At 42.3% G+C, this 71208-nt stretch overlaps 4 protein-coding genes and 3 non-coding genes across 7 annotated transcripts; 4 read left to right on the top strand and 3 right to left on the bottom strand.

Moving 5' to 3' along the window:
- The first annotated feature begins 11667 nt into the window (after nucleotides 1-11667).
- Nucleotides 11668-12528, top strand: LOC115824046 (gastrula zinc finger protein XlCGF7.1-like). Its single transcript, XM_030788124.1, has one exon. It carries the CDS (start codon nucleotides 11789-11791, stop codon nucleotides 12431-12433), a length of 645 nt encoding a protein of 214 aa, XP_030643984.1. The 5' UTR covers nucleotides 11668-11788; the 3' UTR covers nucleotides 12434-12528.
- Nucleotides 12529-14963: 2435 nt separating this feature from the next.
- On the top strand, nucleotides 14964-41093 carry LOC115823789 (uncharacterized). The gene is made up of 17 exons (XM_030787815.1): nucleotides 14964-15163; nucleotides 15308-15417; nucleotides 16651-16759; nucleotides 17403-17503; nucleotides 17653-17746; nucleotides 18005-18748; nucleotides 21315-21658; nucleotides 22692-22788; nucleotides 22949-23114; nucleotides 26927-27032; nucleotides 28292-28409; nucleotides 28683-29010; nucleotides 30186-30469; nucleotides 31079-31266; nucleotides 33994-34111; nucleotides 34381-35383; nucleotides 40869-41093. The coding sequence occupies exons 1-17, from the start codon at nucleotides 15076-15078 to the stop codon at nucleotides 41074-41076; spliced, it is 4206 nt and encodes a 1401-aa protein (XP_030643675.1). The 5' UTR covers nucleotides 14964-15075; the 3' UTR covers nucleotides 41077-41093.
- Nucleotides 41094-42631: 1538 nt separating this feature from the next.
- Nucleotides 42632-50458, top strand: LOC115824036 (zinc finger protein 13-like). The gene is made up of 5 exons (XM_030788113.1): nucleotides 42632-43084; nucleotides 43238-43350; nucleotides 43664-43775; nucleotides 45080-45958; nucleotides 50240-50458. Exons 1-5 carry the CDS (start codon nucleotides 42793-42795, stop codon nucleotides 50449-50451), a joined length of 1608 nt encoding a protein of 535 aa, XP_030643973.1. The 5' UTR covers nucleotides 42632-42792; the 3' UTR covers nucleotides 50452-50458.
- Nucleotides 50459-51579: 1121 nt separating this feature from the next.
- On the top strand, nucleotides 51580-51652 carry trnak-cuu (transfer RNA lysine (anticodon CUU)). Its single transcript has one exon. It is a non-coding gene; the product is annotated as a tRNA-Lys (tRNA).
- Nucleotides 51653-52313: 661 nt separating this feature from the next.
- On the bottom strand, nucleotides 52314-52385 carry trnam-cau (transfer RNA methionine (anticodon CAU)). The gene has a single exon. It is a non-coding gene; the product is annotated as a tRNA-Met (tRNA).
- Nucleotides 52386-52893: 508 nt separating this feature from the next.
- Nucleotides 52894-60212, bottom strand: tmem132a (transmembrane protein 132A). Its single transcript, XM_030787814.1, has 12 exons — nucleotides 60131-60212; nucleotides 59737-59951; nucleotides 59060-59269; nucleotides 57251-57759; nucleotides 56799-56948; nucleotides 56458-56653; nucleotides 56155-56298; nucleotides 55840-56042; nucleotides 55325-55550; nucleotides 55007-55198; nucleotides 54165-54897; nucleotides 52894-52970 (listed from the first exon to the last, which is right to left on the bottom strand). The coding sequence occupies exons 1-12, from the start codon at nucleotides 60210-60212 to the stop codon at nucleotides 52894-52896; spliced, it is 2937 nt and encodes a 978-aa protein (XP_030643674.1).
- trnae-cuc (transfer RNA glutamic acid (anticodon CUC)) lies at nucleotides 52921-52992 on the bottom strand. The gene has a single exon. It is a non-coding gene; the product is annotated as a tRNA-Glu (tRNA).
- Nucleotides 60213-71208: the final 10996 nt, after the last annotated feature.

Raw genomic sequence — 71208 nt, 5'->3', positions numbered from 1 at the left:
CTTTTGCAGGAGTGCTGCAGCCCAGATTGAGGGGAGCATGGAGTATGTTTTCCAAGAGCAGGATGCCAAACAACCCGTCAGCTTCTTGAATGAACTTAGGAGAATCAGTAAGTTGCTCTTGACATTGGCCCATCATGTTGGCGTGCTGCTTATTCCTCGCTCAGCCCCTCAAAGCGTTTGCTGGGCCTTGAACGCTCAGGTCACAAGGGATACCTTCTCTTGGGCTGCTAGGACACTTCATCCCAGTCACCAAGCTGTAATTTTTTGTGCTTGCAGGTCAGACGGCAACCACCTTTGCTCCCGTCACCACCACCTCAGGTCCCGCAGTCATGTACGTGTGTAAAGAGCTTCATTCATTGGCCTGTTTTTGAAAAGAGGAAGAAAAATAAAGAAGGAGAGAAATTGCTCTGCCTTGCAATGCAACTGAAAAATGGCTCTGCTTACAGATCGACGTCTGCGGTGGTCACCAGCCGGCTGCTTTTCAACGCCTCCTCACCTGTGCCAAGCGAGAGCGTGGTGCTCCAGGCTACCTCAACTCTGCTGGACTCTCGACTCTCCAGCCTCAATGGGACCGTGAGAGTGCTGAATGTCACCTACCTGAGTAAGTCTTGCTCTCCCATTCCACGCACCTCATTGGCCCGCTCACGCCATGTGGTCCCTGGGAGAATTGTCTCTTGTTGAGCCAACCATTTAAAGACAACATTCCTTTGCTCCACAGAACTGTCAGACACCTCCTACGCCGTCACCTTCACATTCGCCATCAGCAACCTGAGCGTGCCCGCCAGCCCCGATCTGAGGAACGACACCTACCCCCAAATACAAAGCTCCATCAACAACGCGGTGAGTCCACTCTGCCACCTCTTATGAGGCAGCCCAGAGTCAAGTCTGTTTCTGCCAGCCCCAGTTTGACTAAGCTCTTCCCTTTTCCCATGCAGCTCAACCTTCTGCTGAACGAGCCCGACCAGCCAGCGTTTGCGCCGCAGAGCTCTAACTTCACGTAAGTGCATGGAGAGCGCCGTATTTGTAGTGAGATGCAGTGTTGCCACTGCCATTTTTACATGCTTGTCCTCAGCTTCTTCATCTGAAGAAGTGCTTCTTGGATGGACCTGGGTTGGTATCTTAAAGGATGGCTTCTTTTGCAGGAGTGCTGCAGCCCAGATTGAGGGGAGCATGGAGTATGTTTTCCAAGAGCAGGATGCCAAACAACCCATCAGCTTCTTGAATGAACTTAGGAGAATCAGTAAGTTGCTCTTGACATTGGCCCATCATGTTGGCGTGCTGCTTATTCCTCGCTCAGCCCCTCAAAGCGTTTGCTGGGCCTTGAACGCTCAGGTCACAAGGGATACCTTCTCTTGGGCTGCTAGGACACTTCATCCCAGTCACCAAGCTGTAATTTTTTGTGCTTGCAGGTCAGACGGCAACCACCTTTGCTCCCGTCACCACCACCTCAGGTCCCGCAGTCATGTACGTGTGTAAAGAGCTTCATTCATTGGCCTGTTTTTGAAAAGAGGAAGAAAAATAAAGAAGGAGAGAAATTGCTCTGCCTTGCAATGCAACTGAAAAATGGCTCTGTTTACAGATCTACGTCTGCCGTGGTGACCAGCAGGCTGCTTTTCAACGCCTCCTCACCTGTGCCAAGTGAGAGCGTGGTGCTCCAGGCTACCTCAACTCTGCTGGACTCTCGACTCTCCAGCCTCAATGGGACCGTGAGAGTGCTGAATGTCACCTACCTGAGTAAGTCTTGCTCTCCCATTCCACGCACCTCATTGGCCCGCTCACGCCATGTGGTCCCTGGGAGAATTGACTCTCGTTCACCCAACCATTTAAAGACAACATTCCTTTGCTCCACAGAACTGTCAGACACCTCCTACGCCGTCACCTTCACATTCGCCGTCAGCAACCTGAGCGTGCCCGCCAGCCCCGATCTGAGGAACGACACCTACCCCCAAATACAAAGCTCCATCAACAGCGCGGTGAGTGCACTTTGCCACCTCTTATGAGGCAGCCCAGAGTCAAGTCTGTTTCTGCCAGCCCCAGTTTGACTAAGCTCTTCCCTTTTCCCATGCAGCTCAACCTTCTGCTGAACGAGCCCGACCAGCCAGCGTTTGCGCCGCAGAGCTCTAACTTCACGTAAGTGCATGGAGAGCGCCGTATTTGTAGTGAGATGCAGTGTTGCCACTGCCATTTTTACATGCTTGTCCTCAGCTTCTTCATCTGAAGAAGTGCTTCTTGGATGGACCTGGGTTGGTATCTTAAAGGATGGCTTCTTTTGCAGGAGTGCTGCAGCCCAGATTGAGGGGAGCATGGAGTATGTTTTCCAAGAGCAGGATGCCAAACAACCCGTCAGCTTCTTGAATGAAATTAGGAGAATCAGTAAGTTGCTCTTGACATTGGCCCATCATGTTGGCGTGCTGCTTATTCCTCGCTCAGCCCCTCAACGCGTTTGCTGGGCCTTGAACGCTCAGGTCACAAGGGATACCTTCTCTTGGGCTGCTAGGACACTTCATCCCAGTCACCAAGCTGTAATTTCTTGTGCTTGCAGGTCAGACCACAACCACCTTTGCTCCCGTCACCACCACCACAGGCCCTGCAGTCATGTACGTGTGTAAAGAGCTTCATTCATTGGCCTGTTTTTCAAATGAGGAAGAAAAGTAAAGAAGGAAAGAAATTGCTCTGCCTTGCAATGCAACTGAAAAATGGCTCTGTTTACAGATCGACGTCTGCGGTGGTCACCAGCCGGCTGCTTTTCAACGCCTCCTCACCTGTGCCAAGCGAGAGCGTGGTGCTCCAGGCTACCTCAACTCTGCTGGACTCTCGACTCTCCAGCCTCAATGGGACCGTGAGAGTGCTGAATGTCACCTACCTGAGTAAGTCTTGCTCTCCCATTCCACGCACCTCATTGGCCCGCTCACGCCATGTGGTCCCTGGGAGAATTGTCTCTTGTTGAGCCAACCATTTAAAGACAACATTCCTTTGCTCCACAGAACTGTCAGACACCTCCTACGCCGTCACCTTCACATTCGCCATCAGCAACCTGAGCGTGCCTGCCAGCCCCGATCTGAGGAACGACACCTACCCCCAAATACAAAGCTCCATCAACAACGCGGTGAGTCCACTCTGCCACCTCTTATGAGGCAGCCCAGAGTCAAGTCTGTTTCTGCCAGCCCCAGTTTGACTAAGCTCTTCCCTTTTCCCATGCAGCTCAACCTTCTGCTGAACGAGCCCGACCAGCCAGCGTTTGAGCCGCAGAGCTCTAACTTCACGTAAGTGCATGGAGAGCGCCGTATTTGTAGTGAGATGCAGTGTTGCCACTGCCATTTTTACATGCTTGTCCTCAGCTTCTTCATCTGAAGAAGTGCTTCTTGGATGGACCTGGGTTGGTATCTTAAAGGATGGCTTCTTTTGCAGGAGTGCTGCAGCCCAGATTGAGGGGAGCATGGAGTATGTTTTCCAAGAGCAGGATGCCAAACAACCCGTCAGCTTCTTGAATGAAATTAGGAGAATCAGTAAGTTGCTCTTAATTGAATGATAGGATGGATTTATCATGCAAGTATTATAATCATTTTGGAATATTAGAATCATACTCTTTTTTGCATACTCTAATCCTGTACTCTTCATCTCATAATAATTTTAATCTTTTTCAGTTGTAGTAACTACTCAGTCACCAACAACAGCAAGCCCTATTCCCCAGAGCACCACTGAAGTGCCAACTGTGTATGTACTTAAATTTTGTTGGATTTCTTTACTTTACACACTATACTTTCAATCATTGTTTCATCTTGACATAACAATTATCTCATATGCTCTTTTGCAGTCTTGGGACTGTTTTAATCTATATTCGACTGGTGTTCAACACCCTGAGGCCAGTTCCCACTGAGTCTGAGGTTCTCAATGCAGCCAGTGCACTCCTTGATGCACGTCTCAGGACAATAGGAGCAGTTAGAGCACAGTCCCTCAACAATCCTGTTAGAATAGAGAACATCACCTATATCAGTATGTCATCCCATTTCCTCCCTTTGTCTAATGTACTTTTGATTTTAAGATAGACAAGGTACAAATATTCTAACATTTTCTTCGCCTCAAACTGATATGTTTTGACCATGTCCAACCATTCCCCAAATAATAAGGTTCAAACTCAAGACAGGTTGCTTATATTGATTACAAAATATGAAAACAGGTATTAATAATAAATTCTGACATTTAAATTCTGTGATTAAAATTAGTAAGGATTTGTTTGCTTCTGCTTTGTAATATTTGTGTTTGTTTGCTTTTCAGAATTAAACAACACTTCCTATGCCCTTACCTTTGCATTTGGTATCAGCAATGTGAGCATGTCAGAGAAATTTGAGCTCAGAGAGAGCACATACAATTCAATCCAGGACTCAATCAATAATCTGGTGAGTATTTGTCAGAGTTTTAATACTGGATGAACTCACAAACAAGGCTAAGGGTAGTTTCATTTTTAAATTACCTTTACTCTTTCAAGGTTATGTTTAAAAAGCAAGCCATTTTAAACAACAAGATATCAAAGTTGTTGTCTTTTCAGTATTTCTCAAATATCTTTTTTCTTACGTTTCATTTTTTCTTCAAATTGTATTGCAGCTGAACGTAATATTGAATGAACAAGGGGCACAGCCATTTGTCTTCCAGAGGGCTAACTTCACGTAAGTAACTTCCTTTACATTTTCAGCTGGACACCCTAAAGCTAAATTTCAAAGTTTGCATTTGATTGTTGAATAAAAACCACATAGTGAACCAGAACTGGTTATTAACTGACTTGCACAAGCAGCACAATACAGTTTGTGTTTTAATATGAAAACTTTTGACAGTTTATTGATTGTGCATTTATCTGATGCATTTTCAGGAGCAATGGCACAGTTATCCTGGCTAATGTTGTGTATGTCTACCGGGAGGGAGACATTAACACACCCAGTGGCTTCCTGGCTGAGATACTCAAAGTTAGCGGTATGTTTCACTCATGGATAAAACTGGATCACTGTCTTCACATACAGAGTGAATTTCTGGTAATAATTTTGTAAAAGTTTATGTATTTGCTTTATGGAATTCCATATTGTCCTCCAGGTCTCTTAAATACCACCACAACTACCACTGCAAATCCCACCACTACGAAGCCCACCACTACAAAGCCTGCCACTACAGAGCCGATCACTGTCATGCCCACTGTCCTAAATACTACGGTGTTTGGAAACAGCACTGACTCTGGAGGTTTCCCTGGTTGGGCCTTAGCCATCATCATCCCCTGTGGTATTGCCATCATCCTCGTTCCTCTGTGGATCCTCCTTTGTGTAAGTAGTCTTTAAATGTGTTTGTATTGAGAATATGGGCATCATCACTTGCATTACAGATTTTAGCAAGCAGTGCATCTGTCATATCCACATGGTTACGTACATTTATTGATCAGGTGATAGACAATGTTCCTGACCTATCCTTTACTTAATATAATATTTCCCCTTTTCTCTCTCTCTAGTGCTTACTTTGCGGCTGTTGTGGTGCAATCAGGAGGCGATGGAGACGAAGGCGATCCTATAACGTCCAGTACACCACTCGGAACGGCCTGTTCTAAACTGGAATGCATTTTAACAAACACAGAAGGGCTTTTCTCCTTGCAAACTGACACTGTAATCATAATTCACACTTTTCATACCTGCACTGTCTGCTGATTCTAACTTGCAACTGTACTGTGTAGCTAGCCCATGTTTCACTTTAGTCACTTTTCAATATGTACCTGAACCCTTGGATGTCTGCGTGATTTATGTGACAATATTTACCAATTTTAGTATCATGAGGGCATTTATTTAATTTATTGAAGCATTGTTATGAGAAGTTCTTTTAACATAGTTACTTTTAACATGTACTTATTTCTTAGTTCTTATTTATTTTGCTTCTTAATTTATTTAATCATATTTACAAGTGCTTTAAAATAAAATGTCTTATTTAATATTTTATTTGATCTTATAAGGAATGCCACAGTTAATGATTTTTTTTTTCACACATGCGCTTTATCAAAAGAAAAAAAGAAACAGTTCATACATATGTACTAATCACCGTGAAAAATCACTTATGAAATCCAACAGTTTTTTTGTAAATGTTCCTCTGTCATTTAAATGTATTTATACAGAAATCAACTGATATTTATACTGTTACTCTTATGCTCTGCATATTCCTAATTATGTTTAAGTCTGTTGCACCCTCTATATTCTAAAGATTTCCAAGCAGTGCATATGTAAAATCTTTAAGGGTTAGTAATTAATATAACATAATTAATATCTTAAAAATTAATTAACACAATTAACATAATTAATAAATACTCAATGAAAACCAATTATTTCTGCCACATACATTGTGTACATGCTTGTGCCAGTATGTCAGCAATGTTCATATGCTACATTGTTTACTTTAAACATAAAATAATGATGATTGGTCAAATTAGCCTGATTTTGAAAATGTCCCTCGGTAATGTGTCAGTTGTGATGATGAATTATGATTCGTTTAACGTGGTTCTATGTAAGGGAAATCTGGGGTCTCCTTATGTAGAGCTGCTAAGTCTCAGAGACAACAAACTTCAGACGTGATCGATCATTTACCTTTATTCCAACAGCATGATCATGGGAGCGTGCCCTCTCGTCAAATGTGAGCACAGTCTCTCCGAACAGAGAGAGTGACAGAGTATCTGTACAGTGACGCAAACAACTTTAGAGGTGGTGTGATGGGGGAGCAGGACCAGTCTGTCCAGTCCCCGAACTTCAACACAACATGTTCCCAAAGGAGAACTGCTGAGTTAGCCTGAAACGCTCCCTCACAACTTCCCTTTGTCTGGCATATGATTTTATCTGTGATACAGACACAATTTTAGACCATGACAAATGGTTACGAACTGACATCCCTTTAACAGTTTCACTTGTCTAATCTAAAATATTTTCACCCAAGGTTACAGACACTTCACTGACCGATACTCTTGGTTATATAGAGGTTACAACAGATCAATAATACTTCTTCGTTTGGGCTTTCAGGCACATCCCTGCACACACTCAACTATCACATTCTCGCATAACTTCCTCTTTGTTATTTTTCACTGTTCAACCTAAAATGACACTTAGTATTGCAGGTTAAGACTTGATTAGGCAGAGTATACGTTAAGGCAGTGTTAATGCTTAAATATTTTCCACATCTACTTAGCTATTCAAGTTCCCAGAAAGACATTTCTTATTAACTGAATCTCACATCTCCAATATTTACATCTTCATTTATATCTCCAAGTATAGTTCCATATTTCCATGACTGATTATATGGATATCCACTCCATTGCTGAGCTTAGCGAGTATAAACTCTCACAGAGAAATGGTATTTGAAGAAGAACATATTTTGACGCAGCATTTCTTTATGTCTTTTTCTAAGGTGTGTTTTTGAGTGAGCCAATGAGTTGTGGGCTCTGACCCATTTCTCTACACACCGCCATTGTGCTATACCCCTAATTAGGTTGTTTGTGGCCCTTTTTTAGCTCACACGGTTCTCGCCATTCACCTATGACCTCTCTCTTATCCTCCTGCTTTATATAACAAGCTATGTGGCTCTCTGTGTACTGGGCTTTAAGATAACTCATTTCTTTGTGTTTTCATTCTTTGATCTATGATTTTGGCAAAGAGGGTGCGGTTTGTGTCACTGAGTGACAGGTACCGTTCAGCTGTCATCTGTCAAGGGAGCTTGCACGTGTCATTGTAAAACAGGAATGTAAAATGAGTTTGTGAGAGCTTAACAGGAACCATAACAAGAAGAGGAATAACTGACGGTTTAGGATTTGTATAGGTTGTGCTGTATTAACTGATTGGACTGGCTAGCCATTCTAAGCTGGAGTGTACTGCACAAATGCGCATCTGTGAAAGGTCTCATATTAAAATTCACATACTTTTAAGACCACTTGATTACAACTTTGAATTATCCATCCACCAATCACTTTCTCCAAATTCCATTACAAATGGCAAATAGTAAAACTGTTAACCGGCTCCTGCTACTCTTTCATCAACAGCAGCCTTTTCTGAGTACGGGGAACTAAAATGGATTCATACAGTTCCATTCGGTACCATGGCCAGGTTAGAAATTTTTAGAAGGCATATTCTGCTAATAAGTGTGTTTATGATTAGGTGAATCTGTAATATTATACTTTTACTGGTCATTCATATGGACTGAGGTGTGCCACACGACACGATCTCGGAGGTGATTTCATTTATGTCATAGCGCACTGTGGTTAAGCAGTTGCATTGAACTCAAGTCAAAAAAACAAAAACAGAATAATGCACGCACTCTCTTTGACATTACTGAATTGCGTAACAATCGGGTGCCTCGCAATGGAACCTTGCCAAATAAAACCGTCAAGCATTCTATTCTATTCTATTCTTGGCTGCTCTTTTCTGCCCCTGAGTCAGAGTGCCCCCACCCCACCCCACCCCACCCCCAGGTCTGTCAGTTTCTGTGATCAAGAGAAAGCAGAGTGAACAGAGTGCTACTAAACAACACAAGAAAGCTGGAAAAAAAGTGGGTATTGACAGTTCAGTTGTGCTGAAACGTGTGATTATATTACGTTGAATACGTATTTATAGGTTGATCGTGTATACTGTGATTCTCTGGAGCTGGATTTTTTTTTCAGTTGCTGTAATGTTGCAATAAATAAGGAGAAAATAACACGCTTGTGACATTTACTCCACCCTTGCCGCTCAGTCAACTTTAAACGTACAATAAGTCTTCTCTCGATGTAAACAATGAGATCTTCATTTTGTCGCGTCTCGTACGCAATTCACCTGTTGAACAAAGGGCGTCTAAAGTAAACATGGCGTACAGCACTCTCTCTATAAAGGTATTTCAAAGAGAAAAGACTCGGGTGGGGTGTTCCTTTTATTTTAGCCCTTTATTTGCATCATGCAGTGTCTACGTATCGGTACCGGTATTTTCAGTTGTCAGTATACATCATGTACCAAAACGTATCAAGTATCACCTGTGTTTCAAAATAAGTCAAACTGCTTTTGTTTAGGAGGGTCGAACTGTCGAGTGCATGCTTCATTAACTAAACGGCAATTGTCTGTTCTCACTATAATAGAGAGGTGACCGAGTTACTCTCCAACGCTCTGTTTGAAGCTGTAGCTATCCACACACTGCACGCCATATTCATCCCTAATACTCGAATTGAGAAACACACAGATTTCCCGGGGATGTTCCAGGGTTCACTTATTGCAGTGAAGTCTAGATCAGTTCAATCTGTACGAGGTAGCAACCAGGTCCTTGTCCCTTCACATGTGTGTTGGAGTAATTTACAATAAAACTCCAATAATATTGAATACTGGAGAGTTTATATACTGACCTTGGTATGCTTCGTCTTTTCACCGCTAGTTGCTGCACAATAGCTAAAGATTTATCATCGTAAGAGCATGAATACTTTGGCAGCTGTGACATGCGGCTCTGGTGGGTACGATAAAGTGAGGTTTAAGGAGTACGCACGTGATTAGGCCTGTAGCGCAGTGCCACAAATTATGAAAAATATAAATTTAATCTAATTTAATAAGGTACCGCAGGTCAGACAACAATTTATGTTTTAAAGTAACTAAAATTTGTAGAGAAACAACGTCAAAAGGTAATGGGATTGCCGCTGTGCCATGATCAGGTAGTGTGATATATTGCCCTTTGTCAATTTTTCCCCATGTTTCCAAGAGCCTCATTTGAAATCAGGAGGAAGAAACTGTTCTGAAAAGACCAAGAAGACATTTATTCTAATTACTCATAATTTATTACATTGTGGCGCCGGTTGCTACACCCGACTCAGCATGAGACAGTGACCAATATGGAACTTGCATCAGTAATCAGCTGTTTATTTGAGTGACAGGATGTTTTTTACTGGTAAAGAGCCATACATACATGCATACATAAACGCACACACACACACACACACACACACACACACACATATATATATATATGTGTGTATTGCCAATAACACAATTTAGTGCATATTTAGCATTCCCAATTGGGAGTACGGTACTATTACTACTACTACTAGTAATAGTAGTAGTATTAATAGTGATAATAATAATAATAACAATAACAATAATAATGATAATAATAATAATAAATCGTATAAAAGCATGCAAGCCATGCTGTTATGCTGATCAGGCTTGTGTGTATGTGCTGTTGAAGATTTGAGCCACAGTGGCAATCAAAACAATGAACTTTATCTATCCTTTTTGTTTTACAGTTGCACTTTATGGTTTTGTCTGCTCAAATTTGATTTTAATGATTACACTGTTAAAAGGTTGTCGAGGGAAATGAGCGGATATAGCATCTTTCAAAGCTATCCCATTATGTGAGTGATAAAACTACTTTATAACCTCAAAGTCTACTGATTTCGAAAATAGTGACGCTACTTCTTCGTCACCGCGAAATGCAGGTAAACTAAGCTAAATAGCGTAATAGCGTAAATACTCCCTATGCAACATAGAATGCAGGGTGGCTTCGCCTTAGAAACGAAAGAGAACTTTATACTCTTGGATCTTTTTCAATATGGTGACGGTTACAACTCTAGTTACTGTACCTTGTTCTATACTAGGCATGCGTTTATAGAATTTATTCTAATTTCCTAAAGGTTTCCTTTCGCCTTTACGTGGGAGCGAGCTGTTCCACTTTTACTTTGAAATGTATCCCAGTGTAGAAGGTCATCCGGAAATGTGTCCGTCGACAGACGACAGGGTTTAATAGCTTCTGCACATAGCCTGTGTTTTTAAAGACAGAATAAAGAAATGTCTTCTTACAAAACTTTTGAATCTGAGCTAGTATCCATATTTGAAGGACTGGCAAATGCAGCTGTTGCACAAATAATTAAATTAGTCAACAGTAGCGCTCTTGCCTTACGGAAAGAAAATGATGCCCTCAGGAGATCTTTAGTACTGATGGAGCGCGAGCTTGAGGCTGCACGAGGTGAAAGGTTGAATGAGAAAGCTCTAAACATTTCTGTTGAACTTCAGGTTCACGACCGAGCGAAAGTGGACGAGCCAGGTGAGTGTATTTCATAAAAAGCAGCAAACTGACCTCCTAACTGATCCATTATATGCATTGCGGGTGCACATACTGTTAAATGTAGTTATTTCATTGTTCAAAAAGATGTGGCAAATGCTTTTGGATTTGCATTTCAATACTAGTGTGACAAAAGAAATCTTTGTCTGAAATGGTCATAATTACAGAATGTACTAATCTTATCTTATCTTAGCGCATGAGGATAGCTGCGAATTGGATCAAACATCTGATTTAAAACATCGGAGCATTTACTGGGCACCTGTGGATAGTGACAGTGAATCATCAAAGACTGTGACTGTGAAAAATGAGGTCTGTTGATATTTTTTCCCCCTGTTCTTTGGCAATAAGTTGTAAACCATTTCAGGGAGCATAGTGCATATCCTGAGCTGTATTATGGTTTGCTTGCATTGTTATGAAGTGTGTTACTCATCATGCTAGTTTCACAAGAATCTGTGCCTTTGTTTGTTGTATTTTAATGTAAATTCCCTATTACCTAATTTTGTTGCAGTGCTCAGAAACTATTGAGCAAAGTCCTAATTCACCTCCTCATAAAAACGAAAGCCTAGTGAACGATCCCGAAGACCTTTTCGATGACTCCGAAACTGGACAACCAGCAAACGCAATACCAGGACAGGACCATAGCACTGCATCGAGTTTGCAGGCCGACTGGGTAGCTCTTCGACCTCGAAGGGGACGTCCAAGGAAGGACCAGAATATGATAGACATCCTGGCGGCAAAGCATAAAACTATGTTCTGTAGAGGAAGAAGAGGAAAAGTAGACACATCTGAATTGGTCCCTGAGCTCCGTCCTCTAAAACCCGTCAGTTATAGCATGGACTTCCCCGAGTCCCCTTGCTGCTCCTTTGAGGAAAGTCAGGAATGGGCCTCAGATGATCGAGGCTCCTCGTCGTCCAATGTGAACGACGCTTCACAGAACTATCAGGAGGTCTTGCACAGATGCCCATGGTGCCTGGCGCTCTTCAATGACGCCGACAAGCTTAAGGAGCACGAGCTGTGTCACGGGCCATTCATCTGCACGGTGTGTGGGGAGAGTTTCCCCACTTCTGGGGCCTACCAGAGTCACGTGAAGACTCACGTCCAGAGCAAACCTCGAGTTAGGCCTTTCAGGTGCGAGCAGTGCGGAAAGACATTCACAGCCAAGAGCAGTCTGAAGACACATCAGGTTACACACACCGGAGAGCAGCCTTTCGGCTGCACAGTCTGTGGGAAGAGATTCAGTCTCCTTTGTAACCTCAAGACCCATGAAAGAATACATAGGGGAGAGAGACCTTTCAAGTGCATGGAATGTGGGAGGAGTTTTACTCAGAAGCATGTCCTCAAGAGACATGTATGCGTATGATGATTTTTGGAGCTTGTACATTATTTCCCACTGTTTAATACAGCTCTTCCAGAACTACTGCTTTTAGTTTGCTCTGCAGTTGTCAAGAATTGATATTCTTTGCCTTTCTCTAAGGGAAGACTGAGTTTAGTGACAGTGTCATCTTATATGTACTATTGGCGCAGCCCTTAACCAGTATTTTATGAAATTAATCACTTTTCGATTTAAGGAGTGTATTGCATTTTAACCTGGGATGTGTGAAAGAAATCCATGTCAATTCATTTGTTGTTGTTTGTGATGATCATGTCTATACTGTAGCAGTCCCCTACAGGAAGAGAATGTCATTAAAAATGTGTTTTCCGGTTAGTTCAGAAATTACGTCAAAGTGTGACTTCATTTAGTGTTTTAAACCTTTGTGTCACACTTAGATGCAGAAGTTAGATTCATTTGTGTAATCGAGGGGTGTGCGATATTGACAAAAAACGATATCTCGATATTTTATTGGATTTTGTCAATAACGATATGTAGATGATATTTGTATCCTTCAAAAATGTGTTTGTAAAAGTCTTCTATTGTCCTAGCTCACCCTTGTTAATAGGATATTAATTGTTGCTTACTAGTGATATTAATGGAAAAAACATATTTAAGGAGAACAGGTCTTATTTATTTACTTAAAACTGAAGCTATCAAGTAAAAACAATACAAAAACATTGAAATCACCAGTGCAAGTATTATTGAGATCTAACAGTTTGCGGATCGGGAAACAAGTTACTTTTAATGGGAACTGATGACCGACATAGTTTGCACAGTGCCGTCTTTTGAGTCAAAAGATGGCAGTCTGCAAACTATGTGGTTTCAAAGTTTTTAGCAACATCCGTCTTTTCAAAGCAAAACCACCTCCATGCGAGTGAAGATGATCCACGTGTAGCAATTAAATCTAATGACGTAGATTGCGAGGCTGGTGGTGTCTGTATTTTGTCTCCTGACACTGTTTATTCACTCATTTTTAACTTCAGTCATGCATTTCCAGGCAGCCACGCAAGCTTAACTTATGGTGCAGAGACCATGTACGCCTATACCAGCACACTGCATGCACTTTCAATGTGCACGCACAATAGTCTATCCTACTAGGCTACATCAGTGTTTCTCAATCCTGCTCTTTTTCCATCTTTCCCTGCTCAGCCTTTCTGGCTGAACTCATCAGTGGCACTTTTGATTGGCTAAGCACACCTGATTTAATCAAGAGCATGTTAATCACACTAATCAGGTATGTTTGGAGTAAGGATAGACAGAGGATATGCAGAGCAGGGGTCCCCCAGGAGCAGGATTGAAAAACACTGGGCTACATGACACAGTGAATGCGTGGACTCTCAAGGGGTGTTTTTGATTCGTTTTTGCAAAGTGAGTGACGTATTCAATGTCAGCTTCCACATCATTAAAACAACAATTACGGTATTATCATAGATGATACATATCATACACCCCCAGTATAATCTGAAATTTGTCTAATATGTATTCATGCTGGATCTTAGTAAAGACTATTAAGTTCAAATTTAGAGTGCTTCTGAACTTGAACACTGCATGAATTTAAACAGCAACACTCTTAGGGAGATGTGCAAACCAAAATAGTAGTCCTGGGTTTCAGACGTTTTCTATAAGCAAACTAGCCTCTCTGATTAAAGGAAAAAAAAGGAAGGTCATTTTGCTGGAATGCAGTTAAATACTAAAATTGGAACATCGTTTTGATTGTTGGATCTTTAGTGATCAGCCTTACATGTTTCTATCAAGTGTTTCAGAATTTAGTCTCGTCCTGTTTTACTCCTTATTTAATCTTACAGAAAGCAAATAATTGCAAAAAAGTATGCTTGTACATCTGTTATTTTGACTGAGGTATTTTGGAAGGAATCAGTTTCACAGTAAATTTTTGTTTAGTCTTGATTTGAAAGCCTTTTTGAACACAAAGTAATCTAATTAGGAACTGATTTGCATTCTGTTTCTTTTCTTATTTTATTTTTTGTTTAAATGCTTTATCTCTGTGCATTCAGTACTGGTGTATTCACGGAGATGACCTAAATTAAAAAAAAAAAAAAAAAGAAAGAAAAGAAAGAAAGCACTTGGGGTTCAAGTGTCTGTGGTTTATGTCCTTGGACTTATTAGTACTATAAAAAATAACTTGAGTGTCAAAGACTGAGAAATGTCTGTGGCTACTGCAGGTACAAGTGCCAGTCTTGTCTGATGCAGTGTATTCCAAAGGATTAAGTACGTCGGTGAGTAATGAGAACGTGACATCCAAGGCACTGCTACTTTTATTTTGAAAAGACGACATCGGAAGTGCTCTTTTGTGATGAAATACACCAAATTCTGTGCTGGCCCTTTGATAACGCAACCTGACGTGCTTATTTAGATTATCTCGAAATACTTGCAACTGGCATCCGCTGAAGTGTACCCTAAATAAGAGTTGCAGTTTAGCTTTCATTTATATCAGATCCAGTAACATGGAAAATATCGTCGGTTTTCAAACGCAAATTGCTTCAGTCATGGAGGTATTAGCTAATGCAGCTGTAGCAGAAATATGCAAACTTGTGGAAGACGGTTACACAGTATTGCGCTTAGAAATATCGAAAAGTCAGAAGGAGAACGACGTCCTGAAGAGAAGACTGCAAATGATGGAAGTCCAGCGATCATTCTACCGAAGAGCGTACAAGCTGAGAAGTACGGGTCGACCACAAAAAGGTTGCGACAAGTTTACAGGTAATGTTTACGTCGACTTGATCTTTTCGACCCAGCGCTGAGAGACTGCTTTTGTCTAGCCATCATTGAAATTGCTCAACAGATCCACAGATGTTACAGAACGGTTATACTTAGTACAACTCAGTAATCATTGTGTCGTTTCAGAACGAATTGTAAAGGTTGACCTGAGTCATTTTAACAATAAGCGCATGGGCAGAGAGATGCTTGTCCGGAATGCGGAGAATACGTCTTCACCACCAGCTGTTCCCAACAAGGTTTGTACTGTCTGTCTAAATTTTTTACAAAATTTGAAAATAAAAACCCGACATTATGGGTCTAATGACGGTTCCGAGGTTAATGTAAACAAAGAACACTCATCTTATTACCTGTGCTCGGGTGGAGGGAAACCCAAAGAATGTGTTTTGTGCCCTGTTCATTTGATAACTTTAAGTTCTTGATTTCTCTGTATTTCCACATCTACTGTGGTAAAAACTTAGGCTACCACATTAGCCTGTGTTTTACTCTGTTATAGTAGCCGACAGAAAGATTTGCATGTGTATTATTATTGTGTTCTGATACTGTTACTGTTAATATGAAGTGATGTACTTGTTATTGCACATTTTATAATATCTCCTTTTTTTAACAGTACAAGTAGTGAAAATCAGTGTATGACAATGTTCTATGAATAATCAGTTCCCAGTCAGAACACACAGAACTGCCAACACCCAGAGAGATGGGCTAGAATTAGATTTTGCAGAGCCAAAGATGAGGAGTCCTCCAAGCGGCACTCGGGGAAACTTTTACACGTAAAAGGACTAATGTACAGCACCTTTATATATCTTTTGTCGACCGGCATGAGTTGAGATGAAAGGAGCCGGACAGAGCGATATACCTGAGAAATCTGTTCATCCACAACTGCTTTATTTTCCTTTTTTTTTATAAGTACTACAGAAAGGGGTGGATGCCCCATATGAATTTCGGCATGAATTTCAGCTGCATTTTTGTGACTTAGTATTAACATTTTGATTTTCCACTTTTAAATGGCTGAATGGCGTTGAATACATTGACCAGATTTAAATCTAAACAAATATTTAAACTTGTTAAAGAGCAGAACAAAAAAAAAGGCAAAACTGAGATCAAATATCTGTTTATTTGTCCCTTTTCTTTTCTGTCTTTCTGTAATATGGATTAAAAACTGAACTAGCATTGGTGTGACACAGACCGAGCGGCAGTAAAGTTAAAGTGGTCATTGCATCATTATATTGCCCTAGTGTAAACTGTTAATAGTGAATTACAGACATCATATTTTGCACATACAAAATGCATATAACCAAAATTCAGAAAAGAGTGTCCTTTTGCCTGTGTGTCCTCTGCTACTGCTACTGCCCAGGCTCCTGTTGTGTTAGTTCAACTCTGCTGTCAAGAATGGCACAGGGTGAGATCAGGGGCAAAATCATTGCTAACGTGTAATCTAATCTAATCTAATCACATATGTTCCCTTGTAACAGCCAGTGTATGAAGAGGAAGATAGTCCAGATTTACTCATTATTAAAGAGGAGAGAACTGATGAAATAAGGAGCCATGCACCAGAGGAAGAGCTAGACTTTACAGATGAGAGTAAGTAAGGCTGATTTTTTTTTTTTTTTTTTGCTTTTTAACATGTGTGAATTTAGACAGCTGCCTGTGCGTGTGTCTACGTGTAGTTGATGGCTTTGCCTGTTTTTAGCTCTAAATACATGAGGATAATAATGGGCAGGTTTGAGTTGAAGTAAGAATTGATGGTTAATTCCAATTCACTTCTTTGAAGCAAAATTAGAGTTGATTACTTTTTTTGAGGAAGTAAAGCTAACACTGCATTGAAATGAACGAAGACAGAAAGTAGTTTTATGAAATTGTGCAACTGAGAGGGGGTACTTATAATTACTGCATAATATTGAAATAAAAATAAAATTGTGTTTATTTGTACATGTAAACCAGGATATTAATGTTACATGGTAAACATTTAAGTTTCATATACCATGATAAAAAAAAAAAACTCATGAGAAAGTATCGCTTCTTTGCAATGATAGTTTTTTGTGAATTTGATATACTAAACAATTTTTACTAGAGTAGTGTAGTGTTCGATTCAGAAAAATAAACTAAACATTCAGAAACTGTGAGGGGAAAAAAAGTGGAATTACCTTGAATATAGGGGTATTTCATGTACAGTAGTTTTTTTACACGTTGTTATTATTTACATGCAATTTGTTCCTTTACATAGAGGATGAAGGTGACGCTGCAGACGAGAATGCAGAAACCTCCTGTGCTGCAGATGGAGGAGAATTCATTGATCAGGACACAATTAGCCGCAGTAACCAGGAGGTGAGTAAGAGACGGGGTTTCGTAATTAAGGTCGGATTTCTCTTCTTGATTGTCCAGAACAAGCTCCGTGGTTCCACTGTGCCACTGAATTATCCTGCATTCTGTGCTGTGCTGTTCATAGTTAATGTACACAGTGTCTTCTCTCGCAGCCAGAGAGAGCTCAGCCTGATTTTCTCAAGGATGAAGGTCTGGAAGAGCACAAAGCAGGAGATGATGAATGCACACAGAAGTTTGACAGCCCCGGTACACAAACCATATAATTACTTACATTTATCTGTTTGTTGTTGTTGTTATTGTTGTTGCTGGGGGTGGTGGTTACATATATTTGTCTAATGTGACTACACTTTGTAGTTCAGAGATCATTTTTTTTAGTCTGATCAAGTTGGGCATTGTATGAAGTTTTAAGCTGGTCTTTTCTCCTCTTCTGATTCATTTTCTTTATTTTTCATTCTTCATTTCTTTTTTTTTTTTAATTACTTTTTTTTTTTTTTTATTTCACAGAGTCCAGTGGCCAAACTCAAGAACAAAGCTCTCGTTCATCAGCTCAGTCTGACATGGACAATTCTGTTTCATTCCCGTCCTGGGTAACAGGGAGATTTGACCCAGTTAACCACAGCCTTTCTAACCCAGGACCTGAATGTAGTGCAGGAACTTCAAACAATCAGTATTTTATGTTTAGAGGCTCTATTGATCCAACTTGCTCTTATGCTGTTCAGTCAACCTCTGAAGAAAGTCATTTTGATGTCAGGACTGAGGTCAGTAGAGGCGAGGAGAACAGTATCACTTCTTACGTTTCCACTTTCGGTGCGTTGGACAGTTTGGACCAGATGCCAAGGAAGGACCGTTTTGTCTGTAAGCAGTGCGGGAAAGCGTGGTCTCACCCAAGTGCGTTTCTTGTTCATCAAAGGGTCCACACAGGTGAGAGACCGTACACCTGTACTCTGTGCGGTAAGAAGTTTTCGCAGTCATCCAGTCTCAGGAAGCATCTCAGCATCCACACGGGCGAAAAACGCTTCAGGTGCCCGCACTGCGGGAAGCAATTCGCCGATCCCAGCAACCTCAAGAAACACGTGACCGTTCACACAGGCGAGAGACCTTTCGGCTGCAGTCAGTGCGGCAAGACGTTCAATCAGTCGTCCAATCTGAAAACTCATATGAAGATCCACACGGGCGAGAAACCGTTCGGCTGTGAACGCTGCGGACAGATATTTGCGTATAAGAGCAGCCTGATAAAACATCAGTTGAAAAATTGTTTAGGTCAGCAAAATGTTGTCGGCTCAGTATGAGGTAGAAGGTCGGATGGAGGAAAACGTTATTTTATCTTTTGAAAATGAGAGTTCAAATACTTTTATTGCCTGGCTGTTGTCCTTGACAAAAAAAACCTTAGAGACCTTACTGCTTTTTTTTATAGTAACACTTTTATGCTTTTTCTTGCTAATTTGAAAATGAGAATTTGAGAATGGGTGTCACTGAATATCTGTGTGTGTTACTAGTAGAATAAAATTTTATCTAGAATGGACCATTAAATTGCTTTGTGTATTCTTTACTGTTGTTCTTGTGTCTCTTTAGACTTGAAATCTCTTGTTTTAGGTCAGTTACACAAACAGAGTCATACCCAGTAAGGACACCAAGAGTACTAGGCTGTTTATGGGCCGTACTGCTGTATCAGATACTGCTTCACAGAATCTTGTCTAAGGGGTAATGAACAAGAGATGTGATACTGTGTAATCACTCTGGATCCCTGTTACCCTATGTCAATCTCTTCTGAAATCTGTGTGTGTGTGTGTGTGTGTGTCTGTTACCCTCCTTTTAGCCTCCATATCCTGCTGAAGTAACCAGTGCAACTGCAAAACCTTTTTTAAGATTAGTCTCCACAGCCCCACACACGTGCAAAGAAGAATTAAACAGAGGTGCAGAGTTTGGCTGTTTTCCCTTGTCCTATCTTTGAGAACTTGATCTAAGTCATAATTCAACAAATTTTTCATGGGGGATATTTCAGGAATTTTCAAAATAATTCTCAATATTCAATTATTGAGGGGAAAAAAACGATAGCGGCAACGTTTTAAACTATGGAGATGGCGAAATGTAGAGCTCGCAATTCTAACGCGTCTGAAAATTTTGTTACTGTTTTGTATGGAAAGCGCTCATAATAACGTTACATCGTGCAAGGGCTTTTATTTTGGTGCATCGAGAGACGTGTACTCGGAAATGATCGAAGCAATGTTTTTTTCTGCTCATTGAGTCGTTCTACGCTCCCTGAAATAAGTAACCGCAAAAGCTAAACGCGTTTAATCGGGCGTTATTTGGACTGTTTACTTAATTGCCATAAGAACAATGGCAGGCACCGACTGTGTTGCGCTACATGCGCAGCTTGCCTCGATAATGGAGAATTTAGCCAACGCTGCAGTGGCCGAAATATGTAAACTTGTGGATGATGGCTATGCCATCCTACGTTTGGAAGTTTCAGAAAGTCATAAACAGATTAACACCTTGAAAAGAAAATTACAAATTATGAAAGCCAGGAACAAGCGACAGTGTGGTGAACGGACCGTATCACATATGCCAAATGGAAATGAACTCGCCGATTCTTGCATGAGAACATCAAGGGGGTCCACTTCTTGCCGTAAGTCTCATCGAGAATATGAACTGAATTGTGTAGGAACAGCGGAGCTCAGTGATGTGATTGTGTGCTAGTATACGTCTACTTGTGTGTTTTGACATTTTAGTTTGCTACTGCTGTCAAAGTTTTAAAAATATTCTATATCTTTAGGAGGTGGTCGTTTCCAGAGCTCAGAGAACCGAGAGATCGACCAGTACACCTCTCCCTGGACCAGCATACAGGGAGACAGTATGGAAAACAAAGAATGGAATTCAAATATGGTGTGTTAACGTTTGTACCAGCGCATGCATTGGATTCTTTTAAGATCTGTTTTAAACTATCTTTGATATAAGATATGGAAGGCTTGAGTATGCTAATCCTAATGCAGAAGGTAGAAGGTCATGGACGGTGTTAACTTACATTTCATGATGTATTTACTTCATTTCTCATTTTAGACACAGATCATGAATAGCGGAGAACCTGAGGCACCACAAATCAAAGCTGAAATCTGTAAGGGAGGCAGTGGTCAAACTCATGTTAAAAAGATTGACGTAGATAAACCAGGTACTGAGGACCCTCCAGCGTCCCCCAGACACACATCCCTGAATGAAGGTCATCCAGACATCATGCCCAAGACTGAACCGCAAATGACTGACCACATATATCAGCTGGAGGACTCTGAGAGCGGCAATGGGGAGGGTCACCTGAGCTTTGATTGTAATTCCTGGAGTGCGGGGAGCAAATCAGAGAGCACTCTCACAGCCACTGCCACAAGTTCCTGTCATACTGATCTTTTGAGCCTAGGTCTCAGTAATGAGAGAGAGCACACCTTAGAACATTCTGGAAACTCTCCCTCCTCACCTGACTGGAGGCCAAGTGCGTTGGTGGCTGACAATGTTCCAATTAAAGTTGAAGCAGATGCGAATGCTGATTGGAATACAGTGGACCTTAATGACATGTCCTTTGGTACCGGTGCAGTACACTTTGACAGCATAGACAAACATAGGGGAGGGACATTATTGTCTGAAAATAGAGTAGTTAAGTCCTCTGTCTCAAATACAACAATGGAGTGCAGAACTAATATGGGATCCACAACTGTCTCTCTGTCTTCTAACTCCGCTCTTGTTGGTAATGATTCTTTAGAGACAACCAGTCGAGGGGACATAAGAATGCCCCTCTCTAAAAGCAGGAGAGGTGGAATGCTATCGTCATTTCATTCAGGCAAAGTGCCCTTTCGATGTCTCCTCTGTGGTAAACACTTTTACCAGATGGCAAACCTAAAGCGGCACGAGCGTGTTCACACTGGTGAAAAGCCGTTTGGTTGCGTCCGGTGCAGTAAGCGTTTCTCGCACCGACATCAGCTGAAGACCCACGAGCGTGTTCACACTGGGGAGAAACCTTTTCTCTGTACATACTGCGGTAAACGCTTCACTCAGTCAAGTCACCTCAAGACACACCTAAGTGTGCACATGCCCTACAGCTGTGTTGTGTGTGCCCAGAGGTTTACCTCCAAAGATGACTTTCTCAAACACCATACATGCTTGCATATACAATGTTGAATATGTTGTAATCTGTCATTTGAACGAAAATACTGAATAGAATAAGAAATTTAAAAAGGGTTACAGGCAGGGTTGTGATGTAACAAAATGTTTTGGCATTTAAATTAATGATAATCGATTATGTGGATGCTTCTTTTGTTCAATTAATTATATGTTTGTATGTTATCTCAGTGTAGCGAGATTTTCGTGTATAAATTGTGTTTATTTAGAGTTTACCAATAAACGTTTAAATTGGTATGAAACAATCGTGATTTTTTTGACGTATACACCACAACATGAACGAAAGAAAAGGCCATCTTTTAGGATAACTGTGGTAAGTCCACACAGCCTGCATATCACCGAGGAACAGGAAGTGAAAAGCGAAGGGGTCATGATTGTCAGTATTCTCAAATTGTGTTTTGCTTTTATTCGTCGACAGTAATCCATAATATTACCAGAAGAGGTTATCTAATCCTTTAAAATTACATAAATTGTTCAAGGACTGTGTGGAACTATGTCCAGTCCCGTAGATTTTCAGACGCAAATAGTTTTCATAATGAAAGCACTGGCCAATTCTGCTGTTGCTGAAATTTGCAAAGTTGTTGATGAAGGCTACGCCGTGGTGCAATTAGAGTTGTCGCAGAGTCACAAGGAGAACGAATTTTTGAAAAGAAAAATGAGGTTAATGGAACTGCAGATCGCAAGACTTCGTGCAGAGAGAATGCGTTTTCAAGACACAACATTAAACAGTCGGTTCCAAGGTGTGCGACTACTGAACAGGCGCAAAAAAGATGGTTCAGAGTCAGGTATGCTAGCTACAGTACATCGTTTCTTAGGACAGGCCGGCTGCAAATTTAACATATCTAATGTGAATCACCTGTTGTCATGCAATCAGATCGTTCCGCAGATCAACCATAAACCTCAATGTATAAGGTAATTTAATTGCTTTGATCCTAAGCATGGCAGTTGTTTCATCTTGAGTTTGTTTTTCTTGGATATTTTCCATCACTGTCAGATATGTAGGACTTCTCAATTCATTTATTCCTTGTAGCCAACAGACATAGAGGAAGGTGAACCAGACTTGCTACTCATCAAAGAGGAGAAATCAGAGGATGCTGTGTGCCACGTTGCAGACAGAGATGTTAATGGTGTGGTGAATTAAGTTGTTCCATCTGCGCAGTGTCACAATGCAGCACACAGGTTTTATCACACAGCTTTTAAGGGTGTATGGGTATGGTTTGCATTAAAATGTGGATTATAAATGGTGATATTGCTTACACACTGAATATAAATATGATTTTTCCACAGCAGCTGTAGAGCCTGAACCTGGTCCAAGCGTGAATTCCACGACAAAATCCTCACCAGCCTTGGAACCGGAGAGTGAACATGAGCATTCCAGGGGCAAGCCCACAGCTGAGGAGGTCAGTGGATTCGGCTCCATCCTAAACCAGAACCAGACCCAGAGACTGAGAGAGTAAATGAGAGACTCCAGCACGCGGGAGCCGGTCACGTTACAGAGAGACCTAATGGTGTGAGCTCAGTGAGTTTAATGAATGAGGGGCACAGGCATCTGAGAGCTATGTTAACTGAAACGTGGACCGACTTAAGGGCGCAGAATGGCTCGGAATGTTCCGAAGCCACAAAAACCAACTCTGAGAAACCTTTGGGTGAGACTCTATTGACTTCTGAGTTAGAGGAGAGACAGAAAATCTGTCTGTCCTTGTCTAAACCTTCAGAAGTTTTGAATGATATCATAGTTAGTTATGGGTCATAGTCAGTTTGTGTATCATTGAAGATCAGGTTTCTTCTTCATCAGAGCAGGATCTAGGTAAGGCTTTGCTTTTTAATTTGCATAGAGTCGCTGCACGTTCTGTCTACTCTGTTGTCATGTGTCGTCTGTAGCAAAAGTTCATGGTAGGCTTAAATTGGGTTTGCTTGTTTGGTTATAATTCATTGTCAGTTTATAACGGTGTGTCTTGTTTGGTAGTGTCGCTAGCAGGGATTAGAAACGGTTCAAAGAACGAAAATCGAACCCGGAGCCGATCAAAATTTTGAGATGAACATACTCGAAAATAGGAACAAAAACAATTTCAGTTGTTTCAAAGTGAGAACGCTATTTTCAGTTTTAGATAACAAGTCAATAACGTTATTCATCGTTCCTATAGATGGGTTTCTTGTTTATAAACATTACTGGGTGTGCGTGCATCCAGGGAGCAAGACCGCTTTCGTAGCCGGTCACAAGATTGTAGTCAACTGGTGTAATCAATGTAGATTTCGCATTGTTTATAAATTTTTGTTTACTCAATTGTAAAACGCCATTTCAGAGTTGGACCTGTTTGTTTGTCTTTCATTTGCATTTTAATATAACATGTAAAATGTTAGCTAACAGTAGTTACCAGCCACATTCGAATTTGACAGTTACCATAATGGCATAGACATGAGACACGTATGACAGCTGGCTAGGTCCAGGACAGTGAGGAAATGACTGGCACTGATTACGTTGGAAACCATAGGTAGCTCAGACCGCACCGATTACATCAGTAAATTAGTTCTCAGTAGTGATGGGAAATTACCAGGTCCCTATGCTATTCCTGACCACGAATGGATTTTTAGATATGTCCACGTTGGCCAGAAATCATATGGGCCAATATTATATACACCTATCTCATGGAGAAGCCCAGTGTTTATACAAAGGAAAATCTGCGTGCATTCAAATCCTTAGATGCATATAAATAAGTACTTTGTGGAAGAGAGAGAGTTGTATGACACGGGATCAGAGTTTTGCATTTTGAGGGCAATTGTCCTACCTAGCCAAAGACAAGGTCTAAATACAGTTTACTGCACAATAACTCTTTGTCATCTCTGCTTTGTGGTGCAAATAGCCTGTGGATTGGGGGCTAACGGGTCACTTTCTTCTGACCCAACAGATGGGACGACATCAGGAAAACCCAGCACGAAAGTATTTCGACTACAGTCCTGCAGAAAATATGTCACGCTGCATGGTAGAGGGATGCTCCGACTCAAGTTAAGGGCAACCATGGAGGAAATCTTTCACGTCACATCCAGAGGAGACACCCCACAGTGTATGCAGAGAAGTGCCAGGCCGCATCGTCAACTAATGCACGATGGACCGCGTCTAAGTGGCCAGCCGACAGCCGAACAACACTAGACTCTTTATTGATTAAAAAAAAAAAAAAACTCGCACTATATCTGTTCAAATAGCCCTGAATGTCTTGAAAGAAGCCTGTTTACAACTTGTAGCAGTAAATGGTCGGCCTTTCCCTCTTATGGAAGATTCTGGCTTCCAGAAAATAATCTGTCCCATTATGGAGGCAATTGGAAATTCTATTGCAATCAACCAGTCAAATATCAGGGAGATGGTTTTAGAAACTGCCAGAATTGAACGTGAAAGACTCTCAAAAGAGCTCAGCGACAAGCTTCTGATGTTAAAGATAGACACAGCAACATGCAGGGAGCACTCTGTTCTTGGAATTAGGCCTAATGTCCAGTATACAGATGGTTAGCAAATAGTGCTGAGAACTCTAGCAGTAAGGGAACTTACAGAGAAGCACAGTGGAAGCTATATCTCATCAATCATCCGCAGAGTTCTGGGGCAATATAATTTAACACTGAATCAAATCTATTCAGATCTATTCAGTCACGACCGACAATGGTGCTAAAATGATTAAAGCAGCGTCGTTGATGACTGAGATGAAGGGAGAGGGGATCCAAGGGGTGGAGGATGAGGATACTGACTAGGTAGGGGAGAGTGGCAGTTGTGACTTAGTGGAGGACACAGACGACTTTGAGGTACAGCTCGACGGTCAGCTGCGTGGGCGTCCAATGCTTCAAGGCGTAAGATGTTCTGCCCATGCCTTACAGTTAGCAGTAATGGATGCCATGAAAGACAGAAATGTGTTTAAACTCGCAGCAAAAGCCAGATACGTCTCTAAAAAACTTAGAACGCAAGCTGTAGGCGCTGTGCTAAAGAGAATGGGTCACAAAGGAGCTATCGTTGATTGTATAACAGCGACTTTGTGAACTCAGAGCTTTCTGTAAGAATATGACCCCAAGCATCCCAGAGCTGCATCTTAGCGCAGCAGAATGGGAGGAGATCGCTGTTTTAGTCGACTCGCTGAAATCTGCCAAAATAGTGACAAAACGCCTGCAGTGTGACCAGTTAACAGTAGGAGAGTGCCGATTCGCCAAAACATTGTTGAGCTGTCTCCAAAGCCAAAAAACGATGCTGTTTGACAGTGTAGCTTTTGTCTCTGCCGTTTTTGTTGACCCGCGTTACAAAGTCCTCCTAACTGACCACCAAACGGACATGGCTAAAGTCCACCTCTCCAGAGCGCAGGAAATAAAGCAGTCCCTGGCTACATCCACCAAACCTACCCCTCAATCCCCCTCTTCTTCATCTGAGGAAGAAGATGAAGTAGATCGTTTACTTCAACAGAAGGAGACAGGTCGCAGGATATTCCCATGCATTTCACTGTCTAATTTGTTAGATGTATATTCTAAAGAAGCTAGACCGGCATGTCTAACGCAAACCCTGAGCTATACAAACTTGCCATGAATGTGCTGCCTGTGCCAGTTACCCGGGTTAGCGTAGAATGTGCTTTTTCATGTCTCAAATTTATTCTGTCCCCTTTGCGCAACAGTTTAAATGAGAACGTTTTGGAGGACATAATTTTCCTTAGGCTGCATAAGAAGTTTGGTATGTATCTGTTAGTTGTCTGTTTAAGGTGAGCTCGAGTTAAAAGAAGAGAGAGCATCTTTACATACTGGGCAGTTGTAAATGTGTTGTAAATGTGTCTCCTTTGTGCACTATTTCTAATGGAGAAAGTTTTGTTGGAAATGCGTTTCCAAACATTAGTTTTGAATGTAAACATGGTACAAGTTTTTTTTTTATTGTTATAATCTAAAATGGGCCACTGCATTAATCTTAGCCTTTTCTTTTTATTTTAGACTAAAGTTTGAAAGACACATGCATTAGCCATGGTTGTGTTTAAACGGTGCAGCCTGATTTTAAAAATGTTGCGGACTGTCCGAAAGGAAACTTTTGTAAAGAAACAAATAAAATGTAAAACTGTAATTGATTTAATGTCATTTAACTTCATTTAAAAGTTGTAGGCTAACCCAGTGGGCCCATTTCCACAAAGCTGGGAAACGGTGCATTTCATTTATACCCACAGTCCCGCATCCACACCCATCCTATTAGTGTTGCTTAGTGACAGCTGAAGCGCAAGCATGTTCGAATAGTTTCTTCATGGTGTCCCCCTCCAGGTCAGCCAAAAACCTTGGTGTGACCCTGGACGACCAGCTAAACCTCTCAAGCCGCATTGCGGTGGTCACTCAGTCCTGCAGTTTCTCCCTCTACAACACCAGGAGGGTCTGCCCTTTCCTTACCCAATGAGCAACCCAGCTCCTATTTCAAGCACTTGTCATCTCCCGCCTTGACTACTGCAATGCCTTACTGGCTGGCTTACCAGCCTGCGATATCAGGTCACATCAGCTGGTTCAGAATGCTGCTGCATGCCTGGTATTCAACCTCCCAAAACACTTTCATGTCACTCCACTACTCACTCCACTTCACTGGCTTCAGGTAGCAGCCCGCATCCAGATTAAGATACCGGTGCTGGCTTACCAGTCCACAAGAGGCTCTGCCCCATCCTAACTTCAGCCTCTGATCACTCCATACACTCCAACCAGATCTCTCTGCTCAACCTCCTCTGGGCAGCTGGCGGTCCCCTCACTTCAGGAACGTGGCACCCATTCAACATCTTTTCTCTCCCCACATTCCACAGTGGTGGAATGACCTTCCTAATCCAATCAGAACTGCAGAATCATGCACCATCTTCCGCGGGAGACCGAAAACCCACTTTTTCAGAATCCACCTATTCCCTAATGTGTAACCTTTCTTTTATGTTATGTTTTTATATTTTATGTCATAAAATGAAAAAAAAAAATCTTCTGTACTAACCTTGTTCCTACGCTACAGGTTTTCTTTGCAGTTTTCTGTTTTATCATTGCGGGGTATACAGGAGCGTGGTGCTGAAAATAATTCATTTGCATTCCTACTGTGATCTTTTGCTGAGGTATTTAGTTAAATCTGATTGATGCACTAATTGTAGGTCACTTTGGTTTAAAAGTATCTGCGAAATATCAAATTTTAAATTCAAACCAACCAAAAACATCCAGCCAACAGTAGTCCTATGATCAGAAACTGACCATTGATGAAAGACTGGAGGATGACTAACTCTGACTGTTTATGGCAACAGATGGGGCAGAGTCTCTAACTGTATACCACCATGGTGCACCTACAAGGCAGGTCTTTCTAATAAAGTATCCAGTGGGTGTGTATTCCTTTATTGTGTTTAATTTGACTGATGTAGTTATAGGGCTGTATGGTATGGAGCGGATTTTATGTGGTTCACAGTGCTGAAATATTTCTGTTGATAAATCATATAGTAAAAATCACTCCCTGTCTCATTCTGCAGTCAGATTAAAAGATCGTACCAATCCAACTTGAAGTTTAAAAAAATAAACAAATAAAACAGTGAGCTTCAGATTGTGTCATTCTATGCTGGGGATGCTATCCTAGTCAGAGAATATGTTTGTTCACTATTTTTCCCACTCACTCTCTTACAGAGTAAAAACACACAGGACGCGGAGCCTGGTCGGCAGCCTTTTAAGGAGGAGGGCTTAAAGGAGAGCGTGGGCAAGCCTAACAGAGATTTTTTGCAAGAATTGGAGAGATATACACAAGGTGGGCAAAACCAGGATAGGAAGCTATACTGTGCCAAATGAAATTTGAGATTGAGAAAGTTCTGATTCTTGCCAGGGCCTGATAGATCTGAATCTTTGTGTCTTTTTTTTATCTTTTGCCACCTTACCACTCAAAAGTTGTGCCTTGTTTTGTGTGTGTGTGTGTGTGTGTGTGTGTGTGTGTGTGTGTGTGTAATGCCGCTGTTACTACAGTGGTACTAATTTATGTGCTAGTAGCAATTTTATTTACAATGATCTTGAACCTTTTCCACAGGAGCTGACCATAATGAAACTCTTATCAATATGGACCATTTGACATATCCATCTGAGACCAGCGACCAGTCGAGGAGCAGAGCAATTGCCAGTGAAGTTGGTGGTGGTGGATCCATCCTCAACGTAGAACCAAAGATCGAGAGTGCAAAGATAGATGATGAACTCCCCTCCATGAACCAGCCCAACTGCCTGTCAGAATGTGACGTTCGTGATAGAGCCAGCACCACCAGAACTAGCACTACCAGGCACGAATATGTGGAGGGTGGTCGAGGTCAACAGGTTAACAAGGTGGCCAGTGATGATGCTGAGTTGCGCACTGATGATGAAGAGTACATTCCAACAACGAAGAGTTTCAAGTTTCAAGTTTAAGTTTATTTAGAGCCCAATATCACTGTTTACAGTCTCAAAGGGCTTTACATGCCCACAGGATTACAACAAAACAGAGCAGGGTGGCACCCCCTGACTTGATCCTCATAGCGGGCAAGAAAAAACTCCTCAAAAAACCCAGACGTTAGGGAAGAATAGGAGAAATCTTGAGAAGGACCACAAAGAGAGGAGACCCCTTCTAGGCCAGCCAGGCGTGCAGTAGGTGCCAGCCCAGAGGGCAATTTACAAAACAACAGAGTGATAATAAATGAGAACACAACTAGTAGGTAGTATGAGGAATGGCAAGACAGCAAGAGGATGCCTGTTGAACCACAGCCCAAATACGAAAGATGGTGGAAGCAGTTCATGCATCACAGTGCGGGAGAGAAGAATGCAAAGGGAAAACAATCATTGAGTGTATTAAATGTAACATGTTTTGTGTGTTTCAAAGACAAAAACTGCTTCCTGTTGTACCATGCATGATCTGTTGTTAGTACCATGTGTGACATGACCTTACAACCCAGCATTAGGTGACTATCAAGTGTACAGAATGCAGTTTAGTCAAAAAGCTCCACTATGAGATTATATTTCTTAAAACAATGTTTTAGTGCTCAGATTTGTTTCCTTCATCTAACTGTTTTTCATGTTCATGAAATGAAAAGAAATTATAACAGAAATCCACACGAAAATGTATACAATACCATTAAATTACATCATTACATTCTGTGATCAAACAAGACCTGACGTCCACTACAAGGGACAGATGTTTAAAAAATAAATAAATTACATTTTTGAAAAAAAAATGCTGTAACATGTTCTTTTCAACCTTGATACTTAAAATATCTGTTTTAAAAATCTAAATATCAAAATCTTTTTTCTTCTGGGTCTCCGGAGGATGCACCACAACATGTGCGAAAGGAAATGCGTATCTTTTAGGATAACTGTGGTAAGTCCGCACAGCCTACATATCACCGAGGAACAGGAAGTGAAAAACGAGGGGGTCACGATTAACAATATTCTTAAATTGGCTGTGTTTTGCTTTTATGCATTAGTATTAATCCGTGATATTACCAGAAGAGGTTATCTAATCCTTTAAAATTACATAAATTATTCAAGGACTGTGTGGAATTATGTCCAGTCCCGTAGATTTTCAGACGCAAATAGCTTCCATAATGGAGGTACTGGCCAATGCGGCCGTTGCTGAAATTTGCAAAGTTGTTGATGAAGGCTACGCCGTGGTGCATTTAGAGTTGTCTCAGAGTCACAAGGAGAACGAATTTTTGAAGAGAAAAATGAGGTTAATGGAACTACAGATTGCAAGACTTCGTGCAGAGAGAATGCGTTTTCAAGACACAACATTAAACAGTCGGTTCCAAGGTGTGCGGCTACTGAACAGGCACAACAAAGATGGTTCAGCGTCAGGTATGCTATCTACAGTACATCGATTCTTATGAGCATTAGAATTACACCGGACGAAAAAATGCAACTTTGTATGTGTTTTAACTGAATTTCTATCGATTCTTTTCAGGATCCATTTCATCAACGAAGGGACGGACCGGCTGCAAATTTAACATCTCTAATGTGAATCAAGCACCTATTGTCATGCAATCAGATCGTTCCGCAGATCAACCACAAACCGCAGTGACTGAGGTAAATTAATCGCCAGGATCATAACCATGGCAGTTATGTAGTCTTGAGTTTGTTTTTCCATGGATAATTTCCATTACTGCCTGTTGTATTGGACTTCACAATTCATTTATTCCTTGTAGCCAACAGACACAGAGGAAGGTGAACCAGACTTGCTGATCATCAAAGAGGAGAAATCAGAAGATACTTTGTGCCATGTTGCAGACAGAGATGTTAATGGTATGGTTAATGAAGTTGTACCATCGTTACTGCACGGTGTCACAATGCAGCACACAGGTTTTATCGTACAGCTTTTAAGGGTGTATGAACACGGTTTGAATTGAAATGTGGACTATAAATGGTGATACTACTTACACACTGAATATAAATATGACTTTTCCACAGTAGCTGTAGAGCCTGAACTTGGTCCAAGCGCTAATTCCACGGCGATGGACGCAAAATCCTCACCAGCCTTGGAACCGGAGGATGACCATGAGCATCCCAGGGGCAAGCCCACAGCTGAGGAGGTCAGTGGATTCGACTCCATCCTCAAACCAGAACCAGAGCCAGACCCAGAACCAGAGACTGAGAGAGTAAATGAGAGACTCCAACACGCGGGAGCCGGTCACGTTACAGAGAGACCTAATGGTGTCAGCTCAGTGAGTTTAATGAATGAGGGGCACAGGCATCTGAGAGCTATGTTAACTGAAACGTGGACTGACTTAAGGGCGCAGAATGGCTCGGAATGTTCCGAAGCCACAAAAACCAACTCTGAGAACCCTTTGGGTGAGACTCTATTGACTTCTGAGTTAGAGGAGAGACAGAAAAGCTGCCCGTCCTTGTCTAAACCTTCAGAAATTTCAGATGATGTCATAGTCATTGAATCTGGGTCCCCTCAGCCGACCGTAGACAGGGAGGGAGAATGGTGTGAGGTTTCTTTGAGAAACAGGACAGAAAACAAGGGGGGGAATGCAATAGCTACGGCTAAAATTTGCCCCGACAACACTCAGGACAGACTCATCGGGGAGCGTTGTACATTTAGAGCCAACTGCATGGCTTCGTGCTCCATGACCGAACAAACTCAGCCCTTGTTACAAAACGCTGGTTCTTACCATATAGATAGCACAGCAAGCGTCAACAGTAGACACCAGGAAAAGTTTGTGACAGCTCAACACGGCGACACACTAGTCCGCGTCTCAAACTTCACGGGAAGGTCGATGCACTCCGGTAATCTTACAGCCTCTCAGAGTTTTACGACATCTCGACTGTTCGCTTGCACGTTTTGTCCAAAGAAGTTTGTCACTGAAAAGGACCTCAGGAAACACATGTCCAATCACACGAGGGAAAAGTCCTTCACCTGTAACCTGTGCGGGAAAGGCTTCATTTGCTCTAGTCAGCTCCAAGTGCACCAGAACGTCCACACGGGAGAGCGGCCGTTTTGCTGCACGCAGTGCGGTCGGAGGTTTTCCCATCCGAGCAATCTTAAACGGCATCAGAAGCATTATCACTGAGTCCTGGCTCAAATATTTAAAAAACCGTTTGCCTCATCGTAAGAGCCCTCTAGATATTTCTGTCGGTAGATTAAATAATAACTTATTGGCACACGCTGGCAACAGTTAAACATAATTATCAAACTACAGAAAAACAAAAAAGACGCTAGTTAGATGTCCTACAGGAGGTCATTTTAGTAGACTTTGAATGAGAAGTTGAACGTTTTTCTCGGGATTATTGTCTAGAATTTATATTTTTCTATACTCTAACCATTCACTTGATTAGAAACACCTGCACTCACTGGCCCGTTTACGAGGTGCACTTACCTTATAGGTATTGTGACAGACTGTGGCCCCTCCGTTGCCGTGCACGATTTGTCAGTGGTCCTCCACACTGTTCCACAGTGGTGAGTTTCTGACCATAGGACTGTTGTTGACTGGATAATATTTGGGTGGCAGACCATTCTCACCGTAGCAGTGAGTCTGACATGGTAGTGGGTGTCACGCTGGTATGACAATGTCAGACACAGGAGCTTCGATGGAGTATTTACACACAACAGTGTCACTGCTGGAATGAGAGTGGTCCACCAGCCAGCAGTATCCCTGTGATCAGAAACTGACCATTGATGAAAGATTGGAGGATGACTAACTCCGACTGTTTATGGCAACAGATGGGGCAGAGTTTCTAACTGTGCACCATCAAGGTGCACCTACAAGGCAGGTCTTTCTAATGAAGTGTCCAGTGGCTGTGTTTAATTTGTCTGATGTAGCTATAAGGCTGTATGGTATGTCTGGAGTGTACAGTTCAAATTTCAGTTCCCCTGGTTGTGACATCAGGCTGTTTATCACCTGAGTAAATTTTCAGCAGTAAACTCATGTTCAGTTTTATCAAGAGGTAATTTAATGGACTGTCATCTTGTCTGATATAATGCTGCTTCTTTTTTGGCCTGTTTTTTTTTGTTTTATTTTGTTTTGTTTTTTTTATTTGTGTGTACTGTTTTTCGATGCCTCTCGAAATTAGGACAAGGTGTCTTTTATTCAGATGGGCTTTTTTTTTATTTAGAACTTGAATATTACTGTTAAACACTGTCAAATATTGGTTCTATATCAATAAATTTGAGCTGTGGAATTCTAATCATAAGTGTTACCTCTTCTGCTTTTACTAATGAACTTATTTGTGTTGTATTAAGTTTTGTGACAGTCTCAGTCTCTGCTGTTGCTCATGTGCTTCTATGGATACACTAAGAGTAGTTGTGACTAAACGTCTCAGAAGCTCCTTTGTTAAACGATACTTCTGAATGTGTTTCGAAACACGTTGACATCAGTATGGCGTTGTTTTCCAATAATTCCTTGAGCGGTATACTCCTTGGAAGAGTTTTTCTGAGAAATAGTCCCACAGTTGTTTACAAAGGAATGCTATCACCACACCCTTAAAAGGAGCAACTCTCTTGCCGATATACCTCACTTGACACCCTGGTACTCATCTCGTGGTTTTATAATTTGTTCTAATATCATTTTAATAGAGAAAGAACTCGCCCAGTAACTACCTCTGTTCATCTTGCTGTGGAGCGAATTTTATGTGGTTCAAGATAAAACTAGAATGTTCTTCAGATTATGAGTTCACAGTGCTGAAATGTTTCTGTCGATAAATCGGATCGAAAAAATCAGTCCCTGTCTCATTCTGCAGTCAGATTAAAAGATCATACCAATCCAGCTTGAAGTTTTAAAAAACGAATTAAAACAGTGAGCTTCAGATTATTCCCCTCTGGGGATGCTATCCTAGTCAGAGAATATGTTTGTTCACTATTTTTCCCACTCATTCTATTACAGAGTAAAAACACACAGGACGCGGAGCCTGGTCGGCAGCCGTTTAAGGAGGAGGGCTTAAAGGAGAGCGTGGGCAAGCCTAACAGAGATTCTTTGCAAGGTCTGGAGAGAAATACACAAGGTGGGCAAAACCAGGAGAGGGAGTTATTCTGTGAAAATTTGAATGAATGAAATTTGAGATTAAGTTCTGATTCTCGCCAGGGCCTGATAGATTAAACTGATAGTTTTGTTTTTTTTTGTTGTTTTTTTTGTAATCTTTTGCCACCTTACCACTCAAAAGTTGTGTCTTGTTTTTCGTGTGCGTGTGTGAAATGCTGCTGTTACTACAGTAGTACTAATTTCTGTGTTACTTGCAATTGTATTTACAATGATCTTGAACCTTTTCCACAGGAGCTGACCATAATGAAACTCTTAATATGGACCATTTGACATATCCATCTGAGACCAGCGACCAGTCGAGGAGCAGAGCAATTGCCAGTGAAGTTGGTGGATCTGGATCCATCCTCAACGTAGAACCAAAGGTCGAGAGTGTAAAGATAGATGATGAACTCCCCTCCATGCACCAGCCCAACTGCCTGTCAGAATGTGACGTTCGCGATAGAGCCAGCACCACCAGAACTCTCTTTGAACGGACCAATTTCGAAGTTCAAAGCGAGGAACCGTCTTGTTCCAACGTCGGTGTCCACGCAGGCCCGTTGCGACACCCTGGAGAGGCCTCCTTTCAGGTTGCCAGGGGATACAAGACCGGCGGCGAACCAAGCTCGGAATCTTCAGATTTGAGGTCTGATGTCATAATAGTCGATCCCTTTCCAACAGATGGAGAACCAGACATGCAACTGACATTTCAGAGAGGTGGCGTCGGACAAGGCACCATGGCCAATCATAGACATTTCAGGCACGAATATGTGGAGGGGCACAGACTGCTGGACGGACACTTTTCCGCTTTTGGCGGCTCCACCACCAGCTCAAGCGGACACCATATCCCGTGGATGCACTCCGAGATGGAGCAACAAGGTCCACCAAATAACATCTACGGACGTCACCACGGAGACGCACCTGTGGGCCTCCACCTCACGGACCTGAGGCCGTTCAGCTGCGCCCTCTGCGGGAAGCGTTTCACTCACATGAGCCAACTGAAGGTTCACCAGCGAGTGCACACCGGTGAAAAACCGTACGAGTGCGAGCAGTGCGGGAAGCAGTTTCCGCAGCTGTGCAGCCTGAAGCGACACCAGAGGGTCCACACAGGAGAAAAGCCGTTCCGGTGCGCCAAGTGCGGCAAGCAGTTTGCCCACTCCAGCAATCTCAAGGTGCATCAGAGCGTTCACACTGGCGAAAGGCGCTTCAACTGCACTCAGTGCGGGAAGAATTTCTCTTTCCTCAGCAACCTCATCAGGCACCAGGGCATTCATGCAGGAAAATAATATAATAATATATATACGTTTTTTTTTTTAAATGCATAAATCCGGAGTATGGTACAGCACGAAGGGCTTTGACGATTGTTTAAACATTATCAGTTTTCTTGGACTGTCACAGACTTTCAAATTTAGAACTACCGCTGATTATGCAACAAATCTACCCTTGCTGAAAACACTCGTTGAAAACAGCACTGTTGTTATTTTCAATTGTTGATCTAACATTCTTGTGTCAGACTTTTATCTGTTTTGTCCTTAGGTCATTATTACCATTTGCCCTCATTTTCGAGGGTCGGGTCTGTTATCGTACAGAAAAAAAACGTGGCAGTCCTACACTAATGAATTATTATAAATTAATTATTAACTATTGCTCAATTATTGCTTAATGATCTAATGTAACGTTGACTAAAGACATTTTGAGTATGTTGTGTTAGTCCTTATGTGTGTGTGTGTGAGAACCTAAGAGCAAAAATGTGTATACAAGTAATAAATATTGCTCTCTGAATAGGGGAGTTGAGGTGGTGCTCTATTTATTTGTTTATTTATGTATTTATTTATTTACAGATACTGTTCGTTAAAAGACTGTCATGGACTTTCCAGTTTAGAACTACTGCTAATAATCCAACAAATCTTAAATATACTGTCCATTTAAAGATGAAGCTGACCGAATAGCTACAGTGTTGAGCAATGATTAGAGGAGTTCAAATTATGAAAGCAGTTATAAAAGTGGATTCCTAAAAAGATGCTAGATTATAGACAGGATGTATTTTTTTTGTACTTTTAGATCATTAACGTTTCACGTATTTGGACCCCATTAGTAAAAAGATTAGTTTATTGGCATGCTTGTATCTCTTTTCAGTATTTAAATGGTCGATCTTAATATATTTTAATTTATGAATTTATATTGTACACCTCATGGAGTATATGTTACTTGGCCAATTCATTTTGCATCAGAAATTTTACATGTTCGTACAGCTAACCATTTCACTGTGTGCATAGCATGTGCATATAAATGGCATATGAGCATCCACACTGTTGAGAACACCCTACAAGTGTGTATTGAAAGGTTTCCGCAAGGCTTAAACCCGAGGATTATAAAATGACTGTAGAATTTGATCAACATGGGCATGTCTGATCATTAGCGCAAATATTTGATAATAACTATAATGATAGACAGACAGGCAGGCAGATAGATAGATAGATAGATAGATAGATAGATAGATAGATAGATAGATAGATAGATAGATAGATAGATAGATAGATAGATAACTGCCTCACTATTTTGATATTTGTAAGTAGAAAGGAATAAGGTCACTTGTTAGATGACAAAATTCTTAGTGGCAGAGAAAGAGCGTGGAGCTCAGTGTTTGTCAGGACTGAGTTTCAGGGTAAGGTAAAGAGGAAGACAGGTTAGTCATCGCATAGCAAACTGGGAGAGACACTTGTGTCTCATTAAAGGCACTGCTGGGAGTAGGGTGTACTCTACAAGGGAGCAGCATTAAGAATTAATGACGTGCTAAACAAGGGCTGAATCACCATGGTTTGGTTGTTGGGGCATGTACAGATAGGCTGTGCAGAGAATGTTGAGTGTCTGAAACAGTTTGTATAGGATATTGCATATGTGGCTAGAAGGAGGAAGCTATTACCTTAAAAGAACAGATATAGTGGTGCAGACAAACGTTTTCAGTTTAGACATTGTTGGGCTTAGCTAAAAAGAGTGATCAAGTTTTTGTATGCATTCTGGACTATGAATATCCCATATTGGTTGAAAGTTATAATATAAACCTTTTCCACATCTGGGGATCCACAAAGCAGCAAAATAGCACCCCAGGGGTCACCTCATCGGGCTCCTCGATTTTAACCGAAATGTGCAGTTATGTGGGTACCTCAGGACTGCAGCTGAGCAGCACTGAATTAGTGTAATCGCCAAACCTGCAGGTGGCAGCAATGCTCGTGTTGGCGTTCCATCATGATGTCAAAACTCCACGAAAGAAGAGTCTACAGCTCATTCGCCGAAAGTAAACAATAGTATCGTTAATAATTACGGTCTGAACATTTAGCCCAGTGAATTCTGAGTGCAGTACTTTGCCTTGTGCAATGTTATAAGACAGTAACGTTTACAATACCCAGAAGTAACAGCCTAAGCTGGGGTATATTGTTGTAAACCCTCTGTCGTTCAACAGCTTTGCGTTTTTGGGAAAAGTTAATTGTAGCCAACCATGGCGACCAATGTAACCTTTCACACTCAGATTTCTTCCATCATGGAGGTGCTAGCAAACGCCGCGGTGGCAGAAATTTGCAAGATTGTCGACGATGGCTATGCATTGTTTCGTTTGGAAATAGCTCAGAGTCAGAAGGAGAATCGAGCATTAAAACGGAAACTCCAGATGATGGAACTGAGGTTTGCGCGTGAGCGAGCTGAAAGGACAATGCGAGAGCGACTGCTTGGTTTTCGTCTAAATGGAACTAAGAACGCAGATGTAAATAAGAGAGCATTAAAAGGCAAGTTCTTTTTATCTTTTAGACTCGAGGTCTAGTTGCTAAGTCTACATTTCTACAGACATTTACGACGGCAAAATCATGGGAAAGGGACAAATAAACGGTTTTGCGCAGACGTTGCTTTTCGGATTGTTTCATAAAAAATTATGTCTCCGAATTTTTTACAGGAGACAGCAATAGCCCTGGCCGAAACACAAGCAGTGGGAATGAGGTTTGGAAAAGTGGGGATCCCACCGTCCGGGAAGTGAGGATGGACTACTCTATACAACCAGTTGTACTAATGAGCGAGGTCAGTTCAAGGAAACGCTACTCTTACTACCAGTCATACGCATTTACCCTGCAAGATATCAGCTTCATTCATAACTGGTTGCTTTCAGTTGTTAGGAAATGCACGAAACCCTGTAGTGTTAGTTGAAGATATATATACACCATTGGTTTACAATGGAAACACAGTTATGTATCCACAGCTAGTTAATTTATCCGAATACGGTCCTTTCTTCTATGCGTGAAGTATAATAGTTCCTATGATCATAACAGATTCCTAACTTGCACTTATCCCATGTCAGTCCACAGTTAGTGAGAGGGAACAGGCTTGTATCAAAGAGGATGTTTCACACACAGCCGTGATAAGTGATGACGTGTATGAGGGACAGGCCATAACCATTGAAGGTAAGTATATTATATATTATATCTAGTATAAGTATATTGCTTTCAGTATATTGTAGTTGTTGAGTGGAATCTGAAATACGGTGACACGAGACCCTTACAACAAACCTGAATTTCTAAGGGTGTTTTCCCAAACTGACATATCAAGTTGGATCCTTTTGTTTGATGCGCAGTACTGAGTTTTGACATTATTAAGTGTAGAGTTTGTATATGTACTTGGGTTTAGTGGTTTTACCTTTATTGTGTATTGTAAGCATTTGTCTTTACATCTTTACACAAGCTAAAGGAGCGTTGCCATAGCATTTATGACAGACCTATAACTATTTTTTCCCAATTGTTTTAGGGACTTTGAATGCAGTATTTGATGAAGGGAAGACAATTCCTGAAATGGACATAGAGACAATATCCACTCCAGATGGTCGCCCTGAACAACTTGGTAGCAAGCCCCCAGCTGAGAAGGTGAGAGGATTTAACTCAGTACCCAAACCCAATGTCGACACTCAGAGTGTGAACCACACGGTCCAGCACACAGCAGCAGAACTGGTTACAGAGGTAATGGTACAGTTTTACGGAAGCCAAACGCCCAGACAATAGTCTCTCCGATTCGGCGGTGAAGGACCAGTGGCTGCTTTGAAGTGATCGTTGCCAAGGAAACAGACAGAGGACCGACTGAGAGTGTGCCAAATTGTTGAGAGATCTGTGTCATAGCTGTGGATGTCAGTGCCTCAGACGGCTGTATAAGCATAAAACCAATGGTTGCCAAACTACTAGCTGGGCTTGTAATTATTTGATGATGATTTGAGTCTTGTGGCTTGCGCCAATGGTACTGTGCCACACAGTGATCCTTAGGAGTGCAGTAAGTCTGTGTGTCACAAGGGGTGTGCTTAGGATGGCCCATGCTGTTTATCTTCCTCTTCATGCATGCTAAAGAATGATGTCATCTATATTTAGCTCTTTCACGGAGGGATCTCCTAAACCAGATGTCCTTTAAAGTACAATGGGGACGGAGGGGGCGCATCAGAAAAAGCTCTAAGAATTATTGTCGCTCCATAGTGCAGAATTTCACTATCGGGTTCACACGGATGGGAAACTGTTTGGAGGATATAACTGTTTCACCCAGCTGGGCCACTTTAAGAGACTCCACTGGGTTCACACAGTACAGAAACTGATGTGTGTGTGTGTGTGTGTGTGGTGACAGATGAATGAAATAAATTTTGGCTGATGAACTGTGTTTGCTATCTCCTACAGCCCTTAGACACAATGCAAGAGGGCACCGATGCACTTGGTGTAATCAAACAAGAAGGATGCACACCTGCATCAACTCCACATCTGCCTCCTGACTGCTCCGTGTTTAACCCTTTCATTGTGCCAGACGAACATGTGGCAGCTGTTAAAATCGAGGAGGAATCCATCCAGCACAGTGCCTTTGAGGTGTGACGATCACGGTCGTGTTTAAAATTGGTCATATGGCGATCTCAGTATTTATGTGTGTTTTTCTGTGTTGTGACGGTATCTAAATGCATGTTAATTATTGTCACCTGTTTGCATGGAATTTCTCACATAGTTCATAAAAATTGACTGACTGTTCAAATCTGTCCATCCTAACCCTGTTTTTTGTATATGGGTTTATGTGACTCTATCGTGTCTTCTCCATGCGTTTCAGTCTGTAAGCGCCGAGGATCAGATGTCTGATCTGCAGCTGATAAAAGAGGAATCCAGGGAGAAAGACTCAGTTGTCAACAATGTACAGAAACAAGAAAGGATCAGGGAAAAACATAAAGAAGCAAACATTTGTTCACCTTCTTCCGCAGACTGCGAGTCATCCGGCCGGGCGCAGACGTATGCTTGTCATAATATGGCAGGACCTAAGAGTCTCGGTCAGCTAAGAGGCGTTTGTCTGAGGAAAGTGTCGAACGCCAGAGATTTTCCAAATCAACCCAGTCACACTCACACAGACAGTTCTGCTTCACAGTCTTCTTCCAGTAGTGCCCTGTCCCTCATAGATCAAGTCCAGTGCCAACCAGAAACCTCAATGACTTCTTGGCTACCAAACATTCAACTAATAGATGGAGAGTTCCAGCAGAGTTCTATATCAGACAACCAGTTCATGAGTGTTGCTCTTAATAACAGGAGCAGCAAACAAGATGTAGGGAGGAAGAAAAGCTACTCGTGTCCGGTTTGCGGAAAGGCGTTCTTTTGCCCCCAGCAAGTTAAGACGCACCAGAGGGTCCACACAGGCGAGAGGCCGTTTCACTGCAGCCTGTGTCCAGCTAGTTTTTCCATAAGGGGCAATTTGAAGAGGCATTATAGGGTTCACACCGGCGAAAAACCTTTCAGCTGCACGCAGTGCGAGAAGCGGTTCTCTCACCTCCACCAGCTGAAGATGCACCTGAGGATTCACTCCGGGGAGAAACCCTTTAGCTGCGCGCACTGTGGAAAGAGCTTCTCCGAAAGGAGTTACCTGCGTTTACACCAGCGGAAGGTTCACAGGGTTGGGGTGCAGTTGTAAATGTGAGCAGTCGGTCTCTTAACGACTCGGTACGACCGTCATTCCGATCTTAACCGCTCCGGGAACGCAGTGAACTGCGCACTGACGTTCTCCTCGTGTAGTGACAATACAGCGGGATGGACAAATTTCGGGACCTCGGAGTCTCGGCTCTGTTACGAACGGAATATGCTCTAGTGCTTTTAGGGAATCTACAAAAAAAAAATGCATCAATTCGGTGTCTGATGCGGGAACAAGCATATAGTGTAAATGTTGGGATATTTAATGCTATTAAACAAGGTTGAATGTGGGCAGTCTTGCACATTATTGACTGTGTCACGCACATTGAGAGAATTACATGTTACAAATGTGATCAAAATGACTGTTGATGAGAAATACCAAGAGAGAAAGGGGAAACCCATGGTCTATGGGGGGAACCTAGGCCTACTTGCAGGAGTGTGTAAAAGAGCAAAGAGAGGTCCAGAACCAGAGAGGTTCTCTAGTATCTCTAATAGTTACTGCATCTGATGACCCATCAGTGAGACCACAAACAGTGAACCATGACTTATACAAAGAAATGCACAGACAGCAACACCCCACATACATAACAATGTATGTAAACGTCCTTGCCTTTGTCTCTGGGGGTGAAATTCACAGCCAGTAAAGTCCTGAATATCCACATTCCAGCTGTTAGCCTTAACTCTCACCTCAGGGTCAAAGGTTTTTCTGGGGTCTGACAAGAGAGTGGGAGCTTGGTTTCAGCTAGATTAGTGAATGCTTCCAGTAGTCCATATTGTGCTGTTTTATCTTTCTAACCATAACAGAAAATACACCCTGATCTAATGATCTGTATCTTGGACTGTGACCAGTCTTGTTTTGGTGGTTCCACTGACCCCCCTCCCCCCACTCAAACAAAAAATAAATAAAAATAAAAAGATTTATTGTGATGTGTACTGATCAGGATGGTGTCATTTATTCACTCATTCATTCATTTTCTAAGCCGCTTGTCCAAATTAGTATGCCATTCGCTGGATAAATTATTCGTACATGTGGCAAGTACAGTAATGCAGTACTATACCCTGATATGTGTAATGTGTGTAAGGACGACATTGATAAGTTGAACTAAATCAGTGAGTGGGCATAACTGTTAAGGATGATGACATATCAGCAATGTAAACTGCATGCATTTCATACAGTTTTCACAGCCAAAGGGGAAAGAACTGCTCTCATTAATTCGGATCATGTATAAACAAAATGTGTAAAGAAGTGTGATCTTTGTGTATTTGTTGGGCGTATACAGTGGCGGAGATAACCAAAGTTTTCAAATAAACAAGTAAATGAATCAGTTGCAGTTACAATGGCTCTGGCGTTCACCCCTAAACCACACGGAATCTTTATTAACGTTTATGAAAGGTTTCTTTGTGACTGCACCGGAGGCAATGGTCGAACGGAGCAATGTCATTATCATTAACCATACTGGCAAACGAATTTTGAAGGGCGTTCCACTCGGTAGTTTATGGTAACTACAAGAGGACAACCGGAAGTGCTCACGATAGCTGCTGCGGACATCAACAAGGAATCGCCCTGGTCCGAACTGGTTTACTTGAACATATATTTTTTTCCTTTGGTTATTGTTACTAATTCGTAATATACGACAGAAACATATGTAATAGTTTATACGGTTGGTTAGAAAGAAGATCAACTCGATCATTAAATTGGCTGAGATACTTTAAAGAAACGATGTCGAACCGTCTTGCGTTTCAGACCCAGCTAGCCTCCATCATGGAGGTCTTGGCAAATGCAGCGGTGGCAGAAATATGTAAACTTGTGGAAGACGACTATGCAGTTATTAATTTACAAATGTCTCAGTGCCAACGGGAAAACAAAGCGCTGAAAAGAAAACTGCACATATTGGAATTGAAAATGGCTCGGGGTTATGCCGAGAGAAGAATCCGTGAAAGCTCCCTCAGTCGCTCCAACAGGGTTCATGTGAACGCAACAATAGCGGACAAATATCGAGGGTCCCCCAATGGTAAGTAGTCAGCTGATGAACTTAGGTAAACGATGAACCTAAGTCGCAGAACCAAAGATTCGGCGACATGATTATTGTAACGATATGGTTTTAGAATGCGATCTTGCAATTTAAACGCTAAAGTGATATCATCTTTACATATTCCCCAAAAAGATCATTTCCCCAGCCAAGACGTCGTCTACGGAAGGCAGATGGACATTGGGTTGTGGAGAGGCGGAAAGCCGTCGGGGACCAACCCAGAAATTCACTCCCCTGTACAGGATAAGGTATGTGAAACAGAAATCCGCAACATGGATTCAATTTATTAACGTAAACAACCATTTCTGTGTTTTTACATTACGGACTCAGTAACGTTTTAAACGTTGATAGTATAGTAAACGCTTTGAAAATATTACATGTTTTCAAACCTTATTTGTTCTGACATACAACTGGTCCAGACAAGAAGGGCGGTTTTGTTTTGTTTTGGGGTCCCCCCCCCCCAACATATTCAATACACTATATCCAAGATTTATGCAGTATGCTGTCGTATGATCATGGATACACTGGGGGAAAAAATAAATGGCTTCTCCCTCCCAACAGTCTGCGGCGTCAGTGATTCCTGAGGATGACACTGTACTAGTCAAAGAAGAGGGACCAGAGGAAGAGCTTGGACAGAATCACAAGCAAGAAGTGCTGCAAATCAACGAAGACGGTGAGTGGAGTGGACGAATGGAAAGAGAACAAGGAGGCAGGAAAACAATAGCTTAGGCCAGCTCCGCCTGTTATAGAATGATGCAGTTATAGAAATTTGCAGTCTATCCAAGTGGGTTAGTGTATCATTTCCAGTGAAACAGCCGCATAAACATTTGGCGCTGAGGGAGGGGAAAAAAATGCATCTGAACTCAATAGTACATATTGCGGCACTAAAACATCTCACAGATAAGTTAAAAGTACTTATCTAATTCAAAACCGACCGATGGTGTTATCCAGGTTATTCAGAATGCTAGTCAGAAACAGTTTTTTTTTTTTTGAGTTTCCTACCTGCCTTGAGAATAGTAAACATCGTTACCAAGACCCGAACAGCAGCAGGTCTCTGTTGGCGCAGGGTTTAGATGCAGGGAAGAATACGTGAGACACGGATCCCAGACATTTCCAGCATCAAAATGTACAGTTCAGAGGTGAAGTACCAAAGTTATGTTTGTGGGTAAGGGCGTGGGATAATTGTTAGTTTTTTTTTGTTATTGTTGTTGTTGTTGGGTTAAGGCTTGCAGGTCATTTTAAGCCATTAAGGCCGGATGCAACATTTGCATTTGCGTGATCCCTTTAAGACTTGGTGCAGCGTTTGTCTGCTTTTCCTTTTAGAGCCAGGTGAGCGCTGATTTTAGATGATGTCATCGTTTTCAAGACCTTTGACTGATGAGATGCATCGTGATTGGAAATGCTTTGTTTGTTTGTTGTTTTTTTTTTTAGTGCTCTTAGCCCCTCTTAGCCTCTGCGTGGACAGCAAAAACGTTTCTAAAGTTGAGCCCCAGACAGTGACTAAGGCTGACGTCCTGAGCAAGAGAAGAGACACTCCCCTTGCTCAGAAAAACAAACAAAGGATTTGTGCCGAAAAAAAACCCCAAAAAAACAAACAAAGCATTTCGCCTTCCCCACACGTATTTCAGGGACGCATTTCATTGGTCGCGGTTCATTAAAACAATGACATCATCTAAAACGCGCTCACATCACATCCGGCTCTCAAGGGACAAGCACGCAAACATCGCACTCGATCTTAAAGGGTTCGCGCAAATGTTGCATTCGGCCTTAATGGGATAATAGAGCTATTGAGTATCTTCGCCACGAGGATCAGGGCGGAACAAGAAGCGAAAGCCTTTCTCAGCAGTAACGAATAGGGATACAGGCAGCTAGAATCCAGACTACACAGTAAAATTATTCTGGTAATTAAGTTTTTTTTTTTTTTTCTTTGTTTGTCTTTTTTAAACATATATTTAAACATTTCTCCTCCTGTCGCAGGAGTGGCGGAGGTCACGTCCGATGTCGGCGACCCGGGCTTCAGCAGCGGCCTTTCTGAGAAAGCAGAGGATCTGATGCCGTCCAGGACCCGGAACGGTGCAGTGGAGGTCAGTGGATCTGACACAACCCTTAAATCTGAGCCAGAGTTTGAGAGCATTGAGGGGGTGTCCCAAGACCCTACGGAAAGACTGGGTGGGGCAGAGTTTGGTGTGAGTAGGGGCTCTTCCAGTCCCTCGGGGACTTTCTTTACGCCAGGGGGTGATGACGACAACGATGACGCGGAAAAAAGCCGACCGTCTTGCTCTTACATCGCGAGCGGCGGTAGTGGTGAGGGACTACGTTCCGCGTGTCTCCAAGAGCAACCAGAGATCATAGAGGTGGATTCGGGAGAGGAACTCTCTCTGTGGGACAGCGAGGTGCTGTCAGGGCGACTTTGTTCCTCGCAGCAGTATCGGAACAGTGGCAGAGACGGACAAGACATGATGCTTCAAGACAACCTCTCCATGTTACCCTCTCGCCCCCTGATGACCCTCGACGATCTCGCAGCCGGCGCGTCGACGTCGGGCATGCGGAACCTTAACGGCGACGTCGGCATCCTTCACCCCAGAGGCGTCAAGGCCGGCAACCGAGGAGGCACCCGCGAAAAACTCTTTATGTGCAACATCTGCGGCAAAGCGTTTAACCGGCCCAAGAAGGTGGAGATCCACCAGCGGGTTCACACGGGGGAGAAGCCGTTCAGATGCACCACCTGCGGGAAGTGGTTCTCCGAAGCAGGCAACCTGAAGAAGCATCAGAGGGTCCACACGGGGGAGCAGCCTTACAGCTGCACGTTGTGTGGGAAAAGATTCGCTTGGATACGCAACCTCAAAACTCACCTGCAGAGGAACCATCCGGACGTGTTCGTAGGTGAAGGGCTTTCAGCGGAGACTATCCAAAGCTGAACCTCTCTCTCTCTCTCTCTCCAGCCTTAATGAACAATGGGCGAAGATATTCAGAAACTGTGTCAGAAACATCCTCCTTAACAAGCAATAAAATACAGACTTAAGTCACGCATCCTGTGGAGACTTTGCTGTGAAAACTCTGTTAGTCGGTCCGTTTTCAAACAAGTGTGCAGAGTGGACATTTATGAGGAACATTGAATTTGCTTTTATTGATGAGGGACCAGAAGAAGCTAAACGTACTCAGTTCCTTGAAAAAAAAAAACTGACTTCACCATAACCACAAATCCCCATTCGGGCTTTATGGATGGTGGTTGAGAAAGAGTCGAATCAACTCAGGTTTCCTCAATCCAGCTAAGGTGCGCATTGAAATTAAGAAATGGGGTTTAGAACTAAGAGTGCAAAAACGGAGGAATATTAGGACAGTCTGCTCTGGCTACCAAGGGCAATACATTATTTATGCAGGTCTCGAGATATTCAAAATGGTTATAAATCACAGAGGTAAGGCAGCCCCTAATGGTAAGGCTCACATAGACGCATAACCCAAATCTATATTATACAGGACATTATACATAGCAGTATATCGTAAAGAGGTGATTTAAAACATGAACATTTTTTTAGGTCCCACATTCTTGTGGTCACCAAGAAAAAAATAACAAGGGAAGTTTCAATTAAAAAAAAAAACACTTGTAATGGGGAGTCCTTTACCTCCTTATTTCTCTACTTGCGAGGAGCTCACCCAGCACAACAGTTTGGCCCGTGACGGAGGCCACCTCAAGGGTTAGTTCCAGATGAGTTTCAAGGGCTTTGCACAAATATTCTATCATGACAAAACCCATCGACTTTGTCTATCCCTAAAAACTCTCGCCTATCACAGAAATCCTCGCACATCTTTTTAAAAAAATTGCAACATTAATTTAATTCTAACAGTATATAATATTTAACTTAGAGATTTTGTGCAAAACAGTATATGTAGATTACAGACACACACGGCTGCAGGTAGACTACCATTAGGATTGCAGTTACTTAAAGAAAAAAACAAAAAAAACCATACTATTTTAAAATATTATTATATTTTCAAGAGTGTATATGCTTTTGACTACGTATATGTATATACAGTGTTTTCTAGTTTTGCTGGATTTTTAAGAGTAATTGCCAATGTTTGTCCTAACGTTTTGATTGGTCAAGAGAGAAGCCCAAATCTTATCGTGTTCCAGCTTAGGTGTGGAACACCTCGTTGCTATAGTGACATACGCGGTCAGAATGAGGCACCTTCATGACATGAGTGACCCTGAGTTGAAACTGAAGTTGGCCTTTCAACCAATGAATCTTGCTTCACCATATATTGCCTCAAATTTTGAGAATTAAGAATAACACCCCCCCTCCCCCAGTGGATTTTCCATGGTATATAGGCCCACAAAATATGTATAAGTATAAAGCAAGAGTTGGTTATCTTTAGAAAGGGGAGCGTGGGTTGTGTTGAGAAGCCAAGCATGTTTGACTTGCAAGTAAAAAATGTGCAAAAAAAACTGAGTGTATTTTGAGTCCCTACGTTTGATGTGAGCTCTGTTCATCCAAAAAAGAAAAAAAGAAATAAATGTTTCTTTACACCAGTTTGTCGTGACGTACTGTCGTGATGAAATGCAGGGTGCTGTCCTTCGACGCTTTCACGCTCAGGTGAACCAGTCTGTAACAAAAGGGTTGGGCTCCAATGACATGTGGTCTTAAAAAAAAAACAACAAAAAAACAGTTATACACACCTTTTCTCCTGGAACTGAGGTGTGTGTACTTGGTAAACCATTCTTTCAAGATTCAAGAGATTTACTTGTCACATGCATAATTGTACATGTACATGTGAGATGAGGTTGCAACAACTCCGACAACTGTGCAAAGAGCAAACATAAAGCTATATAGCAGTATAAAAATTAAATAAAGTAAAAAAAAATATAAAGCTTCATACAGGGAAAAGTAATGGAATATCAATATAATAATAACAATAACATAAGCTATATACAGGGAAAAATCACTGAATATCACAGAAATTATGTGTACATAGTTAACGTTATGTGAGCTGAGAACATATACCTGGAATGACTTTAACGCACCATTACTAAAGCGTTCAAATTTTGTCGGTTAAGGGCTGTGGGCTGTTGCTGAAAAGCATTCTGGGTCTTTCACGACGTTAAATCCATGATTTCAACTCGCCATGAGATGTAAAATGTGCACCACTACACTGTACATTACCAATGACTCGGGCTTGTGTTGAGTATACCACAGAAAAAAAAAAAAAAAATCACAACACAATGAAATCTGAGCCCCTGAAATTACAAAGCATATTTATAATACACAGTAGTCTGAGATTTTAGCTGTCGGTTTTCTACATGTGATTTATTTTCATTCATAAGTTACTGCCGTTGAACATTAAAATCATGTTTGTTCCCGTGATAATACAGCACTGTGGTACACATTTCGCCTAAGGAAGCAAGAGTGTTAAAAGGAGAAAAGCCCCGAAAGCCCGTGACCCTGATGCACTGCTTGACTTTTTACCGCGGTAGATCACAACATGCACGTGTTTTCAGCTGGAGCGTATTGTAGCTTTCTTCTTTGGTAACAACCGCTCGACCTTTTTTCCCCCCCTCTCTGTGTGTGTGTGTGTATGGCAGCCTGAAGACCTGGAGGATGACGAACCAGACGTGCTGTTCATCAAAGAGGAGTGCCCCGAAGAGGAGGAGGAAAGGAGAGAAAGGGAGACCCACAGAGGGATGAGTGTCCAAGAGGGTAAGTGAGGAGACGATGAGAGGGAGTCGAGAACAGATGACCCAAACATCTCCCATACGTGGCCTTGATGTTTTATGTAAGGTGTTAGAACATGAGAGAGAAGACGTAGCAGACAAGCCTGACATGAAGTCCTTTGTGTTACATTACTTTCGTTTTCCCCTCTACAGGAGTTGTAGAGTCGAGCACGGACGGCTGCGGAGGGGTCGTCCCAGCCTCACCAGCCCAGACGACCATGGAGCTCAATTTTGACGAGGTGAGTCGGGGGGGAAACTTCCACTCCTCTTCTTAAGGAACTAAAAAAAAAAAAACAACCTATCACTTTACATTCATAAATAGTAGTCCATAAATAGTAGTACATAAATAGTACTTGGTGGAAACAATAGCACAGTTGAATGTGAGCACAGATTTCGCCGCGTGCTCTCGATCAGGTTCTCTGTAATAACTTCTGCAACTCTGTCGTTTTCAGTCAGCGGGACTGGACCCGTCCCTACATAACGAAGACAAACAGGAAGAGGGCATGGAAAACATCAGCACACATGCAGCAGCAGCAGAGCTGCAGATCAGTATAGAAAGTAAGTGGGGCAAGAGAGGAAAAATATGGAAAACCTGTCAGATTCCCGAGCTAAGCGTCGCTAATGAAATGCGTGCGATCGACTTACGTGTCTGTTAAACCCTTGCTCTTGTGACCAAACAGGTGTCGTTGGATCCAAACCAAGTCAAGAGAGAGGCTCTCTGGCCGCGCTGTCTCATCTGTCGTCGGTTACGAACAACAGATCATCGGCATCAGGAAATGAGGTGTGGGATCTCACCGACACAGAACACACCCACGAGGTGGCGCTAGAGAACAGCGGAAGCTCGCAGTCCGACTGTGACGTCAAGTCCAGACAGAGAGAAACCGCCACCACCAGCATGTTGGACTCTGAGTTCACGTTGTACGAAAGGCCCAGAGAGCTGGAGACGTTTCTGTCGCGGTGGGGCTCTGACACGCCGTCTTCGCCAGGCCAGCAGTCCTGCTCTTACAGCGCCGACCCCAATCCGGATCAAGACTGCGTCCTGCTCCAGCCCGGGATCGGAACGCAGCCGGGAACCAACGGGGTTTCTTCCACGCGGCCTCAGCACGCGAGAAGGGCCGGGGCGGTCGCGAGACCCGTAGACGCAGGGGCCGGGGGGCATTTGGGGTGGGGTCACGCAGCCATTTTGAGACACAGGCAGGCACAGCAGCAGAGCCACGTCAGTAAGATGGAGGGAATTCAGTTCCAAAGCGGCAGTCACCCCACCCAGCCGTCCCAGAGAATATCCGTGAACCCGTCCGCCATAGCCCACCTAGCCCAGTTCGGCGGTTCTTTAACCGGGCTGCAGGTTCCCAGCCTGGTCGGCATGGAAAAGGGAAGAACCAAGAGACACTTGTGCAAGTACTGCGGTAAGGGCTTCGCCGGCTTGTCCAATCTGGAGGCTCATCAGCGCGTCCACACGGGAGAGAAGCCGTTCAAATGCGCGACGTGCGGGAAGCTGTTTTCCGAGGCGGGGAACCTGAAGAAACACCAGAGGGTCCACACCGGGGAGAAACCGTTCACCTGCACCCGCTGTGGGAAACGTTTTGCCTGGATCTGTAACCTCAGGACCCACCAGCAGTCGGCGGCCTGCGGAGGCGTCTAGAACATGGACAAAGCCCAAGAGACTGGTCTTGAAGACTTACCCTGTCGTTGGACCTTTTTGAAATTTGGTGCTGAAATCTAAAGTGGTGCCTTATTTGCATTTTAAACACCACAACCAACCAGTAGCAAGTTTTGGATTTTAACACACTCAGCAATATACCAATTGATCAGACATTACAAATGCAAGTTGCATAGAAAATGACACCACTTCATAATAAGTCACAAAGTCTAATTTAACTGTATTCAGTGTTGCTCTACAAGAGTCGTAATAAGTAAAGCGACCCATTCATTCATTCATTCATTCATTTTCCAAACCGCTTATCCTAATTAGGGTTGCGGGGTGCTGGAGCCTATCCCAGCGCTCATCGGGCGAAAGTTGGGGGAAACACGGTGGACAGGTCACCAGTCCATTGCCGTAAAGCAATCCATAAATATATAAAATGACACTGGTTTAGAAACACGATTATTTGTTCTACTAAAACTGATTCGAATGGTGAAATGAAATGTAAAATACATGTGTCACCTTACTACCCAGATATTTCAGATACGACCCTCTGGATTTCCTGCACTGTTTCGTGTTGCGGTGAGATGTTCCTCTGAAACATAAGGAAGTCCTATCACATGTTATATAATGTACACTCCCTCGATTTAGTGTCACTCTGTAAGCAATATCACTGAGTTGTTTGTTGATCCTTTTGTCTTTACTTTACTAAAATGCTTATCTAGCAACCTTCCAGGTTTTGTTTGTAATGGCTAGAACCTTTTTTGTAGTGTGTGATAGGCTATTGTTTCTGTGTTTGTTGTTGTGAAATGTCATCAAGAATAAAACAAAGATAGTGGAATGTCAGTTATGAATCGGAGTTTGTTAAATGGCCTGAGAGTAATTAGTAAAGGAGTAGTGATCTGCTGCGCCAGTGCCCTCTAGTGGTCACTTCAAATAAAATCGGACCCCTACATATGCACGGTAAGTGTGACTTATTTAGCTTGAACAGTGAACGCACCGGTCACACGTGTTTTATAAGCTGTCAAATACCACGCATTGTGGAAAAGCGAAAGCACACGTTTGTCCATTACACGGGCAGTTTAGCTGCGAGTCTTTATAAATAGGTGATTCAACATCTGTAGCATAGCCCGGCTAGCTCAGTCGGTAGAGCATGAGACTCTTAATCTCAGGGTCGTGGGTTCGAGCCCCACGTTGGGCGCAAAATATTTTCTATAACCTTTTTCTGAAAATTCGTTACAAATGAAATCCTTGCGTTTATAAAAATAACCGAGTCAGGTAATCGCAGAAACATGGGCCAAAGAAATAATAATAATAATACAAGTTTATGTAGAACCCAGTTTCACTATTAATAGTCTCAAAAGGCTTAAGGCTTAATGTCCATAGCAAAGTCAAATCAAAATGATATTATTCATAAGTTAGAGAAAATAGACAAGTCTCTAGTTTGGTTTTGAAGTCATGAAGAGAGTTTGCCTCCCTAATTTCTGTAGGTGGACTATTCCAGAGGAAGGGAGAGAGGTAGGAAAAGTGGACTTCTTTTTAGCTCTCGGAACGACTATTAGTCCAGAATCTTGTGAGCGCCAAGGGCGAGGGGGGATTAGAGAGTGTATTTAAAATAGTGTGAATAAATTAACGTAAAAGTTAAGGTTGGGGAAGAGTTCAGAGAACGACAGCCATCTTCACGGCGCGTTACCAAAAACATGAACATGAGTGTAAGTAATTTAGGAAAACTATGTGCACATTTATAATCAGAGCCAAGTAGTTGTCATTACAGTACCATTCGTGCCTGGAAGAGTTCATGCTGCGTTAACACTACTGAGCCGCATGAAAACAAGACAAACCTGAACGGCACCGAAAATGTTTAGCAGAGGATGGTTTCGATCCATCGACCTCTGGGTTATGGGCCCAGCACGCTTCCGCTGCGCCACTCTGCTCACAATAGTTGAAAGGGCCCTACGGTCATCATGAATATAATGGTTGATTTGTCATGGTCGCCATTACTGCAGCGTCGCATTTTATACTCTTGTTGCTCTTCGTATTGCGGTCAAGGCGTATTTTCGCCTCAGTTTGTATTCGCTCAGTTTGTTTTCACTGTTCCATTTTTTTGATGGATATGGTCTCAATAGTGTTCTTGCCTTTCCTTACGCTTCACGTATTTGTTTTAGCTTCTCCACTCATTTCATATATTTAGGCTTCTGCAAACTGCTCCACAAAAAAGGTTATAAACGAAGCTCTCGTAGAAGGCCAGGCCCCTCAAGTCAAAATAGATGGATTAGGAGGGGAGGCCGAAGTTGGGAGAAAATCATTAGCACCGTGGGAAATATTACCGTCAAACAAAAAATGTACAAGTAACAGAGGGTAACAAAAACGGGGGGAATTAAACCCAAACCGAGTAGTTAGCCGAGCATGTCCTAGCCATGTATACGGAGTTCAGAAGAACAATTAGCTGCTAGCAACACAAAACATGTGTTCCCTGACCGGGAATCGAACCCGGGCCGCGGCGGTGAGAGCGCCGAATCCTAACCACTAGACCACCAGGGACGTTAACAGAGAGGACGTACACGTGAAATTCAATCTGACTTCACAGAAACTTTTTCTTTTGCATGCCGTAGAATTGATTGCAATGCCCTTCGACCTCTTCCCCGCACAAAGGCATACTTCTTATTTAAGCAGATGGCTTTGAGGCTTTTCGTCCCTTCAGTCACTGTCTTACTTTCGTCTATTCTACACCCGCATGTGCTCATATTCCATTGTCGCTGACCGTCTGTCTTCTTTCCACTCAGGACAACCAGCAGGTCAACCAATCCCTCACATACATAGCCGTGTTTTGTTTTCTAAAAAACAATGTGAGATCTTTTTTATTAGCTGTGTTAGTTTTAATTAACGTTCCCAAATACATCCCAGCACATAACTTAGTTGCATAAGTCCACCCCCACCCCCCTTCACGGTGAAATCAGATGTGGTACTGCAGGACTGCAACCAACGGATTTAGAAGAGGACTATAAGAGAAGACTACACAAAATAAGTGTGATCACTTACACGAAAGTGCACGAAAGTAAGTCACAAACAAGTATAAAATGTTTTATTCATCTGACTTTTCATTAACTGTACATTATCTGAAATGATCACACTGAGATATGTCAAAAACAATTTTAAAAACAACTCTTTATAGACAAAGGGGCAAAATATTTGTTATGGTAGTTGTGGTGGACAGGCAATATGTTTACTTCTATATGGTGCATTCCTATAACTTGTTTATGGTACTTTGTCAAAGAAACGCAATATACAACTGGCTTCCTGTATCAGCACTGGTTTGTTTGAGGGAGTGTGTTAAAAATATGAAACAATGTGAGAGCGATTCTTACTCACAAAATTATAAAATATTTCATTGACTTTTACTTCTGCTTTTCATGAAGTTAGACTAGCTGTCTTCTGACTCACAGACTGATGGGTAAGTCTCTTTTAAGTGACTGAAAAAGCTGACAGACAACATATGAACTGAACATGAAGGGAACATTAGGAAAGTCTCTTAGGGTCAGACAGTCTCTGTGTCAGAGTTACTGAACATTATTAGTCTTGTTTCACTGCTTCACAGGCAGCAAATTTAACTCAGACCTTTTCACTTTTCCGTTCTTCTTCCCTCAATTCCACCTCATCTCTCTTCTCTGCCTCCTCCCTTTCCTCGTCCTCCTCCTCCTCCTCTCCTTCTTTACCAGTCTCCTCTCCCTCCATCCTTCCTCCTTTTGTCGCCCTCCTTCTGTTCCTGCGCCTCTGCTCCCTCAGAGCACAAGGCAGGCAGTTTACCAAAAAAAGGAGGGAGGAGAGACAGAGGAGAGAGAGAACTGCCCCAATTCCGACCTCCAGCTCCCTCTCACCGTTTTCTCTCCCCTCGTTCTCCCTCGCCAGTCCAGGAGAAATGTACACTGCAGTCTCCTCGTGGTTTGGAGTCAAAACTGCCTTCTCTAAGACGTTTCTGGCTATCATTTCATTTCCTATGGCGTTGTCGTAATCGTCGGTGGAGTTCACCGGGTCTTCTTTATCACCAGAATTGCTGTATGCATCCTTGTCGGATTCGACAAGCATATCCGAAATGTCAAGAAACTCGAAATCTGCGTCCTCGTTTTCCATCGGCCAGAGGTCCGCTTCAAGGTTCACTCTTATCCAGCCTGAACCCTTGGCCAATCTTCTAGTCCCGCCTCCTGCTCGTCCCTCATCCATCACGATGTCATTTGACACCGGCTCACAAGTGGAGACCAGGAGTTCAGCTTTCAGTAATGGTCCACCACCATCACCTTGTGCTATGATTCGCTGCGATGGAGCCGGCGTCACGGCGACCACAGACTCAGCCAATGAAGAGAGGCGAAGAGAGTACGGGACGCCACTGAAAGCCGAGACCAAAATGGCTGTATCGTCACTGAACTGGAGCCAGATGCTGATTGATGCTTCCTGTGTGGAAGGGAGAAATAAAGCATGCAGGTGGTGAGATACGTAGAGAAAAATATTAGCAGAATTAAGAGGTGAAAGGGATTTCACGATGCAGCACGTCAGTACTCACTTGGCCGTGATTGTAGAGCGTGTTGTGTGCAGTGGCTGTTGCCGTCACAACAGAAGGATTAGATGGGCTTGGGTTGATTGACAGGCCTAGTCCACCCACTAACTGCACAGAGAGGTCACCAGGAGTCACCAATTCACCAGTTACTGTGATATCAGCACTGCCAAGCACACCATCCCACTGGCTCGATATCACCTGAGAGGAGCAGCATGAGAGATATAGGGATAGAGAGAGATTGTAAAATAGATTTAAAATATCATCACTGAAGAGCAGGTTTTGTATTGCAGATTCAACTCTGAAGTATGTATTTCTGTTACTAACATGGAGAGAGGTAAGTCCAGGCTTCAAGCCAATCAAATAGCCCTGTTTGTCCAGTGTTGCAACGCGAGGATTCTCTATTCTCAACCAATCACGAACCAGCTCTGTCACATCCACAAACCAATCAGGAGATCCAAGCATGTAAGTCAGGTGGTCACCTTTAGCAGATGGCTTGGCACTGAACTGTGCCAAAACCTGTACAGAGGACCTCTGGAAGACAGGACTGCACCTGTTTAGAGAGACAGAAAGAAATAGAGAGAGAGAGAGAGAGAGAGAGAGACAGACAGACAAAGGCAGAGACAAAGCGTGTAAATATTTTGAGCGCAGAGTTGCAAGGTATTCTACATGTTGAAATTTAAATGTTTTAAGATGACCATTAAGGACAACAATCCCAGTTTAAATTTGCTAGAATGACTTTAACATGAGATTAGGTGAACTACAGTATCACTGAAATATATGTTTTCAGGAGTGTGTGGGAATCGAGAGTGTTTTAGCGAATCCAGATGTGGGCAGAAAACCTGTTCTCAGAGTAGTAACTCCAGCCGTCTATAGGGCTGAGAACAGAATCCGAGAGAAAAATTCGGAGAGGGACCACTGGCGCCCACACGGCCATACACAGGGATCCAGTGAGTGTGCCCAGAGAAAACTCCACCCCGACACAGGTGCTGCCCATTCCTGATTCACTCCCGTCCACAAAGAGTGCTGAACAATCACTCGACACCTGTCAGTGAGAGGATTAGCCAACAGTGAAGTTCAACTGATGGGATGCTTGAGGCCATATTTCAATCTCTTGATTATTAGCTGCAAGACCACCTATCACAGTAAGTACGTACCTTAACAATATCCTCATTGGTAGACTGACACCTCACTGCTGATGTAACATCTGATACTTTCCCGTCCTGCCCCACTGCCAGCACAATTACAGGATGTGACACAGGCTGACTGGTTAAGATAGCTGTGTTGATAATTGTGTTGCTCTGTAAGAACACGAGATAAGGAGTGTTAGCTCGTACAATTACTGTTGTACTTGAGTAGATTCAGGTCACTTCAGTTATGTTTTAGCTGCGTTATAAGCATGTAAATGGAAATATGAATATTAGCAAACCAAAAATACAATGCCAATAGAATCAGTTTACCTCAGTAATGGGAGCAATTCCTACAATTTCTCTGTCTGTGAAGGAGATGAAGTTCGTGACTGCCCCGTGTGGCGACACTAAGGTATTACGACTTGAGTACTCAACCCACCAGCTTGTGGCAACTGTCATTGCAACCCCAAAGCTTCTGCGTATCCCGTTGACTGAGAAACAAGCTACCTGCTGGAAAGCTGAGGGCCTGTTTGGGGGTTAAAATCCACAGGATGAAGGAGAGAATGAAGAAATGATTACAAATGAGATGTTGAGTTTCCTAGGAACATGACATTTTCGTTTGTTCGATTTTTCTTTTCAGGGAAGAATTGTAGCAGAGAGTGGTTCCATACCTTGATTTGTCCAGACTGCCATTTTTGTGGCAGATTAAGGAAATAGTGTCATGTTTGGTGCCGCTGGTCTTCTCCATGGTAATGCTCCAGAAGTTGGAGTTCCTCACAGGTTGGGCCACCACTGCTAGTAACCCTTTCTTTACTTTTAGTCTGGGAAAAGAAACAATGGCGCTCCAAAAACTAACTGTATTATGACGGTTAAAATATGAATTATTGTTCCAAGTTTACATTAACTTTGATAAACACCAGAGGATCACTCTGTTTTGGTATAATTGGTATATTTCTCTCTGATAACTACTGATTTGTTATTTCATGCAGTCTGGATGAAGAATATAACAACATGTTCTTGTGAAAGTTACATTGTGCATACGTGTCTATTTATAGCTTAAATGAAAAGTTATTGTTGACTCAATAATTATACAGTCTTAATAGTTTTAGGGATGTAGTAATACCTAACGATCAGAAATTCTCCACTGAAATTTGACCTCAGGTTCACCGACATTCCTAATGGCTGCCCAACATGGCCAGGTCCTTTGTTATAGCGAATGAGGACATTTGAGTCTAGCCACTGTTCCACTTCTTCTTGTCCATCCAAGCATAAAAAGCTTTGTTTTGTCTTGTTGTCCTTCAGTCCTTTGTCATCAAGGCTTGCAGATCCGATATAGTACAGTTTTCTCTCGGACTGCTGCAAACTGTCCTCCACACATCTAGGTGGCGATATTTTAAAGTTTGATACTCTGCCAAAGGAGGAGTAGTAGAGTTGGATCTGATTTGTGGGGACGGCAGGTTTCCTTTTGAGGGATGCTGGAATATTCTGACGCTGTCTACCACGGTAACGTGGTCTGTGCCTGTAGACGTGGCGTTGTCGGTGAGTGTGGAGAGGGTTCAGCTGAGCGTCCTGGTCTGAGTCAAACCAGTCTTTGGGTAAAGTGAGTGTGACCACACAGAGTCCAAGAGGAGGCTAAGGGAGGACAGCACAAACGACACAACATTAGAATGTTCGACAGTTGAAAACGAACTTGGTGAAACAAGTGTTCCAAGTATGGACTGCATTCTTTAATGAATCAATATCAGCATTCTACGGCTGTGGACATCACTCACGCCTTTGATTCTAGAATTCTCATCAGTTTTTGATGTGCCCAGCTATGTGTGTCTAATTCATGTAGGACTGCTCACAGTTCATTCCAAAGTAGAAATCGGTCATTAGTTATGGTGTGTAGGTGACAACCAGTAGAACTCAAAGACATGACAAGAGTGCCTCTAACAGAAATGTCAAAAACTGTACATGGCAAAGTGATGTATTCTATTGTTATCTTTTTGAACATCAACTGAATAGTTGATTGAAAAGACTTGGGTTGTTTCTGGCATTCTCTGTCTCTCATGTGTATTTCTCTGTAGAAGTAAATCCAACAATATTGATTTCAACATTGATGAAAAGCATAAAAGTCTTATATAGAGATCAGAAATGGAGGACTGAGTGTCATTTTTTAACCAAGAAAGCAAGAGTTTTTTGGGGGGTTTTGTAAAGCCAGAGACACCAAATGAATTTATCTGTCAGTGTCTTTCTCATCAAAAGCTTTTTGTTGTTTTTAGCCTGTAAATGCATTTACTGTGTAACTCAAATGGGTTTCCCCAGTAATGTTATTTTACACCATTAACATCAATCAAAAGTGAAATAAAATGGTTTCCAAAGCCTTAAAAACAGTTGTTTCATCACAATTCAAACATCATAATGTTTAAAATGCTGAGAAACATTAAGCCAGAAACACCGATCTTTGGGCCTCTCTCCATCAAAATGCATTGTGAACTTGTTAAAAAAAAACAGGTAAATCGGCCTGGTTTAAACCAAGTAAACTTCATTTCCATTAAGAAACGTTGAATCTAAATAGTACAACACAACCCCTGTATGCAGCAACAACAAATGTTCCCATTTGACCTCGTAAGCTAAGTTTTTCCATCGCTATCACATGCCTCAATCTAGCGACTCAAAAGTAAACTTAAATCAAAGCTGCTTCTTTCCTTAATATACAAACATTTATTATAATAAACTCACAAACACGAAAAGTTAGGTGGGCTCTTAAAAAAGTCCTGAAATTCCATTCATTTTGAAGGTTCCATATCGCCTCCGTGAACTGACCAGCTAACGGTGCAAGGAGGTTGCGCATTCGATATGCAAAGTTTTACGCAGTGCTCATGAGGTTCACGTCGACGTGCAACGCGACAAAGAACCAGTTAGCCAAGCACAGCTGGGGCTCTTCTACCTGAGTGATGCAGGAAGCTTTCTGTTCCTCTGTCTCTTTGAAAGCGTGGAGGGTGACACACGTCCCCCTGTTGTTGTCTCCTCTCATGTGGAATAACACTCTCACTTTCAACCGCTCTCCTCTGTCTCCTTCCTTCTCCCTCACAACAGTTTTGGTCAGGAGGGACGCGGTAAGAGACGGAGACAGCGGGGCAATGGGGTCAGATACCAGCTGAAGAGAAAGAGAGAGAGAGAAAGAGAAAGAAAGAGTGAGAGAGAGAGAGGGAGAAAGAGTGAGAGAGAGAGAGAAAGAAAGAATGTGAGAGAGAGAGAGAGAGAGAGAGAAAGAGAGTGAGAGAGAAAGAGTGAGAGAGAGAGAGAAAAAAAGAGTGAGAGAGAAAGAGAGGGAGAGAGAGAGAAAGAGAGAGAAATGGGTGAGAGTCAAATGATAAACATTATGAGAACTATTACGGAGATACATCCCACCCTAAAAAAGATAATAATATTCATACCCCCGTGTTCTATATGGCGCAGTTCACATGATTTAATCTGCAGACATGCTATAGCAATAACTTGATAACCCTAAAAACCCTGTCGTATCATCCAGGAGAACTGCGTTATTATCCCAGGGAGGACAGGGATTACATCTCAAAGCCTAATCATCCGATACCCTCATCTCTCATCCATATGCAGGCTCACCTGGTTGACAGAGTAAGGCCCGAAAGAGGCCCGCACTGAGGGTTTGGTGCTGGTCTCTGGAGGAGGTCTGAGGAGCAGGGACTGGGTGAAGGTGTAAGGGCTGGAATTGGTGAACAGAAGCCCCAGATCAGCCTGAGAGAGGCGGAGAGAGCGCCACGGAGGGAGAACGTTGATTTGGGCAGGAAGAGAGACAGACGGGAGGGGCTGGGCACGGGCTTTGAGAAAAGAATAAAAAAAAAAAGAGAGAGCGAGCGAGAGAGAGAGAGTGAGAGAGTGAGAATTGGTGGAGTGAAACAGGACTAGATGCGATTCAAAGTTGCATTGTGAGTTACAGTAAGAAAAGCAGCGACGTTGCGTATCTACGCTGTGTTGAGGGGGAATTTTTTTGATTTACCGAGTAGCAGGCACCAGAGGAGAATCAGCAGACTTGATGAAACACATCCCATCAGTGTCCTGTGCGCGCCCTCGAGAGCCATCACAACAGCTTTAAAATATCAACGAAGACATTTACTCACACATTTTACGCATATTTGTGTAATGCAGAACCATTTTTCACTTTTTTTTTGTTGTTGTTTTTTTTTTTTTTAAACTAAAACCTGTTGAGCTAAATGACACAGAATATCATCTTTCCATTCCAACACTCAAAGGCATGTTCAGACTTGCTATCCAGTATATTGAAACTCGCCAATCAATCAGTCAGTCTATCAATCGCTTACTCAATCAATCAGTTAATCAGTCAATCACTCAAGTTAGTCATACAGTAGTCATACAGTAACCCCCAGAACGCACTGACATATGCATTCGCATTTACTATATGCTATACATATATTTAATTCTGGACTGAATCCCAAAATACCAGTGTTTGTGTCTGTGTACCGTGAGCTAAAGACCAAACCAGTTTGAAACAGCAGCTCTCCTGCCCCAAACGCAGACGAATATGAGACTCACCTCAAAAACCTCTCCTTCACATGGATTTGAAACCGAAAGTGGGTTTACAGTCAATCTGAGCAGTGCCACTGTTCACACGTCTTCACTCATCTTCATGCTTCTCTTCAGCAGGTGTCGAAATGTTTCTTACAATCAGTCCATCCTTGCACACGATGATGAAGCAGTTTGGTTTGTTGAAAGAGGGTCTTTGGGTTTTTTTTGTTTTTGTTTTTTTTTTTACTCCACTTTGCCGTTTGGACTTTTTTTTTTTTTTCCCTCAAAGTTCCTTAATCCAGTTGCTCTTCTTTATTCTATTGTTACATGTTTGTTTGTTTGGTTGGTTGGGTTTTTTTTTTTTTGTATCTTTGAGTTCCCTTTTGATTCAGAGGTCTTGTGCCCAAAATGTCAGCATTCTGTCTCTCTGTCTGTCTCTCTCTCTCTCTCTCCCGCTCTCTCTCTCACAGTCTCGCTCGTCCTCTTTATTCTCTGTGCCAGATTCACACAATACGGATTTATTCATTTAAAGCAGTAAGTAATCCCCTTTCTCTTTTTCCCCTCTCTCCCTCTCTCTCTCTCTCCCTCTCTCTCTCTCCCTCTCCATCATCCCTCCCCCTCTCTTTTAGTAAATCTTTCCTCTTTCTTCTTTTCTCCCCTCTGTCTGTTTGTAGACAGCTGACTCACAACGCAGGTTGAATGAACGTTTCGTCGATACGAGGAAACGTTAGTCTCTTTCTCCTTACCCCCCCCCCCCCCCCACTTTTCCGTTTTCATCATTAAATAAACATGATTCAAACTGTGAACACTTAAAGACTTCTCAATAAGTTTTCGCACATACATGGAAGCATTGATTTTCGAGTGGTTCGATTTTGATTGAATTCTCGTTTCCTCTGTATAGTTATTATTAGACAGTGCGAGAAAAACATTGACGCAAAATCCTATTAACATGGCCGAGGTCAAATGCGTTTGAACGTGTTTTTTTTGTATTTTCACACCTAAAATGATAATCTTCCTCTTTGTCTGAAATATGAGAGATGCATATCTATCACCTGCACTCCTTCCCTCCACTCTTTTTAACACACGACACCTTTCTCCTTCATTAAAGCAGAATCTAAATATTAACTCTCTCTCTTTCCCTTTATCCCTCTCTTTATCTCTCTCCCCCTCCCTCTGCTGTGTTCTACCTTTCATAATCACCGTTTGATTAAATGTAAGTAACCCCACAAAACCCTTTTCTATGATTTCTATCTACCGCATCCCTCCCACCTCTCTCTCGCTCTAATCCCCCCCCCCTTCTCCCTCTCTCTCTCTCTCTCTCTCTCTCTCTCTCTCTCTCTCTTTCTCTCCTGCACTATGTGGCAAAGGCCTTTTTGAAGCAAGAAATAACACAATTACTTTCATCCCTAAGACATGAAATAAGAATTAGACATGAATCTTAAAAAAAAACAAAAACAACTTTTTATGCCAAATTTTTTAAAATTAGTCACAATTTGTCTGTGTGTGTGTGTGTGTGTGTGTGAGAGAGAAAGAGAGAGAGAGAGAAAGTGTGTGGAGGTTGATGTTGAAAGGGGGATAAGCAGAAGTCAGAACATTCTTTTAAATCTCTGTGTTTAATATGCCTCTTTCTGACACACGTCTAGGCACTGATACATGTAATAGACCAACAGAAGGAGCTTAGAGACAACAGCCCAACCATGGGTGGGGGGTTAGTCTAAATCCTATAGCATTCAATTTCACAAAGCATTCTCACACTCCTATTACAATCATTCTGTTCTCTTTACATACATGCACACACACTCACATGCACACACACACACACACACAGATGCACACGCGCATGCACAGACATGCACACATACACACACACACACACTCACACACACACGTGCACACCCACAACATTTCTTTTCTTGCTCATCTGGTAACTCTTCTTTCTCTCCTCTGTGAGCTTAACTAACTTTCTCATGCTCTCTCTCTCCCTCTCTCTCTCTCTCTCTCTCTCTCTCTCCCTCTCTCTCTCTCTCTCCCTCTCTCTCTCTCTCTCTCTCTGAGCCTTTTTTTTCCTCTTTCACATGCAGACTCAATGCACACGACATCCTAGAGACATTGTAATAAATGTATATAAGCCAACATGAGGATAATTCCATCCGGTGAGACTTTGCTGGAATCTGTGGGAGATGAAATGATGTGATAATACTGAATACATATGTTTTCATCAGTGGATTGTGCGTGCATTTAGTACGCTGACATTTTAGTGCTGCTAATGTCTTGCGTAGTGGGTGTAGTAGTATCAGAAGATGATGCTAAGTGTTGTTTTATCTCCATCCTTTTGGCCCTCTCTCTCTCTCTCTCTCTCTCTCTCTCTACCATTCTTCCTCTCTCTCTCTCTAACCTTCTTTCTCTCCCCCTCTCTCTGTTAATCTGTTCATGTAATCTGCTGTCATCTGTCATTGTTCTCTGATGGAACCTTATTCATACCAGTGATTTAATCCAAAACTGTGCCCTGACAATGAGGAAGAGACTGCTCACACACACACACACACACACACACCACATATGTCCAGCTCACTCACTAACACACACGCACACACCCACACACACACACACATACAATCCTACAGATGTATGAACAGTACCTCAGAATCTCTCTCTCTCTCTTTTGAATCTAAGACCTGTCATTCTCCCTCTCTCTCTCTCTCTCTCTCCGTCTCTCGTACCGGGGTCCCATTAGACAGACCGCATTTTAGAGTTTAAAAGTAAAAGAGGATCATGAAGCTGAAGTCTGAGAATACAAAATCCATAGAAAAAAAAAAAGCCAAAACTGCATTAACATCTGCAGGAGAAAAATGATTTGTAATTCAACAGGCCAAATAAAGAAAGAGTGAGTGAGTAAGAGAGAAAAGAGAAAAATGACAGAGAGATCATTGAGGAAAGGACAGGTATGCGATTCCTTTACCGATGAGGAACGAGGTGCAGAGAGGGTACAACGTGAGGTCGACAGAAAATATCGGTGAGAGGAACATATATTTAGAGTGAGAAAGAGTGTGTGAACGACAGAAATAACACAAACAGGATGTCAGTCCAAACGCAGCAGGAAACCACAATTTTTGCAAATTTGCACATTCACAACTCAACAGCCCCCCGCCCCCCCCCCCCTTAACACCCTTGCCAGTTCACCCAGTACTGTTACCCCATTTCATTGACAATTCACATCATAATACAACTCCTAGAAAAAAAAAAACTCTAAATAAAGATATTTTATTTATTAATCCTTTAAATCAACAACAACAACAAAAAACAATGGAATGATGACATTACACAACTCCTTTTCTTTTTATACAACAACAGACAGACTTAAAATTGACAGTTTCAGTAAATTAATTTTACAAAATCCCAATGATAGGAAAAAAAAAAAACACCAACACCCACACACAAACAGGACACAGTATGAGTCAACGGAGTTCTCAGCCCCTAAAGCAGTCTAACTTGCCTTAATTACAACACACCCCAATATTGAGCACTGAGTCAGATGGACAGAGAGATTTTTGGGTTAGTGGGTCATGTGACTCCTATTAGGGAGTAATGCACTCTTATTTTTGGAATGAAGTGAGTCGAGTAAGATGTTCTGGGCTTTCGACGGACTTGATTTGCGTAATTAAAGCACACCCTACTTTTTAAACGCAGAGTCACGGCAAGTCGAGGCGGAAATTTGGATTAGTAGGGCAATTTGTCCTGTTTTTTTTTGTTTTTTTTTACCTCTTTTAGGAAGTACGATTAAGGCGAATAAACCCGAAGAGAACCGGCGAAGGTGACGTCGCAGTAAACGGGCGATGACTTAATTGTACGAGTCGTAGTCGCTGTTCCTGTTCGACGAGGGCTCTCGACTCGTGTTAACCGTCAGCCTCTCCAAACCTGGCACGGGGGGAAAAAACGTCATGTAATGGCGTCAGAGTGTGAATGTAAAAAAGAAAAACTATGTCAATGTAAATACGGTGATGTCTGATAGAACTGTTAAGTCATAATCACGTGACTGATTATCAGACATGCAAGTGAGAGTGCCTGCATGCATCTGCACGTATGCACATGTCTTTGATCGTGCTTCCAAAAAAAAAAAAAAGAAAAGATTATTATAAACCACTCATGAAACCTGGGGCTGGATATGCGTGTGTGAAATATCATTAGAGAATCACTCATGAGGGTGAAACAAGGTAAAACATAGGGTTTGAATGTGTGTGTCTGTGTGTCTCGATCTGTTTGTGTGTGTTTGTGTGAGTGCGTGTGTGTGTGTGTGCCAGTGAGTGTGTGTGTGTGTCAGTGTGTGTGTGTGTGCATGTGTGTGCGTGTGTGTCAGTATGTGTGTGTGTGTGCACGTGTGTGTCAGTATGTGTTAGTGTGTATGTGTATCACTCACCAGGAAAGGACTGTCTCTTTACTGTGTTATTGTTGGGATTCATTGCAGCTTGGCCTCTGTTATAGCAGACTAAAAGAATGAAGTAATAAAGAGAATTATTCTCCTTTCGCTGCATGTGCATAAGTATATGCATTAGAGTGTGTATTGGTGTGTGTGTGTGTGACTGAACTGACTCACCACTCTGACTCTGCGTTGGGCCTATCCACCGGTTATGCCTCTTCTTCGACACTGTATCATTAAAAGAAAGACAGCAAAAAGCAAAATTATTTCAACAACTCTGGAAAAAAAAAGACAAAAAAAAAAGCTTACCTGAGCTGAGCTGGTCTCACTGGCAGAACATTCACATGTGAAGCAAAATGCTAATTCATACATCCTTTATGATGTTTCATCATTTAAAGATAACATCAGTAGCAAAAAATAACTCCCCCACGTCTGACACGGACTCAGCACATCCTTACAGAGACCTGGTAAATCTCATCGATTTTTGCAAATGTATCCGTTCTCTCTGCTCTACTGAAGCACTTCACTCCTTTCAATTCATACACCAAAGTATACTATCCATTCAAGTTAAATATCAGAAACGAACGAGAACTGTTTTAGCAATCTGTGTGTTTCGTGTAGGAGTCGATGTCCTGTCCCGTAATAATTTCTTAACTGGAGCGAACGTTTCTGGTCCTGCTTCGACTCACTTCTCTTGCGGATGGCCGTGTACGTTGGTCGTCCGAACTGGAGGAAAATCACCGCCAAGATAAGTATACACAGTAAGGCTGTCACAGTTTTATAAGCCACCAACTCTCTGGTGCCACTGATATCTGCAAAGAGAGAGAACAGACAAAAAACGTGAAAACAGCGCTACACACGTGAAGCAGTGGCCAGCATCAGAAGGCTGTCTGTACGTCTGCGCACACGCAGAGACCTTCACAGATGATCGTCTGCAGAGCCACGCAGGTCGCGTTGCTCACGGACACGTTGTCGTGGATCCGGTAAGCCCACGCGGAATACGACGTCTGACTCAAGTACTGTCCGCACTTCCCGACGCGACAAATCTCGCTCAGGTTTTTTCTGCTCATGTACGAACTCTCCAGGCAGACGGGCTTTGCTGCTCCTTCTGAGGGGACGTGGAGAGTGACGCGTCCCTCGCAGGGCTTATCCTTATCCCATCTCACCTTCATCATGCCCAGTAAAGGAGGGACGGGTTGAACTGGATCCTTAGTGCAGTTACAGGGTGGATATCTGGTGTTGAGAGGTGTTCCTCGTGCTGTAGGGGTGGCCGTTGTGGAGGGCGAGATTGTTGCAGGACCGGTGGTGTTGACGTCTGCAGTCACTCCACCGCTCCCAGATTCTACAAAGGTTTCAAGTCGCAGAATATTCCAGTAAGTTAAAGAAAAATGGAGTGAAATAGTTGTTCGATGCATATCCAACGTACACATCACCGGCGCAGTGATAAAAGTAACAAAAAAGGTAATGATGTGACTACTAAAAACACATTCTTTATGAGTTTTAAAAAAAAAAAAGTGCCCTCTTCGTTTAAAATGTAATATCAGTTATTTACAGTTTGCAGCTCAAAACTGCTTCAGTTCCATCCATTGTTCAAGAGACTCTAACTGTTCATATTTGTGAGTCTGGACGTAGAACTGAACTGAACACACAGACACCCAGAAAAGGCATCTGAAAACTGAACACACAGACACCCAGAAAAGGCATCTGAAAACTGAACACACAGACACCCAGAAAAAGGCATCTGAAAACTGAACACACAGACAACCAGAAAAAGGCATCTGAAAACTGAACACACAGACACCCAGAAAAAGGCATCTGAAAACTGAACACACAGACACCCAGAAAAGGCATCTACGGCTGCGACATGCCGCTCACATGCACTCGTGCAGTTGCTGCACAGAGTGTGCCAAAACACATCCCTGCACCATTTGCAGATTGTAAGAATTTAAAAAAAAAGAAATAGCAGTTTTGCATGACAGACACTGTGCTGTATCTTTGCAGCATGCGGTCAGCATATTCACACATTTACCAGTCGGACAAAATGGGCATGTCACCAACAGAACAAATACCTACGAAAAATGATTTAAACAATTCAAGAGAAGATGAAAAATCAGTGAATCTGGTCATTTTTTTTGGCAGACGGAACATTTGCCAAACATGTTTTGTGAGTGTTTTTGTGAAAAATGGCTAGAGGCAGTGGATATTTCACAAGCACAAATTCATTTTTTCTCTCTTTTCAGAGTTTTTGTGAGCTCCAGTTGCCATAGAGACTAGACTGTTGTGCAGGTCAGGTCATATTGGATTTACGGTGAATACTTCACCACTTGAGTTTCTTTTTTTTTTCTTTTTTTTGTTCCGGCAAAAAAACTGGAGCTGGCAACCGAAGAACAAATTTTTTGAGTGCACTTTGAAATGGCAAGGATACCAAACTGGTCCAAATCAACTGAAAATGAACTTATCCTAGTTTAGCTAACAAACGTCACTGCAACAAAAACTATTTTGAAACTGGACCGTACAGTATTAGAAAGTTGCTCTAATAGACTGTTAACTGAAAACCGAACAGTGTCCTGTGACATTTTCGTGCCGTGAATTAACATATGAATAAGTACCTTTCCCCGATCCAAAGATGGTACTGTTAAGTGGAATCCATATTACTGTAAACTACTCCGCACTGAGGTCATGTTCGTGTATTCGAATATTTCGTTTCGTCTTCAGCACAATTCGGTAGGCAACCCGTGGAACAGCGCATCTCAGTGGGCACTAGACATGATTTATCCAATAAATAAATAAAGAAACGAACCAACAGACTTTAATCTGTAGGAAAATACCGGCAACCATAGAGCAGTCATGTCTAATGCTAAGATTATATGAATTAGGTCTCCCTCCTGCAGTGAAGGGATAGTAAGACTTGGACAGAATGCACAATGTCTCTAGTCAATTAGTTAATCCACCAAATACAAATTCCTAAATAAAATGCATTTGAGTGTGTTGTAGCACCACTTTTAAATTGTAAATGCAGTCCTGAAAAAAAAAAAAAAACACCTTAATCTGAAATCATCTCTGAGTAACAGTCTACAAAGGCTATGTGTGACGCATTTCTACGTGGGCCAAGAAAACTACCGGCGACGTTTCACTCGTTGTTCTTCAGGTTTCTTACAACAGATAAGAGACACAAATTCTTCGGCCATGCCACGTTCACCAACAATTTAGCAAACTGCAATACCGCGCTAGCTGGCAAACATCAAACCGATTGCAGCAAACCCCCGACCGGTCGACACGATTAAGGCGGTGGCTTCGACAAGGATGAGCACAGAATTACGCTTAAACGATTTCATATAATATACAACATAAGGATAATGACACATCATCAGTAAATATGATGTAGATGATGATGATGATGATGATGATGATGACGCTAATACCAAACGTCGATAACTTCACCTCTGACTTAGTGATCTTTGTCAAAGTGTTTTGGGAGAAGGTTGAGTCTGACTCACCAATGCAGGAGATGGAGAGGGCCAGAAGAATGACTCGTAGACAGCCTTCCATCAGGGTCTATCAGGAAGCACAGGCAAATTATGACCGTTGTTACATTTTAATGCACCTCCTAATTTCTCTCTCTCTCTCTCTCTCTCTCTCTCTTTCTCACACACTCATACATGCTCAAGCACAATACATTTGGTGAAGTGTAATATGTAGATTTATAATACTGTAATTCAAACGGTTCACGGTCGCAGTCTCGGTGTCATGGACAACAGAGAAAACTGGTGGCTTTCCATCAATGTTCATAGATCTGTTTTAAAACTGAACTCTTAGCTCTGTGAACACACACACACACACACACACACACACACATTACAAGGAAACTGTAATGTGAACACTGTTGAGTAGGCGACCATTTTTCCCCTCACGTTTTTTTATTACTTATTTGTTAGACGTGTATTACATTGTGGGGGGGAAATGTATGATCGTTGTTATTAAAAAAGATACAGCATTTGGTGAAAAGAACACAGAGGATTTCAGGAGTGAGAACAAATGTTTTTGCTGTGAACTTCAACTTCTCTTCTCAAAAGTGATTATGAGGCCTCTACGCTACAGTTTGGAGTCAAAGCACACAATTGTTAGAAACTTTACTACAGGTAATCAACATGCGACAGAAAAACAGTACCAGTTATCCAAGATAACTACAGCCAACTTCTTTTAAACAGCAGAATTCAACCAGCATTCGTACCAAGGTGTCAGGTTCTTTCAGCAGCTTATGTGACTACAGACTTCCTCTGTATACCACACAGTAACAATGTTACTTTGTAGCAACATGCAGATTAAAGCAGATCTTAGACACGTTCAGACTTCTAGCACTGACAGCGACAAACTTCAATGATTTACAGGTTTCTACCGAGAAATTTAATTTGAGCAAAGTTGCCCCAAAAAAGTACGCTAGTGCTTCAAAGGAAAGATTCTTACCAGTCGCTTTTGCCACCTTTAACAAGTGTTTTGTTTTGGGGTTTTTTTTTTCTTAATTAACAAGAAAAGATTAAGATGAATTCTTACCCTCTGTGAAGGAGAGATGAAAAAAATGTGTTCAGAGAGAGCTATCGGGAAAATGAAGCAAAAGGAAACAAGAAGAGGTGTAAACCTATCCTTCTTCAATTCTCCTCCCCTCCCACCCTCTTTTCTCTCTCTCTCTCTCTCTCTCTCTCTCTCGGTACTTCTCTCTCTCTCTCTCTCTCTCTCTCTCTCTCTCCCCGATCTCTCCGTCTAGAGAGTCTGCCGCTTGCCTTCTCTTGCAAGCTGCAGTACTTCCTCACATCAAAGTCAGGATGCAGGAGAACACAAAGAAAAAAAAGAAAAAAAAAAAAAAGAAAAAGAGCAACATGAAAAAAAAAAAGGCAAGAGTGCAAGAAATGTATGTTAAGGTGGGTGGGTGGCTGCACCGAGAGAGACAGAGACACAAGAAAATAAACAATGAGATCAATTATATGGTTTATAATTACATAAAAAAAAAAAAAACCCCAAAAAACCTTACATGTTAAATTAGGCCTGGGCCTCGGTTTAGTTTTAAGGCATTTCTGAAACCCAGTGCTTTTCGTAGTACAGTGCGTATAATCCCTAAGGTGTTTACAAAGCAAATTCTTGTTTTATTTATTCATCTTTAATATATATATATATGTATGCCGAACTATTAACTATTGTGTTCCGCAATAATCTTCCCCTTTAATCAGTAGGTGATTTGTTATTTTTTTTAACAAGGGGAGATGCCCCAGTGGTCACTCACGCTACTCTATAGGGGGTTTATAGGGGGATTGCAGGGAGGTTGCATTTTGGTCCTTTTGCTAATGGGGGGGGGGGGCGGCATCCCCCATAGAAACTGCCTACTGCCTACAACAGTTAGTAATACATGTTCTAGGATCTTAAGGCTTGTTATAAAGGATAACAGTTAACGTGTATGGACGATATGATATTCCTGGGCACTGGCGAGATGAAAAAACCAAAGAAAACTCAACAAATGACGGCAAAATACCGACGGATATTAGCGAGCTCAAATTTCACTTTTAATCTCACGCTCGTCTCCGACCACGAGCACTGTTTCGTGGAGAAAACATCGCTGCTGGGTTGAGTGGTATGAAATTTAGAACGGGTGCATCAAGCGACCCATATTCACGGGAAATGCATCGAACTGTGTCGACAGTTACTAATAGGTCCTCTGGACCATCACGGTTGTAAATCATCACGGTTTGGAGCCACCAACCCTTGAAATGGCCGTTAAAGATATAACATAGTTTAAAAAGAGTAGAGGAAGAAAGAGTGGAAGGCCAGTTTAGCGGTGTATCTAATCCCCTCACAATATGTTTGGCTAACCCAGCCCGCCATTAGAGCTAAGCGGTGCCTTGCCTGCATACTGGCTCGATAAACTGATTACAGACGACACGGATGATATGAGATGTATATTAAATGTCTACGAGAACAGAATTACTGTCGTTAATTTGTAGTGTGGCGCGCTAGCGATTAGGTATGTCGCGTCGTGTTTTGGGGGGGGGGGGGGTCAAACATTCATTTCGGAGATGTTTTTGTTTAACCCGTGACATGATTCATTTACTTACTTCTATTTTAATGAACTAATTTTCCCACTCTGTGTC

Source organism: Chanos chanos, chromosome 11 (assembly GCF_902362185.1).
Source record: "Chanos chanos chromosome 11, fChaCha1.1, whole genome shotgun sequence".
NCBI classification, from domain to species: Eukaryota; Metazoa; Chordata; class Actinopteri; order Gonorynchiformes; family Chanidae; genus Chanos; species Chanos chanos.
The sequence above is the reverse complement of the archived record's forward strand: the minus strand, read 5'-3'. Positions and strand labels throughout refer to the sequence as shown.

Coding starts and splice junctions, on each gene's coding strand:
- LOC115823789 (XM_030787815.1), top strand. CDS start 15,076: ATGATGGAAGTCCAGCGATCATTCTACCGAAGAGCGTACAAGCTGAGA. Junction 16,760..17,402: donor GCTAGACTTTACAGATGAGA/GTAAGTAAGGCT, acceptor TCCTTTACATAG/AGGATGAAGGTGACGCTGCA. Junction 34,112..34,380: donor TCTGGAGAGAAATACACAAG/GTGGGCAAAACC, acceptor CCTTTTCCACAG/GAGCTGACCATAATGAAACT.
- LOC115824046 (XM_030788124.1), top strand. CDS start 11,789: ATGATAGACATCCTGGCGGCAAAGCATAAAACTATGTTCTGTAGAGGA.
- tmem132a (XM_030787814.1), bottom strand. CDS start 60,212: ATGGCTCTCGAGGGCGCGCACAGGACACTGATGGGATGTGTTTCATCA. Junction 59,270..59,736: donor GGCCTTACTCTGTCAACCAG/GTGAGCCTGCAT, acceptor CTTTCTCTTCAG/CTGGTATCTGACCCCATTGC. Junction 55,199..55,324: donor CTGGACTTACCTCTCTCCAT/GTTAGTAACAGA, acceptor TGCTCCTCTCAG/GTGATATCGAGCCAGTGGGA.
- LOC115824036 (XM_030788113.1), top strand. CDS start 42,793: ATGTCGAACCGTCTTGCGTTTCAGACCCAGCTAGCCTCCATCATGGAG. Junction 43,085..43,237: donor ATATCGAGGGTCCCCCAATG/GTAAGTAGTCAG, acceptor TTCCCCAAAAAG/ATCATTTCCCCAGCCAAGAC. Junction 43,776..45,079: donor GCTGCAAATCAACGAAGACG/GTGAGTGGAGTG, acceptor CTCCTGTCGCAG/GAGTGGCGGAGGTCACGTCC.